At 41.8% G+C, this 68,371-nt stretch overlaps 2 protein-coding genes across 3 annotated transcripts in view; both read left to right on the plus strand.

The window, feature by feature from the left end:
* Nucleotides 1-15,046, plus strand: part of nckap1l (NCK associated protein 1 like) — a 34,969-nt gene extending 19,923 nt beyond the window's left edge. Inside the window, exons 21-31 of one of the 2 annotated variants that reach the window (XM_068314957.1) lie at nucleotides 417-635; nucleotides 874-1,004; nucleotides 2,284-2,381; nucleotides 3,568-3,661; nucleotides 5,324-5,406; nucleotides 6,209-6,289; nucleotides 7,248-7,341; nucleotides 7,425-7,541; nucleotides 8,087-8,196; nucleotides 13,569-13,658; nucleotides 14,366-15,046. In XM_068314957.1, coding sequence (XP_068171058.1) covers nucleotides 417-635; nucleotides 874-1,004; nucleotides 2,284-2,381; nucleotides 3,568-3,661; nucleotides 5,324-5,406; nucleotides 6,209-6,289; nucleotides 7,248-7,341; nucleotides 7,425-7,541; nucleotides 8,087-8,196; nucleotides 13,569-13,658; nucleotides 14,366-14,482 — 1,234 coding nt within the window. In that variant the 3' untranslated portion in view covers nucleotides 14,483-15,046. Of the gene's footprint in view, nucleotides 1-416; nucleotides 636-873; nucleotides 1,005-2,283; nucleotides 2,382-3,567; nucleotides 3,662-5,323; nucleotides 5,407-6,208; nucleotides 6,290-6,695; nucleotides 6,990-7,247; nucleotides 7,342-7,424; nucleotides 7,542-8,086; nucleotides 8,197-13,568; nucleotides 13,659-14,365 lie in introns of those variants that run through there. The other variant, XM_068314958.1, reaches the window with a different exon arrangement.
* A 14,620-nt stretch (nucleotides 15,047-29,666) lies between these two features.
* LOC137595826 (dual specificity calcium/calmodulin-dependent 3',5'-cyclic nucleotide phosphodiesterase 1B-like) lies at nucleotides 29,667-56,309 on the plus strand. The gene is made up of 14 exons (XM_068316151.1): nucleotides 29,667-29,873; nucleotides 32,266-32,379; nucleotides 34,909-35,091; nucleotides 35,520-35,586; nucleotides 35,723-35,839; nucleotides 39,629-39,769; nucleotides 40,794-40,894; nucleotides 48,504-48,629; nucleotides 51,121-51,222; nucleotides 51,372-51,492; nucleotides 52,977-53,058; nucleotides 53,382-53,499; nucleotides 55,447-55,583; nucleotides 55,856-56,309. The coding sequence occupies exons 1-14, from the start codon at nucleotides 29,821-29,823 to the stop codon at nucleotides 55,948-55,950; spliced, it is 1,557 nt and encodes a 518-aa protein (XP_068172252.1). The 5' UTR covers nucleotides 29,667-29,820; the 3' UTR covers nucleotides 55,951-56,309.
* Nucleotides 56,310-68,371: the final 12,062 nt, after the last annotated feature.

Consider the following 68,371-nt stretch of genomic DNA (forward strand, 5'->3'; position numbering starts at 1 on the left):
ACCACTGCATTGCTGTGTCATTTCAATGTTGTTATTTAGATTATTGATTGGTACCAGTGAAACCTAATGTTTGTGTTCATGTTCTGCTTAGTCTCCCTGTCAAAGCTGATGATTCTCTCCCTTGTGACTTTAAAATTTTCAGCCTTCGAGCACACGTTGCTCACAGAGATTGTTTCTATCCATGACCATAAATTTTATATGCAGTCTAGTTATAGGGAGAAAGAGAGATAGTTCAGTGCGCTGACAAAAAACAAAGAAAACTGTAAGGAAGCCCTGGAGCATCAAATGTGCTGACCTAATGAGAATATGGCAGCACAGTACTATGGATCATTTAAGTGGGTTTAAGGTCCCATCTGTCTACCCTCCATCCACTCTGGCATGATGATAAACAACATCGGTTAAACATGTTTTCCCAGGGTCATCGTGAGAATGGCCAATTACAACCAGACCACCCAGGAGATAGCCCGTCCTTCAGACCTCCTGGCAGGGCTGAGAGCCTATACTGCCAGCTTGCACAGCCTCTCGAGCTACATCAATGTGGATGTCACCCGGCTGGTGAAGAACGTCCTCCTGCAGCAAACGCAGCCACTGGATTCACATGGAGGGCAGACGGTTACAACCCTCTACACAAACTGGTATGTGGAAATATAGGCGCATCAAGTGCATGCTGCATGACAGTGTCCATTTAAAATGACAAAAACCAAATTGTTTCACTGGTATATATGCAGAAGCACACAATAAGTGTCACATGCATTACATATATCAAGTAGCACACAAAGTAATTCCTCTGTTAGTTTTGCTCTCTGTGTCTGTTTCCTGTCTTTCTTTATCGCTCAGGTTTGTTTTGTTTGCCTGTTTGTTTCTGGGTCTCAGGTTCCTGGAGAGTCTCCTGCGACAGGCCAGCAATGCTCTCATCATTCACTGTCCCACAATGCAGTGCTTTGTCAACCAGACTACAGACAGTGAGCCAGGATTCAGAGCAGAGGAGTTTTCAGATGTGTCAGGTTGGCTCCGGAGTCTAATTATGGTCAATTAATCTGGAGTTTGAGTCAATCTCACCTTTAGTTACTTGTGAATGCCCTCGGCCTTGGTATAAATTTGCTAGTTTTGGAATATTTTCAGTCAACATTTACTATTTTGTGCCATTTACATTTCAGACGATGATCCTCACTGACATGAAGGAAATAGTATCCATAGCAACAACTATAACTTTTGTGATATAGTTGTTGCTACTAACAACTAGTAGTTTGTCGTACATTTATGAGTAAGCTCCTGCTGTCTGCAGAAATCTAGTTGTGTGCAAGCACATTTTCTATGAAAACGCTTTAATCACAGATGAATAGACATCACAAAGGCACGAAACACATATCTTATCCTCCATGTTCATGTTGCACACACGTATCTTACAATTGAATCCTGAGGTTCCATCGTTTTTCAGGTTTTGATAATCAGATACAACAAACAACCCACTCCTTTCAAAAGGCGAGATTACAAGATCTCTTTCTCTTCTTTGAAACCACATGTAGAAGGAGAATTATTGCTCAAGAGGATGTGGAGGTTGTTACTGTAATGGCTTGTGGTGATGTCTTTCACTCTACCTGACATGCCGTTTATTCTGACACTGCCTGGCTAGTGTAAAGTTCAGTATCGTTTTTGTCTCCCCCGTTCCTCTTCCTTTGCTTTGTAACCATTTCAACATCCCTTCTTGACATAGTCTTCCTTCCTGACCTGGTGGAAGAACCACCTTATGATTGTAATAGGGTACATAGAGAACATTATACACACCCTCGCTCAGTTAACACATAGAACATTAGCGATGACTGTGCTTCAACAGACGCCCCCTCACAACGTCATCACGGTTGTCTATATTTACTCTGCAGTCAATATCTTCCTGCATTGCAGTGACTCACTCGCCAATCCATTAACCACCTCCAATTTTAACCACCCATGTCCTTATCCATCCATATTCAGGAAGAGATATTTAGCTGCGTGAAAGCTCTGAAAGGTGCGCTGGTGTGTGTTTCATTGAAACAGTTTCTGATCACGGTCCTTTTGTATCGTCATCTCTAGGTGTCAGGGGTATTTTTGTCATTGGTAGGGAGTCATGCTTTGTGTCAGAATCATGTCAACTCTTTTTTCACATGATACAAGCTTGTTGCTGTCATGTACTGTATTTTATCCATATATTTGGCTGTCTGACATCAACCTTAGTTTAAGCTTTTGTTGTATGTTCAACTCCTTCCAGTCCCAATTCTTGCATTTTTCGTATCACCTCATGAACAGAGTTACAAGCCCTAGCAGAGATAATTGGTTCCTATGGCCTGAAATTCGTGAGTGACAACCTGATGTGGCACGTCACCTCTCAAGTCACTGAACTGAAGGTAGAGTATGATGTGAAGGGTGCTGATTTGTGGCCCGCTGGATACATATGATAAAAACTGACAATTGTTAAAGAAGGGACAAATCGCTGTCATAAAAAAAGCACATAAATGTACGGACTGTACACATCTACACAGTTTCATGAATAATCTTATAACTTTGGTTAGTTAAAAAAAAACAGCAACAACTAACATAAAACTGAAAAAATGGTCTTGGTTGCAGTCTGCAATTGGCATAAAAAACATTTTATAAAAGTTTACATCTTTATGAAAATCCATTTTTTATTAATAAAATTTCCGGTAACAGTAAATAAATTTTCCTGTTTGCTGCTGTGTGCTTTGTCTTTGATGTTGGTGTTTACACCTGAAATTATTCCATATCAAGTTAGATCAGTTCTTAAGATTAAATGAAAAAAAAAAGTCAAACAAGAACCAATGCAGTCACAGACTGCACATCCCGCGACCCCCAAATTCAAAATTTTACCCTGATCTACTTGCATAGGTCAAAGATCAAATCAGTGCTCTGGCCTACTGGCATTGATCAAAGCACTAGCTTTGATGTATGGCCTTCTCCCTATGGCCTTCTCCCTAGTCTCTCTATCTTATCCGTTTCCTGAGTGTACAAAAATTTAAATTTGACTTGACCTACTTTTCTCAAGGTCAAGGTCATCATCTCATTTTCATCCCCTTTGCCGCCCGAGTAATGTGCTTTTTGTTTCATCTTTCTATCTGCGAAGATATTTGGTGGACATACAAACCAGACGGACTGACTGACTAACAAACACCTGACCACTGACACTTACAATACATCATCGCTTTGAAGCGTGATGTCATAACTTGCTAAATTCAATTGTCTTAATTCTACTGAAGAGTAACCCTGTTGTGATAAGCTAGGTGGTTACAGGAATAAAATTAGATTGTCTTTCTATTGCTTACATTTCTTTTATATTGTATTTTTAGAACTTTGTATCTCAATTAATTTTGGTGATTCTGTGTCCTCTCTTTTTGTGAGGTAATGTAGGTCTATTCTTTACTCAAAAAAAAAAAAAAAAAACTGCACCCATACTTCTTCAGAAATGAGGCTGCCGTTGAGCCAGATAGGACAGATAGAAAGAGATACAAGCTCTTGTTATTAAATTCCCACCTGAAGGTGGTTATATGACTCATCTCATCCCCCTTCTTCTGTTAGAAACTGGTGGTTGAGAATACGGACACCCTTGTGCAGATGAAGAACAACTTTGATAAACCTGAGGAAATGACCAGTCTTAAAAAGAGACTAACAGGTGAGAAATGGATGAATGGTAAAAAGATGTAAGAAAAGTGAGAAGAATTTACATAATGGCAGAGAGAAAAGGTATGAGAGCCTTGCAGTATTACTAATACAGTACACCCTTGCGCATTCGCACATCAACGCTCGCGACTTCACTTCATCGCGGATTTTTGGTTTGCAGTCATGTGATACTGTACGTGCATTCTATTGGCTGACGGCATCCGGAAGTGCGTTATGGTCAGTGAGTCTTGGACTTACTGTATGTGAGACACAAAAGTGCTTTAAACAGTTGATAAGAGTGTGGGAAAAGGTAATACAGATAGAAGGTGGTTTAAAATCAGTATGTGGAGGGTCATACACATTTAAATTACCGTAAATAATAAGATAGTTTGTCCCTCTATCGCGGAATTCATTAATCGCGTGTGGTTCCTGGAACACATTAACCGCGAGGAAGGAGGTCGTACTGAAATTACTTATTGAGTGACATTACCTGAAGACTGACTGAATCCTGTTCTTATGTCAATTCATTAATGCCTCAAATCCTGATGTTCTATCAGATTTTCCTCCTGTACCTATTTATTCAACTAATTCAAATAGTAAAATAAGGCAGTCAGAAACTGCAACATCCCACGACTTAGAAACTGCAACATCCTGCGACTTACCCTGAGCTACTTTCAGGTTAGGTCAGGGTACCCTGAAAGTAGTACCTGACTAGTGCATACTTTTAGACCTTTCGGGGTAGGTCAAAGCTATGCACTAGCTTTGACCATAAATCAAAGCCAGTGCATAAGTAGATCTATCTATCTTGGATCTATGGTCTTACTCAGACTGGTCTTCCCCCTCATCTTATTCAGCTACTGAGTGTACAAAAGTTGAAATTTGACCTTGACCTTGTTTTCTCAAAGAAGAAGAAGAAGATTACCTTTATTTATCCCCTTAACGTGGATATTACTTTTTTCACTCTACTGTATACATGTTTTTGTGTTACATACAGGATATATATTTTTACAGGCCCCCTTTACAGGGGCTTGCAGTTGCAAGGAGCATGCAGTTAGTGAACACAGCAAACAGTACATTGGGAGGCAGAGTGAAGGGCAGCCACTTCTGGTAGCGCCCCAATTGAGCAACTTGTAAGGGGGTTGCGCCTTGCTCAAAGGCACCTCGGCAGTGGCCGGGAGGTGAGTTGACACCTCCCACTGTCAGCTCACACTCCGATGTCGGATGTCTGGCGGGAGCGGGAATCGAACTGCTGATGTCTGGGTGATGTTTAGTTGGAAGACGTCCGCTCTACCGCTGAGCCACTGCCGCCCCTAGGTCAAGCTCAAAGTCATCATCTTATTTTCATCCCTTTTGCCGCCTGAGTAATGTGCTTTTTGTTTCAAGATATTTTGCGAAGATATTTTGTGGACTAATTAATAGATGTACGGATGAACGGACGAGCGGAAGAACGGATGAATGGACGGACGGACGGACGAACGAACGAACACACAAACACTGACGATTGTAATATATCACCAGTTTGAAGCGGGATGCAATAACAAACACATTAAAGTTCTTTTTTTCCATATCTCCTCAGAGCTCATACAAATCAACATAATTCAATAAGTTCATCCACAGTTTTTAATGAGAGGAGTTTGGTGATTTTGATTTCTGTTGTGTTTTACTTCACTTACAGGTGGAGAAAATGCACTAAAGAGGATGACCATTATTGGTGTGATCCTGTCCTTCAGATCAATGGCAAAGAACTGTTTGAATGATGTAATGTCCACCCAGCGACATACAATCATGTTTGACATGTCATATTATGGTGTAGCTACAACAGACTAGAGGGTGTACTGCTCACATGTATTCACACATCATGAATGCCCACGCACACATGCACACACACACACACACACACACACACACACACACACACACACACACACACACACACACACACACACACACACACACACACACACACACACACACACACACACAATAAAACACAAACACATTCCATCATTTGATGGTACTTATATGAAGCTTGAGAAGGCAAATTAAATGTAGTTATTAGGTGAGGTTGAAAGAAAAATATGAATAAGTATAATGTTTCTTCAAGTTCCTATTAATTTATTTTACAAATATAACTATTAAATGTCACTTTGTTAATCAAATGCAAATTATTAAGATTATGTATGTTTATTAATCTTGTCTATGTTTATTTGTGTTGTCGCTATTCTCAGTTTCTTATTGTATTCAGGGTTTATGATTTAAAAGGGTTGTCAAGGTACTTAACAAAAATTATTAAGTGAAAAATAGAATTTAATTATAAGTTAATTATTCATTCATTCATTCATTCTAGTTTTATTTTAATTTTGATATGTGTTGAGTTTCATTACTCAGTTGTCCACAGTATAACTAGTATACAACTAAAGACAAATTACAGTCTCTTACAGTTACATGGATTATTTATTCCTTATTATGTACAGTAAATATCAAAAGAAACTTTTCTTCACCTCTTGACATATAGAGATCTTTCCTCAGTAATAGTTTGCCATATAATCCTGTAATCTAGGTATTGTGGAAGCATTGCCCCTATCTGATGGGGCCTTTGGACTGCCTGCGACACATCATCTCACCTGACGATGACATCAAGGTAAAAAACCACTTTTACTACCTTATGAAAACCATGCTGAAATAAGCACATCAATAGGACAGGACAAAAAGCATTTAAATGAGACAGCAGTCATACCAAGATTATTCACAATATTATAATGTTATTTCCACAGAGCCAATTTATTGTCCGGGAATATAGGTTATCTTCACATTACAGTATTTGCATTCATTTACACCCATTTACATTTAAGAGTTTGGGGAATTGATTGGAAGTTAACAATGCAGAATACACTACAGTGCAATATATGACAGAATTTTATGTATTTAGATGGTGTGCATCAATAACTTTGAGTGGGAGAGTTGAACAGAAACACATGTTTATATTCTCTAGTATCAACTAAATAAAATTCCTTACCTCCCTCTGGAGCAATCTTTCTGCCTCACAGCCCCCTCCCACCCTCACTTACGTCTGGCCCCTGAGTGAAGCATGACAGTTGTGCCACAGTTGAGGCCAGGATAACCCCAAAGACGTCAGCAGCCCACTCATGCCTTCGTGAGAGAAACTCAGATTGCTGCTGCAACTCCACACCCTTAACCACATCAGTGGAAACATTCAGCCTATACAGGCCAACTATGCACAAAACCAGACACAGGGCAAGATCCGAACCCGTTTGTCAAGACAAAGACACCCATCACTGATTTATTGTGACTCCTCAGAGAACTTCAGCAGCTGCTGCAATGCGAAGCACAAGCTACCATCCGACCGTATGTGCTTCCGTTGTTTATCAGGATTGACCTGATACAAAAGCAGTAAAATAAAAAAATAAATAAAGAAAAACCGTCCTGTCACTATACTGCAGAGGCTACCTACTCTTCTTCTTCTTTTCCTTTCGCCACAGCGAATTAATTGCCTCCATCTAACCCTGTCCTTTGCATCCTCTTCTCTCACACTAACTACCTTCATGTCTGCAATTAATGTGTTCTTTACGGGCTTACAGGTGACCCTCAGTGTTCTTGAGTTGGTTTCGGCTGTAGGATATACATGCGATATTGATCCAGCCCTTGTTACAGCTATCAGCAACTTGCATTCAGGTAATACTAAAACTGCAAGTGGTAGTTTGGTACACAGTGTGATCTAATCATAAGAAGTGTTCATCTCCTAATGTCTTTTTTAGATAACATATCAATAGATGAGGAGTATAAGCTGTCTTGTTTGCTGCTGGTATATATTGCTGTAACCCTGCCCACCTTGGTCCTGGACCCCAACTCTTTCTACAGCCGAGAAAATGGAGGTACATGTTCAGTCAATCATTTCTAGCAGCTAAAAACTGTTTAGCAAATAGATTACTGGCAACCCTCGACCAAATATTAATCATGAGTTGTTCCAGGAGTTATTTGAATAGTGTCCACTCAAAAACACAAGGCTTGTTAGCGTTTAATGCTTCCCAGTCTGGCTGATATGGTCTGAAACAAAGTATGTTGGTTAATGAGGAACACGTTTCTGTAGAAAGACTTTTGTTTACAGATAACTTGGGTTGACGTGCAGTGATACAGTTACTCTTGGCATTAGGCCTGCTAACCCCAAACACTTGGCTTCAGGCCTGGACTGCAACATTAGGAGTCGCAGATTGCAGAGATTTCTATCAAAGCACAGACTGGCGTTTACCCTAGACGATTCTGTCTTAATTTTCCAGTCGCTTGTTTGAAATAGATTTATCCCTGGTTACAGATCATTAAGTAATTTTTTTGACTGAACTACGGAAACATACTCTGCAGTCAAGGTTCAGGAAAATTGTATTTTTTTTAATGGTCTTTGACTTCAGTTTTATTTTTTCAGGCCACAACAACAACCTCCACTGTTTGGCTACAGCTGTCAATCAATTGGCTGCTGCCATGTTCACTGTTCAGAAGAAGAATATCAAGCAACACCTCAAAGACTTTCTCCTGGTAAGTGGCAAACATTTTCTTACATTATTGTTTAAATTCAAGGAAAGCCAAGTAAATACAATAAGAAAAAACAGTGGGTCACAAGATATGGTTTGTAGGGAACTGCAAGGTCTATGTTAAATAGTTTATGCTTTGGGTTTTCTTTGTGTGCAATACGTGTTTTATTCAAATTGATAAAGGCCTCAAAATTTACATCTTGAGAAATTTGGACAACAATTTATTTAGTATTCATGGTATATGGTTGATGTCTTCTTCAGATGTAGTACTTATGCGGTGTTATGTCAATGATACAGTTTTATGTACCACTGACCTCAGTATGCTCTTCCCTACAAGACAGTCTGCCGGATATTGTAAATATTGCATTTCCTCCTACTTGAATTATGCCAACTCTTGTCATTGGGCCTCATCCATCCATCCATCCATCCATCCATCCATCCATCCATCCATCCATCCATCCATCCATCCATCTTCCACCGCTTATCCGTAGTCGGGTCGCAGGGCAGCAGCTTCAACAGGGAGCCCCAAACTTTCCTTTCCCGGCCACATCCATCGGCTCTGACTGGGGGATCCGAAGGCGTTCCCAGGCCAGTGTTGAGATATAATCCCTCCACCTGGTCCTGGATCTGCCCCGAGGTCTCCTCCCAGCTGGACGTGCCAGAAACACCTCCCTAGGGAGGCGTCCCGGAGGCATCCGCACCAGATGCCCAAACCACCTCAACTGACTCCTTTCCATGCAAAGGAACAGCGGCTCTACTCTAAGCCCCTCGCGAACAGCAGTGTCTCTCACCTTATCTGTAAGGGAGACACCAGCTATCCGCCTGAGAAAGCCCATTTCAGCCGCTTGTATCAGCAATCTCGTTCTTTCGGTCATGACACATAGGAAAGAAATTGAATGGTAGATGGAGAGCTTTGCCTCTCAGCTTAGCTCCCTCTTTGTGACAACAGTGCAGTAAAGCGACTGCAATACCGTTCCTGCTGCCCCAATTCTCCGTCCAATCTCACGCTCCATTGTTCTCTCACTCGTGAACAGGACCGCAAGATACTTAAACTCCTTCACTTGTGGAAGGATCTCATTCCCCACTCGGAGAAGGCAGTCCACCGGTTTCCTGCTGAGGACCATGGCCTCAGACTTGGAGGTCCTAATCCTCATCCCCGCTGCTTCACACTCGGCTGCAAACCGGACCAGTGAGTGCTGCAGGTCACAGGCCGATGATGCAAACAGGACCACATCATCTGCAAAAAGCAGCGATGCAATCCTCAGGCCACCAAACTGTAAAGCCTCCTCACCATGACTACGCCTCGATATCCTGTCCATGAAAATCACAAACAGAATTGGTGATAAAGCGCAGCCCTGGCGAAGGCCAACAGCTACTCAGAACAAGTGCGACTTACTGCCGAGAACCCGAACGCAGCTCTCACTTTGGGCGTACAGGGATTGGATGGCCCTGAGGAGAGGCCCCCTCACCCCATACTCCCGCAGTACTTCCCAAAGTATATCACTGGGTACCCAATCGTACGCCTTCTCTAAGTCCACAAAACACATGTAGACTGGTTGGGCATACTCCCAAGCCCCCCCTAGGATCCCTGTGAGAGTAAAAGGCTGGTCCATTGTTCCATGACCAGGACGGAACCCACATTGTTCCTCCTCAATCCGAGATTCAACAATCGGCCGGACCCTCCTTTCCAGTACCTTGGAGTAAACTTTTCCAGGGAGGCTGAGGAGTGTGATGCCCCTGTAGTTGGCACACACCCCCTGGTCCCCCTTTTTAAAAAGAGGAACCACCACTCCAGTCTACCAGTCTTTAGGCACTGTCCCAGACTTCCACGCAATGTTAAAGAGGCATGTCATTTATGACAGCCCCTCAACACCCAGAGCCTTCAGCATTTCTGGGCGAATCTCATCAACACCCGGGGCTTTGCCACCGTGAAGTTGTTTAACTACCTTGGTGACTTTGCCCCGAGATATTGACTCGGATCCCCCATCATCCTCCAGCTCTGCCTCTGCAACAGAGGATGGGTCAGTTGGAGTAGTTGGATTCAGGAGTTCCTCAAAGTGTTCCTTCCACCGACCGACAACCTCCTCAGTCGAAGTCAACAGTGTCCCATCTTTGCTGTATACAGCTTGGATGGTCCCCAGCCTCCACAGGGATGCACGAGAAGATCTTTCGGAGGTGCGAATTGAAGGCCTCGCGGACCGAGTCCTCCTTCAGATGTTCCCAGTTCACCCGCACTACTTGTTTGGGCTTACCAGGTCTATACAAAGGTTTCCTCCGCCAACGGACCCAACTCACCACCAGGTGGTAATCAGTTGACAGCTCTGTCCCTCTCTTCACCGGATTGTCCAAAACACACGGTCAGAGGTCAGATGATACGATCACAAGATCAATCATTGACCTCCAACCCAGGGTGCTCTGGTACCAGGTACACTTATGAGCATCCTTGTGTTCGAACATGGTGTTAGTTATGAACAATCCGTGACTAGCGCAGAAGTCCAACAACATAACACCGCTCGGGTTTAGATCAGGGAGGCCATGATCTAAACCCGAGTGGTTTAGATCATGGCGGGGCATGATTGGGAGGAATGGGCCTCATCTATGTCTATGCAAACTACCCTATACTCAGTGGCGGGCCGTGCATTTCAAGCTTAGGCCTTCAGTGACGTTATATTTATTCCTACCTAAAATACGCATCATAATATCAGTATTACATCAGTATGGCACCAGGGTTTGAGAATCCACACACGTGCATTACATCACCCTTATTAAAGGCTATTCAAGCAACACTTAATTTCGGGAGCATTTAAAATCAATTATCTTTAATATTTTTGACATTCAACATTGTTACCAATGACTTTACTAGTAAACATGACAAAAATCTTTGAAGAATACATATAACATTTTTACACTCACCAACGTGGATCCACAAAGTGCTTCTTTATTTAAACATGAAATCCATCCTTCTTACTTTCTTCAAAAAAACCTTCCATGGCTCTGTTGAACAATTTGTCGATGCATTTCAGATCCATCAGTAAGTCTTTCTCTCTGGACATGGAGAGCTGCGTCTGTCCGGTCATATTTCTGGCACACGTTTTTAGATGCTTCAGTACCGTGAATGAAAGTTCAATAGAAGCAGTGGACTCAGGGATGGTTGCAGCCAAAGAGGCCAATGCGTTAATTGCCCCATAATCTACTCAGATTTTTTATCTGAAGAAAATCAAGGAGATCAGCGGGAATTTTTTCTTCAAAACGTTGAGCTGGAGCTGGTTTTTTGTCTTGGAGACGTTGAGCTGGAGCTGGTTTTGTTGGTACCACTCCACAAAGGCAGCCACCAATGCCCTGTACTCCCCATCATCACCCTCCCGGATACATGCCACAGCCGCAGTGTCATCGGCGTACTTCTGTATGTGGCATGTATCCAAGTTGTGTAGAGGGTGAAGAGAATGGGGGAATGCACAGTCCCCTGTGGCGCCCCCATGCTGCTGGTCACCATAGAAGACAAACAGTCCCCCATACGGACGTACTGGGGTCTGTCTGTTAGGTAGTCCGTGATCCAGCTTACGAGGTATGGGTCCACAGCCATGGAGGTCAGTTTATCCTGCAGGAGCCGGGGCTGGATGGTGTTCAAGGTGCTCGAATAGTCAAAGAAGAGCACCCTGACAGCACAGCCCCCGGCGTCCAGGTAGGAGAGCACACGGTGGAGGAGGTACAAGACAGCATCATCAACCCCAATCTTGGCCTGATAGGCGAACTGGAGAGGGTCCATTACACTCTGCACCTGTGGACGCATGAGCTCCAGGACCAGTCGCTCTAGGGCCCTCATTATGTGGGAGGTAAGAGCGACCGGTCGGTGGTTGTTGAGCTCAGTAGGGCGTCTTTTCTTGGGTACAGGGGTGATGCAGGAGGTCTTCCACAGTGACGGGACCCTCCCCAGCCGCAGACTGAGGTTGAACAATCGCTGAAGGGGTTCCCCTAGTTCTGAAGCACAGGCTCGGAGGAGTCTTGGGGAGACCTTATCCGGTCCAGCCACCTTATAGGGATGAAGGCTCCGCAGTGTTGTCGTCACCAGGTCTGCAGTGATGACGGTCCTGCAGTAATGACAGTCTCGGTCGCGGTGGGAGCAGGAGGTCATGGTGAGGTTGGAAGTTGAGCTTCGCAGCTCTTGGAGTGGGCTTGGGAGGAATGGCAGGGGTGGAAGGAGAGGAAGTACAGGAAGAGGGAGCATCAGTGAAGCGGTCTACGGGGCCGGGAGAGGCCTGGGACGAGGAGACGGGAGTGGTGGGGGAGCTGAACCTATTGAAAAAGCTGTTTAGTTCATTCACTCGTTTACTATTCCCTCCACAGTGCTGCACCCTTTTCCATGTCTGGTGATGGATCTCATCCCATTCCAGACCTCCCGCACTTGGTTGTGCTCCAGCTGCTTCTCCAGCTTCCTCCCGTACACCCCCTTGGCCTCCCTCAGGGAGAGTCTCACTTCCTGCTGGGGCTTCTTCATCTCCACCTCGTTCTTGCTCCTGAACGCCCACTTCCTTCCTGTTCAGGACAGCCTTGATTTCCTTTGTTACCCATGGTTTGTTGTTGGGGTAACACCTGACTGTCCTGACAGGGGCCATGGTGTCCATACAGAAGTTCATGTAATCTGTAAAACACTGAACTGCCCCCTCAATGTCCACCCCATGTGAGCCCACAATAACATCCCAGTCGGTGGTCTGGACGCAGTCCCTCAGCGTTTCCTCCGCTTCCGGGGACCACCTCCTGACCTGTCGAGTTGTTGCTGGTAGCCGTTTCACCAGCAGAATGTAGGTGGGCTGTAGGTGCTCTAGGTTATGGTCCGATTTCCCTAGTGGGGGAAGGGTGATGGCGGTGTATGCCTCCTTAGCATTCGTGTAAAACAGATAGATGATTCTGTTCTTCTGTGTGGGGCAGTCTACACACTGGACCATTGAGGGGAGAAATGAGTCCAAGGTGACATGGTTAAAGTCACCTGTGATAATGAAGAGGGCCTCCGGGTCCGAAGAGCAGAGGTGGTCGCACAGATGGTCTCACACTCAGTCACTGGGAATGTGTTAATTTCTTTTAAATTGTCACTTACAAAAACATTTAAAAAGGACCCCTGATAAAATTGAGGTATTTTAATGTCAATTTTATATAGACTTTTTTAAAAAAGTTTTGCACTTAAAATTGAAACCTTGAAGAACCTTTTTTAATCATTTAGTTTGATATGTGTGTATGTGTGTTACTTCCCTCCCTACTTTCCAAGGTGCAGAGTCTTACAGAAGTAGACAACATATATATATATATATAAGAATATTTAAATTACAGAGCTTTGATTATGGGGACATGTCTGATCTGCCTCCACTTTCTGCTGACCCACAGCTGGCCTCCTCCACTCTGCTTCAGTTGGGTCAAAATGTGGAGAAGATGGAGTGCAAAAACCGAGAGTCCATCTATCTGCTCCTACATATGGTAAGCTCTTGCTGTATTCTCAAATTTACAAAAGCATTGGCAGGTTTATAAAACCCTTCATTGATCGATGGCTTTTTTATTTTTTACAATGAGACATCATAATGGTATAGTGTATTTGTCAAGGTTTTTTCTTAGCTTCATGATTAATTATAACAAAACCAAAATAGTAATTACGTATATTTTAAAGTGGAGTAACATGTTGAACAATGATGATAGTTTTTTCTAAACATATAATATACAACTATTTGCATTATTGCATTAATACTGTTTTCATTCAGTATTTTCATGCAAACAACAAACCATGTTATGCTGAAAAAATTTATCCTAAAACAATTGCCTATCATATTGTCATGCCTGTTATGTTTTCTTCCTGTTTGTAAAAACAATCCATGTTTGTCCAAAATCATACAATGGATGCCTTTACACAGGCTCTACATAAATCATGAGCTTTGAACAGCTTGCACACAACAGATGTAGGGCTAACTATGAAATATGATCAAATGCACCATTACCGTCCGTGTTTGGGTAACTACTGTGAGAAACTTTATTTAGCCCACTTTATTTTTTGATTTTTAAATGAAAGCAATATTACACTAATTTTAAAGATTACATTTTTCAGTGGAATGGGCCTGTTTTACACAATAACAACAAATAAATGAATAACTACAAAAAAATTAAAAATGCATTAACTTAAACCACTGTTTTAGATTGTGGAAGAATCTCCATTCTTGACCCAAGACATGCTGGAGAGCTGCTTCCCATATGTTCTACTTCGTAATGCCTACAGAGATGTGTACAAGTCCTTCATTGTCACTCTGGGCTGAAGATGAGTGTAAATGATTGCATTCAGGAGATCATTAATCCTATAATGCCAAGTGTATATCATATTTTATACATTAGTTTTCATGTCTTCTACATTCTAAGTATTATATTTTTTTTCCTGAAAGACCTGATATATAGATTCATACATATGTATTTGCATTTGTATGCACAACAGTTTTGGATGTTCCAAAAATGGATGAAACTTGGATGAAAAGTTCAATAGACACCCTTTAAATGTATAGAATTCATAAAAGGATGTCCATTGACACCATGGCCTAGAAAATTCTAGATAATTATGTGCCCTTTGTGTTAGCTCTCATTGTAATCACATTAGATTCAACAAAAAGAAGACTTCACTTTTCAGTGCTTCATTTTAGTATAAATTTATGATTGCTACATTATTAATTATAGCCTTTTAAAAGAAATAAATGCAATTCAGCTATGTGCACGTATCATACATTTAATTTGTCAAAGCATTTTATTCTGCAAACAAACCACATCCATGATATTTTTCAATTGATTATTGTATTGCAGTAATGCTGGGTGAATGTATGAATAAAGCAAATGATAATGTTGTCTGCATAGTTTTTATTCCATACTAAAGAATGAATTTTATGTCCATTCTCTCATCCATCCTTCACACACTCATTTTTTTTCCTGGATGAGAATATTATACTTCATTTTCCTGCATAATTAAAGGTGCACTCCAGTTTTGCAAAACCAAACATGTTGAGGGTAATTATAGGCACTTCTTTATGGAATTATTTATTCTACAGAGCCCTGTCCTTATCTTCCTCTTTCTCTCATTTTCTTCTGTATCATTTTCATCCTCCCTTGCCACCTACCCTACTCTGCAGCTATACTTGCTTGGTTGCCACACTGGAGATTCGGATGCTCACATTCGTTGAATAAAAGTGTGTGTGTGTGTGTGTGTGTGTGTGTGTGTGTGTGTGTGTGTGTGTGCGTGCGTGCGTGCGTGCGTGCGTGCGTGTGTGTGTGTGTGTGTGTTTGTGTGTGCGTGCGTGTGTGTGTGCGTGTGTGTGAAAAGTCCCAGCCTTCTTTCAAGAACTCAAGAGGTTCAATTCCCATTACAAGGTAGTGAATGCAATGATAAGCATTCATTCATGCATAACCACATGAGACATAGAAACCACTCATCACCATGCCACGTACTAAACATGTGTGCATGCTGACCGTGTAATTATGTGTTTAAATACAGTACATAACAGTATGGAAAGATACGTCTGCAGGGTAGACTGTCCGCAACCTCTACGCATCTTATTTCCTTTTAGATTCTTATTACTAATTCTGTTCATTTTCATTGATGAAATACTTTTCCATGGCTGTTAACAATTTAGTTTTCAAGCTACGAATGCACATTAAATAAATAAATCCATCTTAATACAATACATTATTAGCAAATAATAAAAGCACAATACGTATACTAAAACCTAAACTAAGCTAAATGTATTAACTAAATAATGAAACAATACTTAGGGTTTATGCAACATTCAGCATTTTGCACTATGACAGAAGAAGTGATGGTATTACATGTAGATATGCTTTGTTGTGCATCTTTCCGTGTTACAAGGAACTATTCCCTTGCAGCTCCACACTGTCATGGGAGAGGGGACACAGAAGAGAGTTAATGGTGGAAACTTTGATGCTGATTTAAAGACTGGATGTTCATTGTGTTGGTGCACAGGGCTCCTCATCTGCTGACACTAAGGATTAAGATCACTCCCTTAGACACACTGCACAAGAAAGTATACATACAACCTAGATGTATCTGGGAATGTAAACATAGAGCAGGGTAGATTAGCATAAACTACGGAGTTGTATACACACCTCCAACAGAGGACAGTCACATGCAGTGGATTTATAGGAATACACAGAGGCACAGTCTCATTGTGTCTCTCTAGTGCTTTCACTTGGACACACACATGGACTTCAGCAGCTTTCAGAGGTCATGACGCCACCTTCCAAGATCCACATAGCAGCTGATAGACATCTTAGTGCTGCAACATGGAGGACCACTCTTGAATCGTAAGAGTTTGTTTTTCTTTTTTATTCCTTTAGCATGCACAAAACAGTTATTCACTTTGTAATTCTGTTGATTGGACAGTTTTCAGTAACATTCTCAGTTTGCTCTCAGTGTAATCATGGAAGATAAAACTTGATGTCTTTATCCATTGAGCTGTTTGCAGTGCAGTGAGGTGTCATTGTAAATAAGTAAAAAAAATAAGTCTGCTGTCTTTTCATGTTCAAGAAAATGATCATACTCACAAAATATAAAATATACACTATATAGACAGTATATACACAGTATGTGTGCACATGTATATATACATACATTATAAAGTATTTCCTCACACATTTGCGCATCAACACATGCGACTTCACCTCATTGCGGATTTTTAGTAGGTAGTCACGTGACACCATACACGCATTCTTTTGGCTAACGGTTTACAGAAGCGCTAAGTCCTGTGAGTCTCGAAATGCAGAGCCCTTCTGTGAGACACAAAAGTACCTTAAACAGTCGATAGGACTGTGGGAAAAGGTAATACAGATAGAAGATGGTTTAACATCACTAAGGGGAGGGTTCATAAATGTTTAAATTACCGTAAATAATAAGTAGTTTGTCGCTATATCGTGGAATTTGTTATTCGTGTGTGGTTCCTGCAACGCAATAACCGCGGGTAACATTGGCGCACTGTTTATGCATGTATACAGGATATGCATTGAATAATTCAGGAAATCACTAAATTTATAATTCATAACTCATCATATGAAGAAGACTTGTCTGCTTTATGAGGCTGTAAACATTCAGGATGCATTTTACAAAACATTCTTACAGTAACTACAACTTAGGATGGCTCTCATAGTTACATGAAGCTATTGGCATGGCAGCCAACATTGGGTACATGGCTGGAGTGACATTTTTCAATCGACTTTCGATATGGTCACACCCATTTTGATATATAGTCAGGAAAATACGACTTTTTAAAAGGGGACTTTATGAAAGGGAACAGATTCAGAAATTATTAATATGTCTACAAAATATAAAAATACTAACTTTTACTAAAGTGCAAAAAAAGATCAAACCAGGTGTATTTGCATTCATACAAACTTTTTCAGTTTAGAAATATGTCAGAGATAAACACGTAGTTTCAATCAGCTAGATAAGTCCTGCAAATTAACCCCAGGAGTCTAAGAATGACAATAAATTGTTGACTTCTTCTTTTCCTTTCAGCTTTTCCCTTCAGGGGTCACCACAACGAATCAGTTGCCTCCATTTAACCCTGTCTTTGGCATCCTCTTCTCTCACACCAACTACCTTCATGTCCTCTTTCACTACATCCATAAACCTCCTCTTTGGTCTTCTCTAGACCTACTGCCTAGCAGTTGAAAACTTAGCATCCTTCTACCAATATATTCACTATCTCTCCTCTGGACATGTCCAAACCATCTCAGGCTGGCCTCTCACTTTATCTCCAAAACCTCCAACATGTGCTGTCCCTCTGATGTAACGATCCTATTCATCCTGGTCACTCCCAAAGAGAACCTCAGCATCTTCATCTCTGCTACCTCCAGCTCTGTCTCCTGTGCTTTCCTCAGTGACTCTGTCTCTAGACCTAACAACATTGCTTGTCTTACCACAGTTTTGAACACCTTTCCTTTCATTTCAGCTGAAACTTCTATCACACATTACACTTGACACTTTTCTCCACCCGTTTCATCCTGCCTGTACACGCTTCTTCTCCTCTGTTCCACACTCTCATTTACTCTGGACTGTTGGCCCTAAGTACTTAAAATCTTCCACCTCCTTGATCTCTGCTCTCTGTAACTTCACTCTTCCACTTGGGTCCCTCTCATTCACACACATGTACTCTGTCCTACTACAGCGAACCTTCATTCCTCTCCTTTCCTTTCCACCTTTCTAGCTTCTCCTCCATCTATTCCCTGGTCTTACTACAGATCACAATGTCATTTGCAAACATCATAGTCCATGGAGATTCCTGTCTAACCTCGTCTGTTAGCCTTTCTATCACCATAGCGAACAAGAATGGGCTCAGAGCTGATCCCTGATGCAGCCCCACCTTCAACTTAAACTCTGTCACACCTACAGCACACCTCACCACTGTCTTACAGTCCTCATACATGTCCTGCACCACTCTAACATACTTCTCTGCCACTCTCTGCCAGTCTTCCTCATATAATACGACAGTTCCTCTCTGGGCCCCCAGTCATAAGCTTTCTCCAGATCTACAAAAACATAATGCAGCTCCGTCTGGCCTTCTCTTTACTTCTCTATCAGCGTATTCAAAGCAAATATTGCATCTGTAGTACTCTTTTATGGCAGGAATCCATACTGCTGCTCACAAAGCTCACTTCTCCCCTTAGTCTAGTTTTAACTACTCTTTCCCATAACTTCCTTGTTGTCACAGTTGGGCTTGGCAGTTCTGTGTGGCAGGGAGGGGCCAGGCTGGTGGGTGGTGCCACGGCTCCACACCTGAGACTCATCCACACCCCGTTCTGATCGTTCAAACCTGAACATCGTTGGTGTTATTGTCATGAGGCTTTTTAAGCCAGGTTTTTGTCACAGCCTGTTGCTGGTTCGTTTTCTCAAGTTTGATTCCTATTAGTCTGTCCTAATTTTGTGATTTGTTCGGTCTGGAGAATTTTTTGTGTTTGTCATTAAATCATGGATGGAAGATTCACTTTTGGTGTCCTGCATTTGGGTCCATATTCTGCCAGCCGTGACAGAACAAACCAGCCACAACTGGACCCAGCGGACACTGACTATCTTGCTGCCTTGACCAGCAGCAAGTCCTGGAATCTGGAACAGGCTGCCGAGTGGAGACAGCGGGGAAGAGACACCTGGGCATGGCTGGCAGCATATGCTGGAATTCCAGCTCCACTTCTCTGTCTGACCTCGAGCCTGTTCCAGTGCCCGCTCCGGTCCCCGCGTCCAGAACTCAGTCTTTTCCGGTCCCCACGCCCGGACGCCAGCTTGCTCCCCAGTCCGAGTCTGCTCCTGTTCCTGCTCCCCAGTCTGAGTCTGCTCCTGTTCCTGCTCCCCAATCTGAGTCTGCTCCTGTTCCTGCTCCCCAGTCTGAGTCTGCTCCTGTTCCTGCTCCCCAATCTGAGTCTGCTCCTGTTCCTGCTCCCCAGTCCGAGTCTGCCCCTGGTCCTGCTCCCCAGTATGCCCCTGGTCCTGCTCCCCAGTCTGCCTCTGGTTCTGCTCCCCAGTCTGCCACTGGTCCTGCTCCCCAGTCTGCCTCTGGTCCTGCTCCCCAGTCTTCCCCTGTTCCTGCTCCCCAGTCCGAGTCTGCCCCTGGTCCTGCTCCCCAGTCTGCCACTTGTCCTGCTCCCCAGTCTGCCTCTGGTCCTGCTCCCCAGTCTGCCCCTGTTCCTGCTCCCCAGTCCGAGTCTGCCCCTGGTCCTGCTCCCCAGTATGCCTCTGGTCCTGCTCCCCAGTCTGCCTCTGGTCCTGCTCCCCAGTCTGCCTCTGGTCCTGCTCCCCAGTCTGTCTCTGGTCCAGCTCCCCAGTCTGCCTCTGGTCCTGCTCCCCAGTCTGCCCCTGGTCCTGCTCCCCAGTCTGCCCCTGGTCCTGCTCCCCAGTCCGAGTCTGCTCCTGTTCCTGCTCCCCAGTCCGAGTCTGCTCCTGTTCCTGCTCCCCAGTCCGAGTCTGCTCCTGTTCCTGCTCCCCAGTCTGAGTCTGCTCCTGTTCCTGCTCCCCAGTCTGCTCCTGTTCCTGCTCACCAGTCCGAGTCTGCTCCTGTTCCTGCTCCCCAGTCTGCTCCTGTTCCTGCTCCCCAGTCTGCCCCTGGTCCTGCTCCTCAGTCTGCCCCTGGCCTCTTGTTTGGCCTTTGCTACCTCGACTTTCACCTTAAGCTGCATCTCTCTGTACTCCTGTCTACTCTCCTCAGTCCTAAGTGTCCCACTTTTCTTAGCTAACCTCTTTCTCTGTATGTACTCCTGTACCTCCTCATTCCACCACCATCTCTTTAAGAGACTTGGTACCTATAAGAGTGGAGGTAAGAGCACACAGGTAGACTACACAGTGGACGATGTAATCTGAAGTAGATCAATGACTGCAAAGTAGCAGTAGATGAGAGTGTAGCCAAACAGCATAGGATGGTGGTGTGTAGGATGACTCTGGTGGTGAGGAAGATGTAGAGGACAAAGACGGAGCAGAGGATGAAATGGTGGAAGCTGAAACAGGAAGAGTGTTGCATGACTTTTAGGAAGGAGTTGAGACAGGCTCTGGGTGGTCAGGAGGTGCTTCCAGATGACTGGACAACTACAGCTAATGTGATCTGGGAGACAGGTAGGAGAGTGCTTGGTGTGTCATGTGGAAGGGAAGTAGATAAAGAGACTTGGTTGTGGAATGAGGAGGTACAGGAGTGCACACAGAGAAAGAGGTTAGCTAAAAGAGTGGGACACTGAGAGGACTGAGGAGAGTAGACAGGAGTACAGGGAGATGCAGCGTAAGGTGAAAGTAGAGGCAGCAAAGGCCAAACAAGAGGCTAATAATGACTTGTATGCTAGGTTGGACAGAGAGGAGGGACAGACTGATCTATACAATTTGGCGAGACAGACAGATGGGAAGGACGTTCAGCAGGTTAGGGTGATTGAGGATATGGATGGAGGTCTATTGACAGGTAGCAGTAGTGTGATGGTAAGATGGAAAGAGTACTCTGAAGAGTTGATGAGTGACAAAAATGAGAGACAACAAAGACTAGAAGAGGTGGCTGTTGTGGATCAGAAAGAAGCAAAGATTAGTCAGGATGAAGTGAGGAGGGCATTGAAGAGGATCTAGATTGGAAAGGCAGTCAGTCTTGATTATATACTGTACCTGTGGAGGTATGGAAGTATCTAGGAGAGGTAGCAGTAGACTGAGTTGCTCAACAGGATCTTAGATAATGAGAAAATGCCTGAAGAATGGAGGAGAAGTGTGCTCGTGCCCATTTTTAAGTTCAAGGGACATGTGCAGAGTTGTGGCAACTACTGAGGAATAAAGCTGATGAACCATACAATGAAGTTATGGGAAAGTTGAAGCTAGACTAAGGGCAGAAGTGAGCATTTGTGAGCAGCAATATGGTTTCATGCCAAAAAAGAGTACTACAGAGGCCAGAGGGAGTTGCATTGTGTTTTTCTAGATCTGGAGAAAGCTTATGACCGGGTGCCCAGAGAGGAACTGTGGTATTGTATATTGTGTGGTATTGTTTATTGTAGGAAGTCTAGCGTGACAGAGAAGTATGATATAGAGGTGCAGGATATATATGAGGACTGTAAGACAGTGGTGAGGTGTGAGTTCAAGGTGGAGATGGGACTGCATCAGGGATTGGCTCTGAGCCCATTCTTGTTCGCTATGGTGATAGAAAGGCTAACAGAGGAGGTTAGACAGGAATCTCCGTGGTGATGATATTTGCAGATGACATTGTGATCAGCAGTGAGACCAAGGAACAGGTGGAGGAGAAGCTAGAAAGGTGGAGGTTTGTCCTGGAAAGTAGAGGAATGAAGGTTAGCCGCAGTAAGACAGAGTACATGTGTGTGAATGAGAGGGATCCAAGTGGAAGAGTGAGGTTACAGAGAGAAGAGATCAAGTAGGTGGAGGATTTTAAGTACTTAGGGTCAACAATCCAGAGCAACGGAGACTGTGGAAAAGAGGTGAAGAAGCGTGTACAGGCAGGATAGAACGGGTGGAGAAAAGTGTCAGGTGTGATGTGTGACAGAAGAGTTTCAGCTGAAATGAAAAGAAAGGTGTACAAAACTGTGGTGAGACCAGCAATGTTGTTAGTTCTAGAGACAGTGTCACTGAAGAAAAGACAGGAGACAGAGCTGGAGGTAGCAGGGATGAAGATGCTGAGGTTCTCTTTGGGAGTGACCAGGATGGATAGGATTAGGATTGAGTACATCAGAGGGACAGCACATTTTAGATATTTCAGAGATAAGGTCAGAGAGGCCAGCCTGAGTTGGTTTGGACATGTCCAAAGGAGAGACAGTGAATATATTGTTAGAGGGATGCTGAGTTTTCAGCTGCCAGGCAGGAGGCCTAGAGGAAGACCAAAGAGGAGATTTATGGATATATTGAAGTAGGACATGAAGGTAGGTGGTGTGAGAGAAAAGGATGCTGAAGACAGGGTTAAATGGAAGCAACTGATTTGCTGTGGTGACCCCTAAAGGGAAAAGCCGAAAGAAAAAGAAGTGTGTCAACATGAACATTTACAACTGCTTCTTGGTCCTCCGGAATGTTGCTTCGAATGCTCTCCTGTTGTTTGGCAAAGTTGCTGGATCCTCCACCCAAGGGTACTTTGTGTGCCAGTGTGGTTTCTCGCTGTGGTGATCCCCACTGATGTATGTCAGTCCACTCCTCAATTGCTCCAGCCCTCGCTCCTCAGAGATTGTCATCTCCTTTCCTCCAGGTTGGCAATTTCCACATCTGCAGCCACCACAGCTGGGCTCACACGCAGCCCCAATACTGTCCTATGAAGTCTCGGTTGGCAGCAGATGTGGTAGCTTGAATGAGCTGAGGTGGATAAGCTGGGCTCTTGCTTGTGACCTCCCTGTACACAACAGCTACTGTGCGCATGGAGCGGGCAAAATTAGTTCTGGATCCATGAGTTACAACTTTAATATCTTCCATGAGATCTGGATGAGAGCCACCCACCGTTTTCCCAAGGGGACCATCCCACAAGACAAGGTTGCCAATGGAGCGCACTTTTTGAGGGACGAGTTGGCCTTCCTTGTGACTGAGGCTTGTGACTGAGACGTAGGCTTGTCAGGAACTCTTCCTGGGTTTCTGTGCACTTATTCCATCCTCCTCTTGCAGGACTGGGCTTTGGCTTCCTTGGCCCGTCTCCCTTACTCGCAGCTTTGGGACAGAGGTAATAGTGATGACCCAGACCTTGAGCATCCTTACACCCCTCGTTTTTGCACAGAAAGGTGGTCTTGCACTCTACATCAACGTCGTGGACTTCCAGGCACCTCCCACAAGCACCAAATTTTTTTTCTGCCTCCTTCTTCTCCGCTACTTTGAGAGCTTTGAACTTCTTGCAGTAATAGAGTCTCTTTCTGTGGCCCCTTTCTCCACACATGATACTTGAGGGTTTGAGGAGTTGGTGGTTTTTGTTCGGGCGTGTTTTGGTGGGACTCTTGTCTCCCTCCTGCTGGGGGTCATCGTCCCTGAGGTGGTCCAGTTGCTCATAAATTTTTTCCTGCCTTCTTAGAAACTTGAGGAGCATATCAAACCTGCCCTCAGGTGACGAGGTTTCCTCTTCTTCTGACACATGGACCAGCCACTCCTTCTTTAAGCCTTCTGGCAGTTTACTCTCCAGGGACTTGGTAACGAGTGGACTTGGTAACGAGTACTATTATAAAGTTACGTTTGGTCATAGCCAAAAATTTAGAAAATTCTGCCAAAAAAAAAAAAAAATGGTCAAGGATGGTGATAGACAATTTCAAATTCAATACAATCAATTAATTAATTTGAGGGATGTAGCTAAGACTCTCAAAAGTAATGTTGCTTGATTCAGGTTTAGAGTTAATTAGTAAATTAGAGTTATAGATTGCTGCAATTCCAACTCTTTGTCCGCTATCATGTGCTATGTGAGTGTTAATATGGCTGGGAGGAGACGCTTCACTTAGACATTTTCAACCCGACGTAGCCAGGGTTTTTTTAGTCCATTGTAGTGGATACTTGGAGAGCTGTCTCACACCAGGCAGGCACAAGGGAGGTGTGACGTCATGGGGTTAAGGGGTGTGATAGAGGAAGTGGGTATTTAAAGGAACTGTGTTGGTTATTGTGTTACACTTGTGAATAAATACACTGAACTCACCCGTACCCTTGCCTCGTCCTGTGAACCTCCACATTGGTGACCCTGACGTGATCATGGATGCCAGTCACGAAACCCAGACAGGTAGTTCGGCACAGGTTCCTGCCGCTTCTCCAGCGATTTTTGCAGCTACAGTTAAGCTGCCGGAGTTTTGGCAGCACGACCCGCATCCCTGGTTCCAACATATTGAGGCCCAGTTTCACCTACATGGAATCACAGCCGATGAGACCAGATATTTCCATGTGGTCTCAGCTCTGGACTCCTCCACCACCCGCCGTGTCATGGGGCTGCTGAGAGACCCGCCGCGGACCGGGAAGTACGGCGCACTGAAGGCCATGTTGCTGCAGGTGTTCCACAAGCCTCTCACCTTTGCCATGGCCAAGATTACTGAGCCGTGGTCTGCGAGGCAGCAGCGCCACCTCTCTGCCATTTTGGAATAACCTGGTTGCTGACTGCCTCTCCAGAGCACAGGTCACCTCTGTACATATGGGGGTGGACTACTCTGCCATGGCTGCTGACCAGCTCACAGATGGGGAGATCCAGGCGTTCCGGTCGGCAGAAACTGGACTGCGCCTGGAGGATATGGCTTTTCAGGGCTGCGGGGCCACGCTTCTCTGTGACGTTTCCCTAGGGCAGCCCACCCCTTGGTCCCCTCCAGCTAGCGCCGCCGGGTTTTTGACTCTGTGCATGCCCTTTCACACCCGGGCGTTAAAGCTTCGGAAAAGCTGGTGGGGGCAAGGTTCGTCTGGCCGGGCCTCCGGAAGGACGTCCTGGGATTGCCTGCTGCCTGCGTGCCCTGTCAGTGTGCCAAGGTGCACAAACACACTAAAGCACCTCTGGAGCCGTTTCTCATTCCACAGAAACGGTTTCACCATGTCAACGTGGACCTGGTGGGTCCGCTTCCCCCATCTGGGGGTTTTACTCACCTCCTCACCATGGTAGACAGGACCACCAGGTGGCTGGAGGTGGTGCCCCTGTGTTCCACCGCAACAGTGGAGGTTGCCCGGGGGTTCATTTTTGCCTGGGTGGCCAGGTTTGGTACACCCTCTGACTTGACGTCCGTCGGGGGGCCGCAGTTTACCTCTGAGCTCTGGACGGCAGTAGCGGGGAGCTTGGGCGTGAAGCTCCATCGCACCACGGCATACAACCCACAGCAAATGGGCTGTGCGAGCGTTTTCACCGGTCCCTGAAGGCAGCGCTCCGAGCCGCACTCACAGACGCCAACTGGATTGATTGACTGCCATGGGTCTTGCTCGGCCTGCGTTCCGCTCCAAAGGAGGATCTGCGGTCTTCATCAGCGGAGTTAGTCTACGGCCAGCCACTGAGGGTCCCTGGGGAGTTCCTGCCAGAGGGTTCGGCCCCTGGGCCAGCAGTGGTTCCCCTTCCCATGCCGCCTAATGCTGACCGCGTTTGTGTGCCTGTGCCTGTTCACCACTGTCTCCCCACATCATACATCCCGAAGGACCTTCTCGCTGCGGAATACGTTTTCATCCGGCACGATGCTCACCGTTCTCCACTCTGGCCTCCTTACGACGGGCCCTTCAGGGTGATTGAGGCAGGATCGCAGTCCTTCAAAGTAGAAGTGGGAGGACATTCAGAGCGGGTTTCTGTGGACCGTCTTAAGGCTGCGCATCTACTATCAGAGGAACCGGTCACAGTGGCTCAGCCCCCACGCCGCGGCCGGCCGCCCCTTGTTTCATCTCGTAAAACTTCTGCTCTTGTTTCAGGTCGTGCCTCTAAGACAGCCCGCCGGCCAGATGAGCTGCCCCCGACCCCTGCCCGGCCCCTGCCCACTGTTAGGCATAACCGTTGGGGCCGAATTATCCTCCACACCTCCACACCATAAAAATCAATGCGATGCTGTGTTCAGTTATTAGATCATTTATTAAATTAGCTTTGGATGACAATGATCTGTTTAGAAAAGACATTTCCGTATCTTTATAATTTATAATTGTAATACAGTATATAATATAGATTTTTCGTATCCTTGACATTGTCTAGGTACACACTTAATGTCAATTTAGTTACTTTAGTCACTGAAAATATTTATTTTAGATTTAGATAGTATTTCATTTTTGGTCAACAGAATCTTAGATGGTGAAAAGATGCCTGAGGAATGGAGGAGAAGTGTGCTGGTGCCCATTTTTAAGAACATTGGAGATGTGCAGAGTTGTGGCAACTACAAAGGAATAAAGCTGATGAACCATACAATGAAGTTATGGGAAAGAGTAGTGGAAGCTAGACTAAGGGCAGAAGTGAACATATGTGAGCAGCAGTATGGTTTCATGCCAAAAAAGAGTGCTACAGATGCAGTATTGGCTTTGAGGATGTTGATAGAGAAGTACAGAGAAGGCCAGAGGGAGCTGCATTGTGTTTATGTAGATCTAGAGAAAGCTTATGACAGGGTGCCCAGAGAGGAACTGTGCAACAGTTGAGCAAAACAATGGCACTAGTAATGTAGGCAAAATAACAAGGAGAATTTTCAAAAGAAAGGCAATATGGAAAATGATCACATTTTGATGTAATGGTCTGGTTCTGTCTACTCAGCTTGTTACCAGATTAAACAACAGTACCCGCCACCACACACAGGAGATGGCGGGTACAATAAGTAGTTGGCTAAAGCAGTCTAGGATACAGCTAGCGAACTGCCCACTGCTCCAAATGGCAATAAAATCAACAAAGTTCACAAGTACTGTCTGAGAACATCCAAGCAATATATGAAATGCTTCTGCATATGAACAGTGAAAAACGTTATCAGTCCCTGAAATGTAGCGTCTTTCACTTTGTTGTTGGGTTACATGACCCTCGCCAGTCCGTTACTCAAGAGAACATGCATTGTTCATATGCCAGATTTTACTACAAACATGATGTCTCACCTTAACACAGATTGGCCAATATTGACACTTTTTTAAATTTTATATTATTATCCAGAAACAAAGCAAAAACAACTGTATTGTCTGGTACATAAACAGACATTACAAAAAACAAACAAAAAAAATCAAAGGTAACTTTGAATTTTTTCTCTGATATTTTTTTGGCCAAACCATTTTGCACTCTAGTGAAAAAATGGCTTGGGCAACAAATCAAATTCAAAGTGTGTCTCACACACCAGAGGACATACTACTCTGCTATTGCTTTAGCATGCTGCAATGTTACATTAGGTTACATTAAAGACTACAAGACATTATTCTTTCTGAGAACACCGCTTACAACTCTCCCATGAATGTGACAGTGATCCATTCAGCAGTTGATGTCATGTTTCATGAGAAAACATAACTTTTAATCATCAACCAAAACCACAGCAGTAGGTCAGATAGTCAAAGGGAGAAAGGTACAATAGTAACATGTATTAATGGTACATGAATGTTTAGAGAAGGAGAGGAAGGGATGGGGAGAGAAACTGTGCCTGAGCCACCATTAACCAATTTCTTCATCATTAAAGGGACATTTGGTGCCCACAATATAGAGATGGTCATTTCACAGGCAAGCTGCCTGATAACTGAAGGCTTTTCTTGTCAATTTAATTTCAGAGGCTATGAGAAACACAAGTAACCCATGCCCTGTTAGCCTAGCCTTCTTGTGGGGTAGTGTACGATGAGTAAACTATCCCTGACCGTCAAGTGCTTCAAAAATGAGGAGAAAAATTTTAATTGAATTCCATGAAAAGGGCAACTGAAGAACTCATGAAAACTCTTCATATAAATTTCCCAGTTTGGGATCAATAAAGTATATCTTATCTTATAATTTTCTGCTCATTTAACAAAGAAAATGTGTTTCTATAATTATGAGGATCCATTATTGATATCCCATTCATGTTATTTGTATTAGTACTAACAGAAAACCCAAATAAACAAAAATATACAAAATACATTTTTTTAGCATCGCTAAATACCAAATCAAGTGGGATAATGAATTTACTGTCAGGAATCACAATGAGAAAACTCTTGAAATCAAATCCACATGGTTTGATTGACTGGTTGTTCGTCATGGAGACAAAATAAAATTGAGATAAACTTTTGACATGCTGATCATCATACTTGGTCGCAAATTCTTTGATAAAATCTGTTTGATTTGACTGTCATTAAAACAAACATGATCTCACTCACCATGCCCCTCTGCAGCTTCAACTTCTTTAACATTGAGTTCCCATGCAGGCAGGAAGCATTTACATGTGATTTATAGTAGCCAAAATCAAATTTCTCTCAATGAAGTGTAGCACTTGTGATTAGTCATCGACTCATGCTTGTGAGCAGTGAGAGATCAGACGTGTTTGTCATCGTCAGAGGGATACTGAGAGAATGATGGATGAATGGAGAAAAACTAAGTACTTTAAGTCTGGCAAACACACCACATGGAATTACTTTTTAGTTTTTTTTAAGCTGTTTGCGGCACTAGATGCATTTAAAACATAATTTATGGGTATCCTCTTTTGTCCTCACCAAAAATTTTGTTTTGTGAAAACAAAACAGCTCAAAGTGACAGAAGAGAGGAAGAACCATGTACCGTTATGTTACTTCTTTTAATTTTGCAGTATGCTGTCCGATGTCAAAGAGCATGGGAGCATGAGAGTTAGTCTGACCCAGCAGCCAAAGCAGAACAAGCAAGGAGAGAGGCACTCAGGGGCTTTCCCAAGCCACGTTGTTGAGCAGCTCTCACAATACTCAATAAATATACACTAGTAATGTATTTTGCATCTTGGAGCTGTAAAACAGGATAGGGATGGCTTTCATTGTCATGTCTGATATTGTGTGTTTTTGTATTTACATTTTTTGGTGTCTTCAACATTGGACTTACTGTCCACTGTTCAGGTGACACAAAAAGTCAGTCCTATGATAGGGTAACTTTTTGTTATGATTTGAACCCCTGCCCCTCTTCATTGAAAGTGCCACATCTGCTAGTACAGCTTTTGCATCTTGTATCAAATAGAAGCTGTTGACTTAACTCTATGACTGCCCTTTTTTATACTGCTCCCATTTTCTGTGCACAACATTGAGATCAGCACTCAACCTATCAAGTTGTTGTGGGTGGCCTTCGAGGACAGGCTTTGTTTGTGTGTTTTTGGTTTGGGTGACTCTGGTGAGTTTCACTGAAAGACTCTCTGTAGTCCCTTAATTTGCGGCTGCGGTGGAAAATTCTCATTTGGGATTTGAGTACATATGGCTTGAAAGTCTCGCAGTCAACACTTCATCTGTGAGTGAGGTCAACTCACTCACACTGCACACAGTGGGTGCACACATATACACAAACACTCACTGAGGCATCACACACATGTTGACACAGTTTGGGCCTGCCTATCCAATCACAGTGAAGTGGAGTGGGTCCCCCCAGAAGTGGGTGGGGGAGCTGTTGAAACAGAAGTCTGTGTCAGGACACAAGTTTTGTGTTGGTGCTGTGGAGAACTTTTCTGCCTACTTCTGTCCAATAAGTTGTCTTTTTCATCTAGCTTTTGTTTTTAGTTTTGAAATCTGAACTTCATTAGTGCACAAGGTTAAAGTGGAATGGCTGAACTGGTGAGAATTCGAAAGAAACGACTGCAGATCCCTATCTCGAGGTAAGACAGAGGGTAGTGCCCTTTATATCACTTTTTTCTTCTTACCGAGTCTTTGTTTTATTGTACCAATACCAAAACATACCAAGAAGGCTGTCTTGATCATATTATGATGTCCTCTAAGTGTTTAATAGTCCTCAGTGAATGTTTAAGAAACATTTTATGTCTGCAAATCTACAGCTGAAAAGCAAAGAATCAGATGGTTATCCTTACCTCAGTGTATCCTTTAGATGCTGCTATGATTTTTCATGCTTTTTTTTAACTGATTTATATTTTAGAGTATGTGTGAAATAACACTTGCCACTTCAACTTTCTGTTTGAATAGTCATCTAACTCATGCATTAGCAGTAAGAAGAAAGTGTGCTGCAGCCGTGATGGGTCATGTGGTTTTGTTTTGGTTAACACGTTATGTGTTCATGTCTGTTGGGGCCAGAGTGTTTTTTTGGATATATGTGTATTTTTGTGCAATGAGAGTCAATATTTATAGATGATAGTGTACAATATTTATAATTTGACACTTAAAACACTAGACATGGGTTGACCGGATTCAGATATCTCAATAAAACACATACATCCATCCATCCATCCATCCATTCTCTTCCGCTTACCCGGGGTCGGGTCGCGGGGGCAGCAGCTTAAGCAGGGAAGCCCAGACTTCCCTCTCCCTAGCCACTTCATCCAGCTCCTCCGGGAGAATCCCAAGGCGTTCCCAGGCCAGCCGGGAGACATAGTCTCTCCAGCGTGTCCTGGGTCGTCCCCGGGGCCTCCTCCCGGTAGGACGTGCCCGGAACACCTCACCAGGGAGGCGTCCAGGAGGCATCCTAACCAGATGCCCGAGCCACCTCATCTGGCTCCTCTCGATGCGGAGGAGCAGCGGCTCGACTCTGAGTCCCTCCCGGATGGCCGAACTCCTCACCCTATCTCTAAGGGAGAGTCCGGACACCCTACGGAGGAAACTCATTTCGGCCGCTTGTATCCGGGATCTCGTTCTTTCGGTCACGACCCATAGCTCGTGACCATAGGTGAGGGTAGGAACGTAGATCGACCGGTAAATCGAGAGCTTTGCCTTTCGGCTCAGCTCCTTCTTCACAACGACAGACCGATACAGAGTCCGCATCACTGCAGACGCTGCACCGATCCGCCTGTCGATCTCCCGTTCCATTGTACCCTCACTCGTGAACGAGAAAACACATACACATAAATTAATTTTAAGATTTGTGCTGACACAAGGCTGATACTCTTAAAATTGATGTACATCTAGTAAGAACACCATACAGAGCGTAGATTTGAGGAAGTCTGGCCCCCAAAAAGATTTATCTTTTCCTTCTATAAACAAAGTTTCATGAGTGCACTTGACAAGTAATTTCCTGTAAGTCAAGCTCTACTATTGCAAACAGTCGAAACAAAAAAGACTGTGCTATCACAAAAGATTACTTGAGATTGGAAGTGAGCGATGGCATTCAGATGCATGCTATTTTTATGACTCAACAGCTTTTGAAAGCCCTTGCCAGCGTGATAAACACTTGAAAAGCTGTGAGCGTCGCATCCCAGGAGTTGGCTCCACAGTGTGGCCTGGCCCAGTTTGAAAACAATCATTCTGGTCACGGCACCATGCAGACAGTCCACCAACATGTCTGAGAAAAATCAACTGACACAATCAGAGCTGTATCAGAGCTGTACCCTGCTGTTAGAGCTCATGACATTAACATTAACACACTGCAGGTGGATTACCTCCAGGTGACTTGAGATCCAAATATTTGCTTTTTGGAGATTTCCACCAATTCTCTATAATAAGACATTGACAGGTTAAAACTCATAATAAGTAATATGTTTTCATTCAAGATCAATGGGGCCAGCATTTAATATTTCAAAAAACGGAATTTCTTTCTTGGGGCCCAACAATGGGAAGTTTTTCTCTCATGGAAAATTTGGCACCCACAATGCCCTTTTGCCATTGGCGTTCTTTGGAAAGCTTGGCATTTAAATCACTTCCAACTGAACTCTTTCCTTTCGTGAGGATTTCTAAAGATGTTGTGAAAGCACTTCTTGGACCTTGTTTCACTTACTCAAGACATAACAAGTGCTGTCCTCCTTTAGAGCTGTGCTTTAAAACGCTTAAATGACACAAGTAAGTAACATTATTTGTATAGGACCTTTGTATCACACAAAGTCCCCATTATATTCTAAACGACCTTTCCTCAGGAGTGATAACTTCTATTGCTACTCCCAAGTGTGATTTAATACAAAGAGTTTATTGGAAAACTTCTGTAATCCACAACCATTTTTAAACCTTTATTAATTTATGGTGACTGCTGTTCTGAGATGTGAAAACAAAAAAGGGCTCTGCCACTTTATTTTGTTGTGATCACGTCCAAATAACTTGTTTCCTTGTCAGGCTGAGGAGCATGCTGAAGCAGCTGGAGGAAAAAAATGTCGACTTTGAAGAAATCAAAAAGAATCTGGAGTTCACGGCATCTTTACTGGAAGCGGTTTACCTCGATGGAACAAGGTAAACTAGAGTAGAAAAATGTGACCAAACAAAAGGAAATCACACACTAAAGGAAAATATCAAGTAATTTATTGGGTCATATTTTGTTACAAAAAGGAGTAAAGTCACAGTTTCTGTATCTATTGCTGTATTATCTTCAGAGTGGCACAAGGCACAAGACAGTAATGGGTCATATGGCGTTCACACTAGTAGAACTAACTGACTCATTCACACACACCCACAGACAATATTTAGTCTAGCCTGTGACAATTAATCTAGCCTGTGTGTATGCAGACCATGAAAGGGAACCACAGCACACCAAATTATTTTTTTCTAAATATTGATTTATGTTGATTGATTGGTTGGTTGGTTGGTTGGTTGGTTGGTTGGTTGGTTGGGTGGTTGGTTGGTTGGTTGGTTGGTTGGTTGGTTGGTTGGTTGGATGGTTGGTTGGTTGGTTGATTGATTGGAATTATTCAGCTGTTCAACTAAGATGATACTCATGCAGTTACACAAAAGGTGATCATATTTGGTCAATCTTTCCATATTTTACACACGTTCTTATTTCAACATCATGGAACTGCAAATTTCCTCATCTGTGTATTTTGGTGAGTTTTTGAAAAGAAAAGGGTATAAAACATTAAATATAACAAAAAAAAATCTTTATTTTCCCCAAACCAAATACCAATTAGGAACAGTCATTTTAGCACAAATATACAGAAGGTTAAATATATTACATTAAATCATTGAATCAGTCTCTCATTTTCTTATTTATTTCCCTCATTAGCAACTTATTTTGAGCACTACACTTTAAAATTCAGATTCCAACAAAACATTCTGATTTTGTTTTGTTAATGTAGTCAATGAGCCAGGACTTAGCTTCATGGTCTGCATCTGCTACGATCAGTTGGTTCTTTAGCCTTCTTTAGCAGTATGGTAATTAAAGCAGTATTGACGTCTCTGGGTAATCTACCCTGCTCAATCGAATATTGAATCATGAAAAGCAATAAGCATCCCAAAAGGTCTCAAAAAGACCTCAAGGGGAATGTTGTCCTATCCAGGTGTTTTATCTCTCTACATATCCAGCCCTGCACTCTCGAGTTCCTACAAAGAAATCAGCTCAGCCAGCGTTTAGAATCCGCTTCTGATAAAATTTGCTATTCCATCTCACCAAGAAACACCTCACATGTTGTTTTATTGAAATTTACCTCTGATCTGTGTAATTCATAGTAATCTGTAATGTCTCAGATGTTAAATGCACCAGCATTTTCCTTCAACCATTAGCCAGACAAGACTGCAAGGCTCATTAAACACACAACTATAAATCAATAAAATTAATTATGGATGTCTGAGGGAGTACACAAAGCAGTATGCATAGCACACAGTGTTACATAACAGTAACAATGTGGTTCATTAGCTGTCTGCCTTTAGTTTTCAAACGTACAGTAGAAGTTCAAAATATGTGAAGCCAATGTAGGATTCATAGCTATATTAGCCAAACCAAACATTTCGCAATTTGCCTGACCCCATGTCACCACCACCAACTATAACATATCTGAAGGTTACAATCCATGAAAAATATTTTCTAAATAACTAATGCAAGTCCTACTCAAAACACTGTTCAGACCATGGTAAGAGGATTGGAGGTTGCAGGATTCTCAATGAAAAGTTAACAGTCATTTTATTGTGTAAGTGACTGCCATTATCAGAAACATATTTTGCATGTGAAAAACAGAAGACATGGTGCTATACTGGCTTCATGACAAAGAGCTATGGTGTTTTCAAGTGGTTGCACACAGAAGTTGTAATGTGCTAGTCACATTCACTGAATCTGCACAGAGCTCTGTTCATCTCTTTATATTCTAAATTCATCAGTATATTGTATTCATATATATGTGGTATATTATTCATATATACAGACAGAGTCATTGCTACCAGCATATTTAGATGGCTATATCGAATAATGATAATCGGTTTCTGATAATAATCCATTAACACTTTGTCCTTAATTTTAGTGGATAATTGCTTTTCTCTCTGTGATAGATGCAATTTAAAATGCAAAAATGCCCATCATGTGAAAATGTGGATGTATGTTATAAGAAACAATTAAGTAAAAGTAAGATTACTGACTCACAGGATCTAAAAGAAGTATAAGTACAGTAGACACTAGTTCATCTCAGTAATGTGAAGTACTTCCACTATGTGAATCATGACATAGGTTTTCTGAATGAAACTGCATTTGATCATCCATCCAATCTAGCTGCCACCCAATGGAGGCTTTTTAATATCAGACTACTGTACGTGATTTTCTCCATGAGATTGTGGGAAGAAAATTATCAGAATACCGTGTTACATAAAAGCATTGTCATATTGATACCAAGCCAACATGAACCATACACTGTATCATTGTATAAATGTGCGTAGTAGTGTAACTGACTTACACTAGCACCATGTCAAAAAAATTCATACACTGAATAGTAACACTCAAAAAAAATGACACAGAATAAATGTAGTGCACTCATAAATAATAATTTGTGTTGCTTGGCTCAGGCAGTGTCTGGAGTCTGAGGATGACCTCCAGCAGCTGCAGTCAGATGGTGTCCCCTCAGAGGTCACTGATTGGCTGGCATCTACCTTTACACAGAGGGTTCGGCGGTCTATACGACGCACCGATGAGAAGCCTAAGTTTCGGAGTATTGTGCATGCAGTACAAGCTGGGATATTTGTGGAGAGGTAAAATTTTATGTTTAGCTTTTATTTGTATTTCAGAATTATTTCAGAGTTATTCATTTGTCAGGATGTAGGATGCAGGAAAATAGCTTATCAAATAGCCATGTTTATTTTTTAAAATACAAGACATTGATATTATAAAATAAGGAAATCTTTATATTGCTCTATGAAGAACCCATTGTGAATGACTGATTCTTCTTCTGTATTGTAATTCCAGTATACACTCTTATATTGTTACGATCATAACTGCTAAATTCCTAGTCAGCTGCCCTGGACTGTGAAGCATGAGGCTCCCTTTTTCTTTAAAACATCCTTCCAAAGTGGACTGGGACTTTAGAGGATTTCTATAAACACCTCTTGAGACAATTTCACTGCACAGTGTCAACATCTGAACTTAGACTGAACTCAATATAAACACAGCATTATTTCAGGATGTTCAAGAGGGCCTACACTGCAGCCATGCCAGACCAACCTGCAGCTGTTGTGAACTACCTCAGAGTAAGCCTCTGCCAGATATACTGTAAATCCCGCTGTGCAAGAGTGTTTGTGCAATAAATCAGACATTACAAAAAGGATTGTTTACACACCACAAGTATATATCAATAATGTTGTGTCTTCCTTTCCTTCTGTTAAGGATGTTGACCGCTGGAGCTTTGACGTGTTTGCTCTGAACTCAGCCAGCTCCGATCATGGACTTCGAACTCTTGTATTTGAGCTGATCACCAGATATGGGCTCAACAGCCGCTTTAAGGTTTAACACTCTCTTTTTAAAAAAAATAATGTTTTCATATAGATTCAGTACTGTCTATACTGTCTATACATTGGAAGAAAAACTATACAGGTAATACTCAACATACGAACAGAATTGGTTCAAAGATTTGAAAGTTGAATTGTTCATAAGTCGTTATTCATTATAATTTTCAATCTATAATTGACATTTGAAGTTATTTGAGTACTTTTTTTATCGAAATATGAAATGACTATTCCTTAAGTCAAGCTTTAGTCCACTGAGGTATTCCACCACACTTACATGAATGATGCGCTAATGCACTTTCTGACATGACACTTTATGGAAGATTACTTTGTTTTATTTCCATTAAGTTTCTTAATTAACTCTACCAATAATCACCATCAAATAGCAAAACACTCAGCATTCAGCGGTAAGAATCAGTCAATGTTTCCAGGCAGAAACTTAACCAGAAAATATTGGCTCCTAAATCATTTAGCTAAAAGGAACAATCTGACAACAAAAAACTACACATCATCTTCTTCTTCTCCTTTCGGCTTTTCCCTTCAGGGGTTGCCACAGCGAATCAATTGCCTCCATCTAACCCTGTCTTCTGCATCCTCTTCTCTCACACCAACTACCTTCATGTCCTCCCTCATTACATCCATTAACCTCCTCTTTGGTCTTCCTCTAGGCCTCCTGCCTGGCAGCTCAAAGCTCAGCATCCTTCTACCAATATATTCACTATCTCTCCTCTGGACATGTCCAAACCATCTCAGTCTGGCTTCTCTGACTTTATCTCCAAAACCTCTAACATGTGCTGTCCCTCTGATGTACTCATTCCTGATCCTATCCTTCCTGGTCACTCCCAGAAAGAACCTCAGCATCTTCATCTCTGCTACCTCCAGCTCTGCCTCCTGTCTTTTCCTCAGTGACAAACAACATTGCTGGTCTCACCACAGTTTTGTACACCTCTCCTTTCATTTTAGCTGAAACTCTTCTACCACACATCACACCTGACACTTTCCTCCACCCGTTCCATCCTGCTTGTACATGCTTCTTCACCTCTTTTCCACACTCTCCATTGCTCCGGTACTGTTGACCCTAAGTAATTAAAATCCTCCACCTTCTTGATCTCTTCTCCCTGTAACCTCACTCTTCCACTTGGGTCCCTCTCATTCACACACATGTACTCTGTCTTACTGCGCCTAACCTTCATTCCTCTACTTTCCAGGACAAACCTCCACCTCTCTAGCTTCTCCTCCACCTGTTCCCTGCTCTCACTGCAGATCACAATGTCATCTGCAAACACCATAGTCCATGGATATTCCTGTCTAACCTTGTATATTAGCCTGTCAATCACCATAGCGAACAAGAAGGGGCTCAGAGCTGATCCCTGATGCAGTCCTACCTCCACCTTGAACTCCTCTGTCACACCTACAGCATGCCTCACCACTGTCTTACAGTCTTCATACATGTCCTGCACCGTTCTAACATACTTCTCTGCCTCTCTAGACTTCCTCATACAATACCACAGTTCCTCTCTGGCACCCTGTCATAAGCTTTCTCTAGATCTACAAAAACACAATGCAGCTCCCTCTGGCCTTCTCTGTACTTCTCTATCAACATCCTCAAAGGAAATAGTGCATCTGTAGTACTCTTTCTTGGCATGAAATCATACTTCTGCTCACAAATGCTCATTTCTGCCCTTAGTCTAGCCTCAACTACGCTTTCCCATAACTTCATCGTCTGGCTCATCAGCTTTATTCCTCTGTAGTTGCCACAACTCTGCACTTCTCTCTTGTTGTGAAAAATGGGCACCAGCACACTTCTCCTCCATTCCTCAGGCATCTTCTCACCAACTAAGATCCTGTTGAACAACCGAGTCAGAAACTCTACTGCCACCTCTCCTAGACACACATCCTAAGGCGTTCCCAGGCCAGTGTTGAAATATAATCCCTCTACCTGGTCCTGGGTCTGCCCCGAGGTCTCCTCCCAGCTGGACGTGCCAGAAACACTTCCCTAGGGAGGCGTCCCGGAGGCATCTGCATCAGATGCCAAGACCACCTCAACTGACTCCTTTCCACACGAAGGAGCAGCGACTCTACTCTGAGGCCCTCGCGAACAGCAGTGTTTCTCACCTTATCAGTAAGGGAGACACCAGCTATCCGTCTGAGAAAGCCCATTTCAGCTGCTTGTATCCGCGATCTCGTTCTTTCGGTCATGACCCATTGCTCATGACCATAGGTGAGGGTAGGAACAAAGATTGAACGGTAGATGGACAGCTTCTTCTCTCGGCTTAGCTCCCTCTTTGTAACAACAGTGCGGTAAAGCGACTGCAATACCGCTCCTGCTGCCCCAATTCTCCATCCAATCACATGTTCCATTGTTCCCTCACTCTTGAACAGGACCCCAAGATACTTAAACTCCTTCACTTGTGGAAGGACTTCATTCCCCACTCGGAGAAGGCAGTCCACCGGTTTCCTGCTGAGGACTATGGCCTCAGATTTGGAGGTGCTAATCCTCATCCCCGCCGCTTCACACTCGGCTGCAAACCGGACCAGTGAGCGCTGCAGGTCACAGGCTGATGACGCAAACAGGACCACATCATCTGCAAAAAGCAGCGATGCAATCCTCAGGCCACCAAACTGTAAAGCCTCCTCACCATGACTACGCCTCGATATCCTGTCCATGAAAATCACAAACAGAATTGGTGATAAAGCGCAGCCCTGGGGAAGGCCAACAGCTACTCAGAACAAGTTCGACTTACTGCCGAGAACCCGAACGCAGCTCTCACTTTGGGCATACAGGGATTGGATGGCCCTGAGGAGAGGCCCCCTCACCCCATACTTCCCACAGTATATCCCTGTGGACTCGATCATACCCCTTCTCCATGTCTACCAAACACATGTAGGCTGGATGGGCATACTCCCAAGCCCCCTCTAGGTTCCCTGTGAGAGTAAAAAGCTGGTCCGTTGTTCCACGACCAGGACGGAACCCACATTGTTCCTCCTTAATCTGAGGCTCGACAATCGGCCGGACCCTCCTTTCCAGCACCTTGGAGTAAACTTCCATACCTCCACAGGTATATCATCAGGACCGAGTGCCTTTCCACTCTTCATCCTCTTCTAATCTTTGCTACTTCCTGGTCTACAACAGCCACCTCTTCTAGTCTTTGTTCTTTCTCATATTCCTCATTCATCAACTCTTCCATCTGCCCATCACACTACTGGGACCTGTCAATACACTGCCATCCCTATCCTTAATCACGCTAACCTGCTGCACGTTCTCCCCATCTCTGTTCCTCTGTCTTGCCAACCTGTATAGATTACCGTCCAACCTTGCACACAAGTCATCATAAACCCCTCGTACTAGCCTTTCCATTATCATGCACAATAAAAGTAAAGTATTCAAGGTACAAAACCTGATGCTCTCAGATGCTCAGACACAACAACGAACAACAGCAAGGGGGGAGACGAGTGTTGGAGCTGCATAAATGCAGCTGCGCTACTCTGGTGGGGGATTGTGGCAGAAAACAGGACTGCAGGGTAATATTTGTATATGGTGGCACGAGTTTCTTTGTATCTCTGAATTTAAGTTGAATGTTCATGAGTTGATAACTACTTGTATCAATAACATGACCGTTACTACACTCAGTACTTCCCAACTTGGGTGGGAAATGTGTGTTTTAATTGCCCATGATGAATATTGGTTGCGTTATCAGTTTGTGGCATTATGGTACTTGAAAATCATTTCTTTGTGAATATTGGATTTTTCAGCTTGATTTCAGTGATACTGTAATGCATTTTGCAGATTCCGATCTCATGTCTGACTGAGTTCCTGTCTGTACTGGAAAGAGGATACTGCAAAAACAACAACCCGTACCACAGCCACATTCACGCTGCTGATGTGACACAGACATTGCACTGTCTGCTACTGCGTTCTGGACTTGTGGTAAACATTTGCTTTTATTTTGAGCACATTAATTGTTTCCCATTGTGGGAAGTTTTTTCTCTACTTTTGAGGACCAGTTTGGGAACCCTAAAATACCTGGAGCATTTTGGGTTATGATTCTGTTTGTTTGTGCATGGTGAGATTCATTTTTTCAGGCTTAAGTGGCATTTATTATTGATTTTTTTTGCCGTCATCTTACACAAAAAGTGTGATGTTTTCTTGTCAGATTGAATCACCTCCGTACACGGTCCGTACCAGATCCATATCTAATTTATGATTTGTGACCAGTAAGAGCAGTGTGTTGATGATTGCATATAGTATTGAATGCATTGAATACTATATGCATTCAATACTATGCATATAGAACTTCAATGCTGATTTTCTACATCAGCAACACAGAAAATCACAATGCCCACAGATGGTGCACAAAGCTGTCTTTTCAGAGAACAGATGTGTTCACTTCAAAGTGAGTTACTGGACTCTTGTAATCAATTCTAATCAATGTAAACCCTCAAGATAGTCTGAAATAATGAAAATGTCCGCAGCTATTCTTACATTCATTATCACAATCATGTTTCTTTATGATGTTATGTTATGTAAAACAGTTTTTTTTCTATGAATACTTTAAACATAGAAACACATTTTTGAACTGGTTCTGATAAAGCTTTGCCTCTATGTTGATGGATTGCAAAAAATGAAACTTCTAAACTAATGGCTTTCCAATCACCCTCAGCTGTACTTGATGATTTTTGCTGATTAGGAAGTACAGGCATTATAACTCACCAAAGTAACCATGGAGACCATTTTGCCTGCAGGAGAAATGGTCTTGTGTTACTTGTTAGCACGTAAGCACGCAATTAATTGGATGTCGTGTTAAAATGTTGTTGTCTGGCGTCTTCTACAGCCACAACTGTGACATGTTGCACCTACAGTATATGCCATTATTGCCCCAGGCTGCAATGCTTATTTCTTCCCCTCACTATACAGTCTGTGCACCATTTATTTTAATTTTCTTTTCCATCAGCACTGGCTGACGGAGCTTGAGGTGATGGCATCTCTATTTGCTGCAGCCATCCATGACTATGAACATACAGGAACCACCAACAACTTTCACATCCACACAAAGTAAGTGATTATTTTGATGTACATTTATGTGAGGGGATATCAAAATAGTAAATACGTGTTTTAGAGGTCGTCAGACAATTTTAGAAAGGGGTCAGTGAGAGGGAAAGCAAACACAGCTTCTGGGCAGGATGGAGTATTTTGAGATGTTGATCTTCCACATTACATTGGAAGACAGAAAACATTGTCTCTTGGTACCCATCATCATCATCATCATCATCATCATCATCATCATCATCATCATCATCATCATCATCAGGGGAATAAAATTATCTGCAATAAGAAAATAGTAACACAAACAACACCCTTAAAGTCATAGGGATAAAACAAATGTTATTCTGCTACAACCTTGATATCCCCACTTTCATAGCTGTGCTGTTTCATATTTGCTGCAGATGACGCGCCAACAGGAAACCCGAAAAAGCCACATGAAGTCCGACATCAGAGCAAACTGCTTGATTAGTCTTAAATTTGTTGCCTTATTTTGACATGACGTGAAATCTTAATCTATGGGGTGTTAAGGTTATGCTGCTCAGTGTGGGTTACAGCAGAAAGGAAAACTACAGTATCTTGATACCACACACACACCGCACATGTATACAGAGTATAATTTGTCAAAAAAAAAGAGAGGGGTGTTTCCTTTTTAATCATGAAAAATTAAGTAATCAATAGGCCTTTTTTTTTAGGTTAGTGGTATGAGCCTAAATTCTGAAATTCTAAATTCAGTTGAACATTTGTATTTAATCCAAACTTAAAAAAAACATGAAACATTTCATTGTTTTGTGCCGCCCATGATGTGAAAGATTAAGATGTCCCGAATAAGCTCCAGGACTGTTCACACAAACATGGCAATATACGTAGTTTAGCATAATACGAACACTTTGTAAGATCTAACCCTAACCCTAACCCTATAAATAAGGTGGTTTAATGTTAGTATGAGGAGGGTTCCTTAACTTTTCTATTACCGTAAATAATAAAAATAAATATTTGGTTGTTATATCGCAGATTTAGTTTTTTGCGGGTGGTCCTGGAACACATTACCCATGAGTAATGAAAGATTACTGTGTTGGGTCTCTTGGGGAAAACTGGGTTCAGGTATAACTAGGAACCTATTAAAAGGATTAAGCAGTAAAGGGGTCCTATAATGAAAAACACAGCTCAGTTGTTACTGAAGTCAGCTAATATTTGGCTAATCAGAATCAGATCTTTATTTGTCATACTGACACACGTTTTCACATGGGACAGTATGAAATACCTCTCTGAAGGTCCCAGTAAGCCCGGTCAATTTAATAAGATAAATAAGATAAGATAAGAAAACAAAGAAAAAAAGTTAAATATGATAATAATAATTCACACGTTATTAATCCCTCATGGGGAAATTCTCTTTACACTCACACATGTACATATATGTGTTAATCACAGCACATGGTTACAGGTTACAGGCCCCTGAAACAGGGACAGCACACTAGGGGTCTGTAGGCATGCAATTAGTAGTACAGTATAGAGGTACATAGGAGGCGGAGTGATGGTTCGCTTGAGGAAATCGCACCCCAATGAACATCTTGTGGGGGGGGTGGCGCCTTGCTCAAGGGCGCCTCGGCAGTGGCTGGGAGGTGAGCTGACGCCTCCCACCGTCAGCTCACACTTCGATGGATTTCCTGGCGGGAGCGGAACTCAAGCCACCGATGGCTTGGTGATCCGTCTTCAAGACGTCTGCTCTACTGCTGAGCCACTGCCGCCCCAATTTAAGATATATAAAGTGTAAAGTGTCTGAACAGCAATTTTATTTACAATGTAGCAGCTTAAGTGTGTGGGTGCTCAGTCTATTGCACTTGAAGAAGCGCCATACTACACTAAACCCCCGTGTGTCTGTGGTGACATACGGAGCGTCGTAAGGGTGACTACAGAGCACCACAGGAGTTCAGCTGTCTAACAACCTCTGGAAAGAAGCTGTCTCTCAGCCTGGTGGTCCTGCTCCGGATAATCCGTAGTCTCCTCTACTAATTCTTAGTAGCACTGGTGCTCCCAAATGTAGAAGTTAGTAGCACCAGCAAAGACTTTAGGAGCACCTACCGAACAGCAAGGCAGTGACGGAGTGATAGAGACGCCCCGTCCATCTCCGTTCCTCCTCTCTCCCTCAGGAGAGCAGCCGCAGCTGCACTCTCATTGGTTCCTGGCAGGACCGCAGGACCGCGGTCTCACAAAAAAAGGCGCACCAGATTTGTTTCCCTAGTCGCACCGGTGCTCCAAAATATATTTAATAGTCATATTGATAACAATTTGGGCGCATATGCGACCAAAATGGGCGCAATTTCGAGCTCTGTATATATATAAAAATGTAGCCACAAGAAGACGCAAGCCAGTGTCTTATTGTGCCGGTCCTAAGTCCTGATAAATACACCAGGAAGGGCATCCGGCATAAAACTTTTGCCAAATCAAACATATGAATCAAACCATCGGTGCTGTTGACCTACAGGGTGCCGGTGGTGGGCAGGATTGGTATCCAGGAGAGGAACGCAGAAGGACAGATGGTGGTTGACTTTGCAAAAAGGATGGAAATGGCTATAGTGAATACTTTCTTCCAGAAGAGGCAGGAACATAGGGTGACCTATAAGAGTGGAGGTAGGAGCACACAGGTAGACTACATCTTGTGTAGACGGTGTAATCTGAAGAAGATCAGTGACTGCAAAGTAGTGGTAGGTGACAGTGTAGCCAAACAGCATAGGATGGTGGTGTGTAGGATGACTCTAGTGATGAGGAAGATGAAGAGGACAAAGGCAGAGCTGAGGACGAAATGGTGGAAGCTAAAAAAGGAAGAGTGTTGGATAACTTTTAGGAAGGGAGAGATGATCTATACAGGTTGGCAAGACAGAGAGACAGAGATGGAAAAAATGTGCAGTAGGTTAGGGTGATTAAGGATAGAGTTGATGAACGAGGAAAATAAGAGAGAAAAAACACTAGAAGAGGTGGCTGTTGTGGACCAGGAAGTAGCAAAGGTTAATCAGGATTAAGTGAGGAGGGCATTGAAGAGGATGAAGAGTGGAAAGGCACTCGGTCCTGATGATATACCTGTAGAGGTTTGGAAGTGTCTAGGAGAGGTGGTAGTAGAGTAGCTCACCGGGTTTTTCAACAGGATCTTAGATAGTGAGAAGATGCCTGAGGAATGGAGGAGAGGTGAGCTGGTGCCCATTTTTAGATGTGGAGAGTTGTGGCAACTATAGAAGAATAAAGCTGATGAGCCAAACAATGAAGTTATGGGAACGTGTAGTTAAAGCTAGACAAAGGGCGGAAGTGAGCATTTGTGAGCAGCAGTATGGTTTCATGCTAAAAAGGAGTACGACAGATGCAGTATTTGCTTTGAGGATGTTGATAGAGAAGTACAGAGAAGGCCAGACGGAGCTGCATTGTGTTTTTGTAGATCTGGAGAAAGCTTATGACAGGGTGCCCAGAGAGGAACTGTGGTATTGTATGAGGAATTCTGGAGTGGCAGAGAATTATGTTAGGCCCCGTCCACACGATGACGGATTTTTTTTAAATGCAACTTTTTTGTTGCGTTTACGCCGTCCGTCCACACGACAACGCAGCTATCCGAACGAAAACGCAACTTTTTAAAAACGCTGACTGAGGTGGATTTTTAAAAAAAATGCTGGGTCTGCGTTGTCGTGTGGATGGTGTATCCGCAACTTTTAAAAAATGCTGATATCTTGCCTGCAACAAAAACCTGTGACGTCATATTTATGGGCCCGTGTGTTGTGACAACAAAACACGGAGGATTCCTATTGGATGAAATTTGACTCAATACTGCCACCACATGGTTTGCCATGCTTATAGGGCGCGGAACATGGTCCACTCAGACTCAATGTCCCCCGCCTCCCCTGGAACGTGAGTGAAGTTCTGCCGGAGGTGGAAGTTGAAACTCCTTCTGACAGGGGATTCCGCCAGGTGTTCCCAGCAGACCCTCACAATACGTTTGGGTCTGCCATGTAAGGACCGGCATCTTCCCCCACCATCGGAGCCAACACACCACCAGGTGGTGATCGGTTGACAGCTCCGCCCCTCTCTTCACCCGAGTGTCCAAGACATGCGGCTGCAAGTCCGATGACACGACCACAAAGTCGATCATCGAACGGCGGCCTAGGGTGTCCTGGTGCACATATGGACAACCTTATGTCTGAACATGGTGTTCATTATGGACAGTCCGTGACAAGCACAGAAGTCCAATAACTGAACACCACTCGGGTTCTGATCGGGGGGGCCGTTCCTCCCAATCACACCCTTCCAGGTCTCACTGTCATTGCCCACGTGAGCAATGACAGACAATATATACTGCATATATACTGTATATATACTGTATATATTTTAGTGCTGTCAGGCGATTAAAAAATTAATCTAATTACTTTAAGGATTTGTAATTAATTAATCTAATTAATCGCATTTTAATCTCATACCTGCTGAAGGCCCCCAAATAAAGAATTTGAATTCTAGGACATTACAAAATTGTGTGCATGACTAATCAATAGAATGCACCAAGAAGAGAAAATTTGAAATCCACATTTTTATTGGTTAAGTGTGCTATATAAATGAAATTGTAAAGAAAAAAGGCCAAGCATATCAGCAAACCAATTAGGACAGGTGCATTTCTCAAAAATGCAATACGAATACAGTCAAATTAATTTCAGAAATAAAATAAAGCTGAGTCTCAAATAGGCACATAAGCAGACTCTCAATCAAAATGAATACTAAAGCTGACTCAATACAGTAATTCAAAATGAATAGCATAACATGCCTCTAGATAAAGCAACTAAATAGCAAGATGCCAACAGGCTTTTCCTTTAAAGGGTTAGCTAACGTTCAACTTTGTCCTTGACATGTTTTGCATTTAAATGATACGTTACACTGCAGTGGCGCGGTATGAAGTGACGTGTCACTGCAGCCTACTGGTCCCTCAATGGGCTAAATTTTAAATGCTTGCACATTGACTTGCCACTCACGATCAATTGCGTTAATTCTTATAGCACATTTATTTGCAGCGTAATTAAATAATGTAATTAACGTGTTTAAGTGACAGCCATTATATATATATATATATATATATATATATATATATATATATATATATATAGAGAGAGAGAGAGAGAGAGAGAGAGAGAGAGAGAGAGAGAGAGAGAGAGAGAGAGAGAGAGAGAGAACATTACAGTATACAGTACATTCATATATATGAATGTGCTGTGCTGTGAGTGAAAAGACAATTTCCCGTCTGGGGATCAATAAAGTGAATTTAATCTTTAATCATCCTTAATCTTAATCTTTAATTATGACTTGGTAAGGTGCTATATTCATACATTCATCCTCTTCATCAATGCGATCTAGGTTAATTGACAGAAATAAAGTTTTTACTTCGCCCAACAGCCAACAATTCAATATACTTCACAAATCCAATACGTTTTGTCTTACCTCTCCGTTAACATCCCATGTTTCATTAGACTGTGTTAGCTTAGCTCTCCAGCGATATCTTATTGTCTGTGACAATAAAGAATTGGAAACACAACTTTTATTACCCCCTTTTATTATTAGTAGTAGTAGTAATCATCTCTTGTCTCCACTGATTTCTATCCTATGTGCTAAGACTGTGTTTTTCTCCAAAAAAAATCCTCTGCGCTTTCTGGCCTGTCTCATCGCGTTTACACAATGAGCCATGAGTTTTGTGATTGAGTAAGCAGCTCCACGCTTAGTGTATAAAAATCAATAGTTATATCATGAAAAGCAAGAGTGAAAAACATGAGAAAAAGAGAGTGAAATATGTAATCAGCAAAGTTATTGGAAGTTAAAAAGTAAAAAAGTTCAAAACGCCATGAACCCAGGGGTGGGTGGGTGGGGTGTTGCTTAAGAGAGCTCAGAGGCATGCCCATTAACAGGAGCGTTTCTGAACGGAAGAGATTTTGACTATATTCAATGAAAGATATTGAGGACCACAGATCACTTTGGGGCAAGAAATTTCAAATACAGTGTAGTACTACTACGCTGCACTGCCGAGGCACCCTTGAGCAAGGTGCCGCCCCCCTTTCACAAATTGGTCACTTTGTGCGCACCATGAAGGAGCTGCCCACCACTCTACCTCCCTTGGATGCCCACAGGCCTCCTCATATGTGTGTGTGTGTGCTACAGGCGCCTGTACTCACTAATATGTATGCATGTGTTTGATCCACTAACTAGAGTGGGCTTTCTTAATTTCCCTTCGGGGATCAAATCAGTATATAAAATTAAAATAAAATAAAAAAATTTAGATATCTGGCAGCTGAATGACATAAATTTAAAAAAGCATAAAATGGGACCGTTAAAAGGCAGGGCAATTACTACCTGCTGCTACCTACATTCTGCCACCCAGTGGTATGGAAGAGTATTGTTTTACTCTGTAAGACATTACATAGAGTCTAGATTACCTTACTGACACTTACCAGTGGCATTTTTTTAGACCAGGAGAAAGTGGATTATTTCCCACGGTACACCAGATGTTGTCTCACGTCACACTAGTGTGCTGCAGCACAGTTATTGAAAAGCACTGGCTTGAAGATCCTGGTCATGGAACAGGGTATGATTGTTGGATAACAAGCATAAAGAACAAGCTTGGAAACTACAGATCAAACCTGCACCAAGCTGGCTGTAATGACGTTAGTGTAAACAAGAAGGCAATGAGACTAAGATTAATTATTGTAAAACAAAAAGTATGTCCTTTTCTTTGTTTAGTCCAGATGTCTTCAGTGCAGGAGTTGTCAGGAGTTACAGGACCTCATGAAATTTCATCATTATTAAAAATCACAAAGCACATCATGACTTACCACTTAGGCCCCATTCTCACTGAAGGATGAAACTACAACCCTTTTACAGCTCCCAAAAGATGATACACAAAAATGAAAGCTTTTATTTTAAATTTGGTTTAACAGTGAAGGCTGGCAGAAGAGTCATAATAATCACTAATTGGAAAACTTCTAACGGAGCACTTTGTTTTTCATTTCAATTGTCTAATAAAGTAGATTATGCAAATGAATGGAAAGAGGATGTCTGAAAGAGGATGTCTGAAAAGTTACTTTATTAATTAGCTGTTCTGAATCATTACTATCACTACTCACTGTCCAATTCAGCAGAATTATAATAGCATGTGATAGACTTGTCTATTATGGGGCGGCAGATGCTCAGAGGTAGAGCAATCATCTTGAAGACAGGATCGCCCAGTCATCGGGGGTTCGAATCCCACTCCCGCCAGAACATCCATCGGAGTGTGAGCTGATGGTGGGAGGTGTCGGCTCACCTCCCAGCCACTGCTGAGGCGCCCTTGAGCAAGGCGCCGTCCCCCCTGCAAGATGCTCATTGGGTCGCAACCCTCGTGCGCACTCCGCCTCCCTTGTACCTCTGTATGTCCTCTCTGTATACTAATTGCATGCCTACAGGCCTCTAGTGTGTGCTGTGTTCAGGGGTCTGTAATCTGTAACCCTTGTGTGTAATTAACACATAAATGTACATGTGAGTGTGAAGTGTAAAAGAATTTCCCCAAAAGGGACAAATAAAGTCCTGGTTAATGTGCTTGTCAACCACACTGTCTTCTTCCGTCTACCAGGTCAGAGTTTGCAATGATCTACAACGATCGGTCAGTACAGGAAAGCCATCACCTGAGTGCAGCGTTTCGCCTGCTGCAGGAGGACCAAATGAATATCTTCATCAACTTAACAAGAGAGGAATGGATGTAAGGCAACATTTTTGCTGTCTTAAATTTTGTCCCATACTGTTGTTTCATGTAGAACATTTTCGTCACATTTTCGTACAAGATAGTTATGCAGATTTGGTAAAAGACATTATCTAAAGCAGAGGCAAACAGAGAGCCAGACACCCCCCCCCAACCCAGACACCACACACACACACGCACACACACACACACACACACACACACACACACACACACACACACACACACACACACACACACACACACACACACACACACACGCACACACACACATTCATCCATCCATCAATCCATACATCCATACATCTATCCATACATCCATATAAAATCATATTTTTTGCAACTGAAGATGCTGAATTTGAAAAATATCATTTACATCATTGTTTATTAGATTATTATTAATAATATTATTAGGAGTAGTAGTCATAGTAGTAGTAGCAGTAATAGTAGTAATACTAGTAGCAGTAGCAGTAGTAGTAATAGCCATAGTAGTTGTACTAGTAGTAATAGTAGTAGTGGTAGTAATAGTAGCAGTAGTAGTACTAGTAGTAGTAGTAGTAGTAATAGTAGTAATAGTGGTAGTAGTAAGAGAAATAGTAGTTGTAGTAATAGTAGTAGTACTAGTAGTAGTAGTAGCAATAGTAGTGCCAGTAGTAATAGCAGTTGTACAGTAGTAGTAGCAATAATTTGGGGCAGCAGTGGCTCAGTGGTAGAGCAGATGTCTTGAAGACCATTCATTGCCCAGCCATCGGTGGTTCAATTCCCACTCCCACATTCTCCGGAGCGGGACGGTGGGAGGTGTCAGCTCACCTCCTAGCCAGTGCCAAGGTGCCCCTGAGAAAGGCGCCGTCCCCCACACAAGCTGCTTATTTGGGGAGCTATCCCTCATGCGCCCCTCACTCTGCCTCCCCCTTATATATACATATTGCATACCTACAGGCCCCTAGTTTGTTCAGGGGCCTGTATAAAAAATATACAGTATGTGTATATGTCTAAAGTAGAGTGAAATTTGGTGAGTGAAAAGATAATTTCCTGTTTCAGGACAAATAAGTATGACTTTTCTTCTTCTTCCTCAAGTAGTAGTGGTAGTAGTAGCTGTAGTAATAGTAGTAGTAGTAGTAATAGTAGAAGTGGTAACAGTAGTAGTAGTAGTAATAGTAGTAGTAGTAACAACAGTAGTAGTAGTAGTAGTAGCAGTAGTAGTAGTAATAGTAGTAGTAGTAATAGCAGCAGTAGTAATAGTAGTAGTAGTAGTAGTAGTAATAGTAGTAGTAACAGTAGTAGTAGTAATAGTAGTAGTAATAGCAGCAGTAGTAATAGTAGTAGTAGTAGTAGTAGTAATAGTAGTAGTAGCCGTAGCAGAAGTAGTAATCCAGGTCTTATTACCATTGATTTGCACCAATGACTTCGTTAATGGGTCATTCTGTTTTACTTTCCCTTTATGATCTTCATGATTGGAACATTAAGAGTAAATGACAAATTCACAATTTGTAATTTTTAATACTTTGTGTCAGAAAATCTCTTACAAATGCCTATGTACTTTTGAATCATCCTCACATCATACAATTGGACTGTTAACAGACCAAATGTGTATTCATCTAGGTGAAAATGACTTCTAATCAATAAATCATTCAATGCAAACAGTGAAACTCTAAACATGTAACTTCTTTTTTAACTAGTACTAATCATTTGTGCCTTGTTTTTAAATTCAATACCAATTTACTTGGAGCTTACTGTCAAATATGTGAATAAGACATTATTAATGCCAGCAAGACAAATTAAGAGTAATTTGATATATTCAGTCGTTGAGTGGTTTACATGTGTAAGTGGCCTTGCTATGAAAAGGATATGGCAGAACATATATGGATGGAGAGGAACAGAATACGACAGAGACCATGTTTCACAAACCTGAATCATCCACAAATGAGCTCTCACCGACCTACAGCCTCTGACGGAATAAATAAAACTCTCCTTCAACAATCAATAATGAATCACATTTCTATTGCTGTGCTGTGACTCACTCACTACTCAGCAGCAGTGTCATACCAAATGAGTCACTACATGCTTCTGATGACCACCCAGAGACTTTACCAATGAATGATTATACGCTATAATTCATACTTTCACAGTTTGCTGAATAACATACATAACATAGAAGAAATTAACAAATATGGCTGATGTCAACTTAAAATGGCATCAGATCACTTTCTCTGTGTATGTAATCATTTTCTACAATGCTTCACAGCTGTTGATGAGAGTTGAACAGATGAAGGCATCACATAACACAGATGTAGGCTTGTATGTGACTGGATTATGAATGACATATTCCAGCAGAGGTTTCAGCTACAAGAACACTTTCATACTTTTATAATATACAGTGCAGCCATGGGAACAAGAAAATCCTCCTGTTTTCATGTTCACTCCATAATGTTCATTCACATGAGTTAAGGTCTACTGCCAAAGTGTGTGTCTGTGTGGCTTTTGCTTGTAGGGAGCTGCGATCGCTGGTTATAGAGATGGTGTTGTCCACAGACATGTCCTCCCATCTACTCCAAGTCAAAGCGATGAAGTCCTGTCTACAACAGCAAGAACGGTAACGTGTAGTTCATTTTCACTGTGGAGCTGAAAAATGATCTCCCACGCTTAGTGATTGGCCTTTTAGTGTTCAATCTGATGTTCAGGAATGTCTGAGATGTGCAGCACAATAAATAAAACTAGAATGTGAACCAATTTCACCAACAGGATAGACAAGGCCAAAGCCCTGTCTCTGTTGCTGCACACAGCTGACATAAGTCACCCCTCCAAGCCTTGGGCGCTGCACTCTCGCTGGACCAAAGCACTCATGGAGGAGTTTTTCAGGCAGGTAAGAACCCCAGTGCATTAGTAGTAAAGGTCTATATGCCGCTTTTACGCATGGTTAGCTTATTCATAATTTTATTTGTGTTATTGATTATTTATTTAGTTGAATTTCAAGCTGTACATGCTATTTGTACTATTGATAGGCATGCAAAATTTGATTCAGCTTCAATTTCGTAGTATTTTTTATTTGATAAAAAGACTCATAGAGGATTATAGCAGCCAGGTAATGAAAATTATCATTATTTTTTCTTTGACAAATAGCCTCAATTCTACTAGAGAAAAAAATCTAGTTTTGACCATCACTTACGTGGATAATACTGAATGGAGGCTGTGCCATAGCAATCATATAATAAACACAGTAAAGAACAGATGGAACAAAACAGGGCTTTCAAAAAACTGTGTCACGGAGAATATTGACAAGAGTTTATGTGCCTTTCCATGCAATTATTACAAAGAGCAGTTTTCTTCCTACATGCTAAGATCATCTGTACTCCTTCATCTGCTGTTCTTTCATGTCTCACCTTTTGTCTTTTCTTATCTTACTGTTTTATGTCAGCAAGACTGATGAGTCAAGAGGTTGTGCGTCTAATAACACTTCAGCGGTTTAGGAAATGATTCACTGGAAATGGAGAGTGGGAAAGCTGTTCAAAGAGCTTCTCATGTCATAGCTAAAGAAAACAGTATAAATCACTCCTCAGGTATGAGGCAGAGATGGTCAGAGAGTAGGACGACTCTGAAATGTTGTTTTAATCATGTATTTTACAGTCACACAAGATCCAAAAACCCACTGAGAATTATATTATTTAGACAGGGAACAAACCATGTGATCTTTTTAACATTAACATTTATAACCTTAAAAATCAATTCTCATTAACAAATTGTATGTAACTATTGACCTTTTGGAACAATATCTGCAAAAATATTTCCAAGTTATGAAAAATAATTTTGGACATTAAGGTCCATTTAAGAGCTGATGTAAAATAATAAAACATGATGCTCGTCAGCACAAGAGATTGTAAGGAAGTTTTTTGTATCATACTACTGTACATCTATTCTTTAGGATTCGAAATAGAAGCATTATTATTGTTATTATTATTATTATTATTATTATTATTATTATTATTATTATTATTATTATTATTATTATTATTATTATTATTATTATTATTATAACGGTTATTGTGGATCATGCAGTTAGAGAAATCTTCAAAATAAAGCAAAAAATAATTATAAGAGCCTATCTAATGCTGTCAGGCTGGGTGTTCAACTGATTGTGCTGGGAGCTTTACACTGTTAATCAATAAGATGTGTGAATCCTCCCTCTGTAAATGTTGATTCATTTCTTGTGTTACTTTAAAGAACCAACCTGTATTGTTTCCGAAGTGTTAGGTGGTGAGCGTTGAGGCAAACAACCTTTAAAAGTTATTTTCAGGAGACGTGTGGTGGATATACTTTAAGATATCCTCTCTCTCTTTCTATCTCTGTGAGGGTGATAGAGAGGCGGAGCTTGGCCTGCCCTTCTCCCCCCTGTGCGATCGAAAAAGTACCCTGATAGCTGAGTCCCAGATTGGTATGTCTAATAAAAATCTTTCTTTCCTATTTCTGTTTCTTTTAGCTCAGTCCTTTTTATCAGCAATTCCTTAAATGGATGTATCTCTCATCCAGCCTTGTGTCTGGTACAGACAAAACAAACATAACGTTTCCCACATAAAAAGATATAAAATAATAAAATAAAAAAATTATGCTTCACCAACCGTCAATTATTTGCTTTTATTATTTATTCCTAGAGGAGGCAGTAGACAACACACGATTTCTAGTCAATGAACACCGAATTATTCATTGTTTACCTTTTTGTTCAAAAAGATATATAAATGGATACATTTTCTTTTGCAGGTTTCATAGATTTCATTGTTTATCCTACATTCTCTCTGTTGACGGACATGGCTGAAAAGATTGTTATTCCCCTAGTGGAGGAGAACCCAGGTCCACCAGACCCCTGCAACAGACACAGGTGACACATAGGAAAGCATGTGTACTTGATTTAAAAAACTTTACATTTTGGGTTGTACATTGTTATATGGGCTGTTCATAATGGGGTCAAGTTTAGAATATGAAACATTTTGGGCCTGAAAAAACATCTTGGGGTCAGTGTCCAGTTCCTGTTATTTCCAAAATAAATATATGGGAACAAAGCCAACTAGTCTCTGTTCAGCATGTAAAAAAAGAATATTACCCTCCCACAACTCTAGAGTGGACCAATTACAGCTGGTGTTGGTTCACCAAACAAGGGAAGGTTATAGGCTCTGGATCCCAGGTGGGCTGAAGGCACGATGAGACTGATGAATGACGTGGACCTTTGAGTCTGTGTAGTGGTGATGTGGAGGAGTTTGGAGATGTATGGAGGAGAAAGGTTGTGACTGGCCCTGAACACATGGAGCAGAATTTTATAGTCCATGCAGTATTCGATTGGAAGCCAGAGGAGCTCTGGTAGGACAAATGTTCTGACATACACTTGTTGATCTTAAGACTGTTCATCTGTGAAATAATTTTGCAGTCAAGCAACAATTGTCAAGTAAAATCAATGCCTGAAAAAGTATGATAGGAGTGAGTGCTGGCTTGACTTTAGCACATCATTGATGATAAAGGCATGAGTTGTAAGAGTAAACTCAGAATTCCTACAGCAAGGAGTTTCAGTTAGTTGTTGAGTGTGTTGTTGATGCTGCAGCGACACGCATTCTTTATCTCAGGGCTAATAAGACACCTGAGTAAAGTGAGTTTTAAACCACTGTTTGATATGATGCCTGATGATGGAGTTGAAGGTCATTATCCATAAGAGTAAAGTGTTTGTATTGTATTGTATTGTATTGTATTTTGTGATCCCTCTTCTATGATGCTAATCATTCTCAGGCAATGCATAATGAGGCCATAATGAGGACTTAATAAGGACATAGTCCAAACTTGTGTGACTCTTTATTTACCACACCTGCACTATAATCAGTGTGAATTTATATTACAAATCATTCCTCAGTTACCGCAAGCATCTAGAAGTCATCCAGAACATTTTATAGCAGGTTATCTAATCTATGAAAAAATGTGAAGGTTGACCTTTTCATCTTTCTGGACAGAAGGCTACGGGCCTTGAGCATTTTCAGGTGCTGCTCCTAAATAGTAAATGCTGTCAAACTGCTCTCTCAGCTGTCACATAAGGCGCTATTTTTGCAAACCATAGATTTAGCTATTAATAGAGTACATCCACTTTAGGAAAGAAATTCCACCCCTGTGCAAAACATATAGCCTTTGCTTCTTACATCCCATTTCAAAGCGGTGATGTATTGTAATTGTCGGTGTTCGTGTGTTGGTTCGTCTGTCTGTCTGTCCGTCAGTTCGTTTGTCCACCAATGTGGTGAATCTGCGACTGCTTTGGTTCTACTTTTATGTTACATTGGGTTGAGATAAAATGGAGATCTCATTTAACTGTTCACTGAATTCTTTCTTTAGTACATTTAAAATATTCATTTAAATTTGAGCAGCAACAAGAAGAATACAAAAAAATGCCCCAAAATGTCTTGAAGAGAAGTTCAGCTCTTGAAACAACGAACATTTATTTACAGTATTTTCCACACTATAAGGCGCACGTAAAAGCCTTTAATTTTCTCAAAAACCGACAGTGCACCTTATAATCCAGCGGGCCTTATTTGTGAAAAAAGTTATGAAATAGGCAAGTCATTGTAGGTACAATACAATCAGATGCATCTTATAGTCCAGTGTGCCTTATAGTGTGAAAAATACTGTATTTATTTATCATTTATTTATAAAAGTCACAAAGTTTGATTGGGATAGATGGATGGATGAGTGAGTGAGTGAGTGAGTGAGTGAGTGAGTGAGTGATTGATTGATTGATTGATTGATTGATTGATTGATTGATTGATTGATTGTCGGTACTGCTATGTGTTGGCAGTAATCTGTGGAAGGAGAGCTCCAGAGGTCTGCAGTGGAGTGTCGCTCACATCACAGCAGAGTTGGTGAGCTTTCGCTCTACGTGGACACGACACACCGAAGACAACAAGTTCAAATGGAAGGAAAATGGTTTTAATGGTATATCATACTTTTCTTTTTCTTTTTTGGAAATTTAGTTCAATTTAATATCTAAAATTTGAGAATATTTTTACCTTCAACCCTTGTCTTCTACAGTGCCCCTAATGACAATGTGTAATCTTGGAAACACAGACTAAATGATACTTTTTTCCCTGATTTTATTACTTTTGTGATCAGTGTCTTTAATTGTATTTTTCACCTTCATTCACTTTATTTTTATTTGAGCTCCACACACATTTTAAATGCATTTTCCAATCTGTTTTGTCTACCAGGATTTTCCGACACCTGTGTGACGACAGATCAGAGATCCAGAAAAGAACTGTCAGAAAATTCCATTCAAGGCTCTCCCACAAATAAAAAACAGTAGAAAGGACTCAGTAATATAGTTGCTTATCCATAGAATAGATTTTAATGTTGAATCGCGGTTAGTAACAAAACTGAAATTCCATCTAATGCTGTGTTTGAGGCAGTCGGAGGAGGGAGAGGTGGTGTAAGGTAACATCTTCCCAAGGTAAGATGCAGTAAATCTGAAGAAAGTGATCATGTCTTATTTTAAGTTTAGAATGTGATGATAATTTAGTGTAAAGTGTACATGCTGGTCATGTAATAGTGTAGTGCATGTTAATAATTTAATTTGCCACCTCAACACTTGTAAGGGACATTTTACCTGAAATAGTTTAAACTGCACACAAATCATTTATCAATGTAATAAACTTTAAAATCATGTCAGTGTTTGTTGTATGTGAAGTGAGTGAGGATGTAAAATATGATGATTCGGTGACCTGATTTCAGCTAATTTGCATCATTGGATCAATTATGTGTGTGTGTGTGTGTGTGTGTGTGTGTGTGTGTGTGTGTGTGTGTGTGTGTGTGTGTGTGTGTGTATGAACAAACATAATTGGCTCCGGGAGGTTGTTAGTAATTGAATTGTTTGTAAATTGTTATTTATTAAAGTTCAAGCTATAATCACCATTTAAAGTCATTAGCTAAAATGAAAGGAAAAGTGTACAAAACTGTGGTGAGACCAGTGATGTTGTTTGGTCTACAGACAGCGTCACTGAGGAAAAGACAGGAGGCAGAGCTGGAGGTAGCAGAGATGAAGATGCTGAGGTTCTCTTTGGGAGTGACCAGGAAGGATAGGATCAGGAATGAGTACATCAGAGGAACAACACAGGTTAGAGGTTTTGGAGATAAGGTCAGAGAGGCCAGACTGAGATGGTTTGGACATGTCCAGAGGAGAGATAGTGAATATATTGGTAGAAGGATGCTGATTTTGAACTGCCTGGAAAAGACCAAAGAGGAGGTTTATGGATGTAGTAAAAGTAAATCCACTGAGGCATTCCAGCACACTTACCTGAATGACACTCTGATGCCCTTCCTTGTAATCAAAAGTCCGATACGCCACTTTAAGTTTGATTACTCTGTTTAATTTCCATTAAATTTCTCAATTAATAGAAAAACCTTCAGAATTCAGGGTTAACCTGAAACATTGGTTCCTACATCCTTTAGCTCCTACAGGGGGACAGCCTGATAACTTACAGTAAAAATGACATAATAAAATAAAGGTCTAGGTTATTTCTAGTTAAGTCGTTCTCAATTATACCTTGGATTTTAAAAAATGCACGGAAAAATAATAATGAAGTTTACATGATATCACCCGACTTAACGTCTGTCCGCCACAAATATTGGATTCTTAAAATCAATACAAAACCTTTGAGCTTTAAGAATTTGATCCCCCCCTGATTGTGGCAGTTGTGATACTAAGAAATAATTAACAGTCTCGGACTTTTATGGCAGCTTTAATTTAACAGTTGTGAAAAGAATATTGAAAAAAATATTGAGAAACTTACATGAAATAGAAAATAAAAATTAATTTGCATGTCATTGAGGGAGATAAGTATTTGATCCCCTGTCAACCTTGACCAATGTTGGCTCCCAGAGACCATTAAAATACTCCTAATCCCACTGAAGTAATTACCTGCATGACAGACACCTGTTCCAAATTGTCACCTTCGTCCACTGTATATACAGTATACACTGTGTGTGTGTGTGTGTGTGTCTATGTATATGTGTGTGTATATATATATATATATATATATATATATATATATATATATATATATATATATATATATATATATATATATATATATATATATATATATATATATATATATATATATATATATATATAGTACAGACCAAAAGTTTGGACACACCTTCTCATTCAAAGAGTTTTCTTTATTTTCAAGACTATGAAACTTGTAGATTCACACTGAAGGCATCAAAACTATGAATTAACACATGTGGAATTATATACTTAACAAAAAAGTGTGAAACAACTGAAAATATGTCTTATATTCTAGGTTCTTCAAGGTAGCCACCTTTTGTTTTGATTACTGCTTCGCACACTCTTGGCATTCTCTTGATGAGCTTTAAGAGGTAGTCGCCGGAAATGGTCTTCCAACAGTCCTGAAGGAGTTCCCAGAGATGCTTAGCACTTGTTGGCCCTTTTGCCTTCACTCTGCGGTCCAGCTCACCCCAAACCATCTCGATTGGGTTCAGGTCCAGTGACTGTGGAGGCCAGGTCATCTGGCGCAGCACCCCATCACTCTCCCTCTTGGTCAAATAGCCCTTACAATGCCTGGAGGTGTGTTTGCGGTCATCGTCCTGTTGAAAACTAAATGATGGGCCAACGAAACGCAAACCGGATGGAATAGCATGCCGCTGTAAGATGCTGTGGTAGCCATGCTGGTTCAGTATGCCCTCAATTTTCAACAAATCCCCAACAGTGTCACCAGCAAATCACCCCAACACCATCATACCTCCTCCTCCATGCTTCACGGTGGGAACCAGGCATGTAGAGTCCATCAGTTCACCTTTTCTGCATCGCACAAAGACACGGTGGTTGGAACCAAAGAACTCAAATTTGGACTCATCAGAACAAAACCTGATTTCCACCGGTCGAATGTCCATTCCTTGTGTTCTTTAGCCCAAACAAGTCTCTTCTGCCTGTTGCCTGTCCTTAGCAGTGGTTTCCTAGCAGCTATTCTACCATGAAGGCCTGATTCACACAGTCTCCTCTAAACAGTTGTTCTAGTGATGTGTCTGCTGCTAGAACTCTGTGTGGCATTGACCTGGTCTCTAATCTGTAAATAGTTTTTGTATTCTTATCCTATTCCTCACTCACTACTATTCTCTTCCGCCTTTCTATGCACCGACACCACGTCAAGTTCCTCGACAGTAATTTTTACTGTACTTGGCAATAAAACCTTTTCTGATTTCTGAATCTGAGCTGCTGTTAACCTGCGATTTCTTAGGCTGGTGACTTAGATGAACTTATCCTCTGCAGCAGAGGTGACTCTTGGTCTTCCTTTCCTGGGGCGGTCCACATGTCAGACACTTTCTTTGTAGCGCTTCGAATGCACTTGGGGACACTTTCACAGTTTTCCCAATTTTTCGGACTGACTGACATTACTTAGCTGCTTTTTTCTTGCCATAATACAAACTCTAACAGTCTATTCAGTAGGACTATCAGCTGTGTATCCACCTGACTTCTGCACAACACAACTGATGGTCCCAACCCCATTTATAAGGCAAGAAATCCCACCTATTGAACCTGACAGGGCACACCTGTGAAAACAATGCAAACAATTTCAGGTGACTACCTCTTGAAGCTCATCAAGAGAATGCAGAGTGTATGCAAAGCAGTAAGCAGAGCAAAAGGTGGCTACTTAGGACAAAGTAGAATATAAGGCGTATTTTCAGTTGTTTCACACTTTTTTGTTAAGTACCTATTTCCACATGTGTTAATTAATAGTTTTGATGCCTTTAGTGTGAATCTACAATGTCAATAATCATGAAAAGAAAGGAAACTCATGAATGGGAAGGTGTGTCCAAACTTTTATATATATATATATATATATATATATATATATATATATATATATATATATATATATATATATATATATATATATATATATATACATATATATATATATATAAAAGGAATCCACCCCATCCAACTACCGGCCAATAAGCTATCTCAGTACAACATGGAAGCTCCTGTCAGGCATCATGGCGGCTAAGATGAGTAGGCACATGGATCAATATATGAGCGGGGCACAGAAAGGAGTTGGAAGTAACACCAGGGGAGCCAAGCACCAGCTACTGGTGGACAGAGCAGTACACAGAGACTGTAAGAATAGGCAGACCAACTTGTGCACCGCCTGGATAGATTACCAGAAAGCCTACGTATAAGATCTGTATAAGATCTACAGGACACTAAGAGCCTTCATCAAGAACTCAATGGGGAAGTGGAAGACAACCCTGGAGACTAACTCCAAGCCAATTGCCCAAGTTAACATCAAGTGCGGCATATACTAAGGGGATGCACTATCACCACTGCTGTTCTGCATAGGCCTGAACCCCCTCAGTCACATCATCACAAAGAGCGGCTACGGATACCGATTCCGAAGTGGGACAACAATTAGCCATCTCCTCTATATGGATGACATCAAGCTGTATGCCAGGAATGAGCGAGAGATTGACTCACTGATCCACACCACCAGGATCTACAGCAACGACATAGGGATGTCATTCGGATTAGACAAATGTGGCCGGATGGTATCAAGAAGAGGCAAGATGATCAGAACTGAAGGGGTTGACCTACCAGGGGGCAGGATAGAAGACATCAAGGACAGCTACAAATACCTTGGAATCCCACAGGCTAATGGCAACCATGAGGAAACCACAAGGAAGTCATCCACTGCCAAATACCTCCAGAGAGTAATGAAAGTCCTGAGAAGTCAGCTGATTGGCAAGAACAAGGTCTGTGCCATCAACATGTATGCACTGCCTGTCATCAGATACCACGCTGGGATCATAAGCTGGCCAAAGGAGGAGATAGAAGCCACAGATATCAAGACGAGAAAGCTCCTCACCATGCATGGAGGGTTTCACTCCAAGTCCAGCATCCTGAGGCTGTACACTAAGTGGAAAGAGGGAGGCCAAGGACTAGTGAGCATCAGGGCCACTGTCCAGGATGAGACATCAAAAATCCAAGAGTATATCAGGAAGATGCCCCAACAGATGAACTGCTCAGTGAATGCCTTACACAGCAGAAACCTGAGGAAGAGGAGGACACAACACGAAGGGGACAAGCCCCTACACGGCATGTACCACCGTCAGATAGAGGAAGTGGCTGATATCAAGAAGACCTACCAATGGCTGAATAAAGCTGGACTGACAGACAGCACAGAGGCACGGATCATGGAACAGTCCCTAAGTACAAGAGCAATAGAGGCCAATATCTACCACAGTAGATCTGACCCAAGGTGCAGGCTATGTAAAGAAGCCCCAGAGTCAGTCCAGCATGTGGTAGCAGGGTGTAAGATGCTCGCCAGCTCAGCATACATGGAAAGGCACAACCAAGTAGCTGTGATAGTGTACAGGTACATCTGTACACAGTATGGACTAGAAGTACCAAAATCCCAATGGGACATACCACCGAAGGTGGTTGAGAACGACAAGGCTAAAATCCTGTGGGACTTCAGCTTCCAGACTGACAAACAGCTGCTCGCTAACAAACCGGACATAGTGGTGATGGACAAAGAGCAGAAGAGAGCAGTGGTGATAGATGTGGCGATTCCAGCTGACGCCAACATCAGGAAGAAGGAACACGAAAAGATTGAGAAGTATCAAGGGTTGAAAGAACAGCTGGAACAGATGTGGAAGGTCAAGGTTAATGTGGTCCCTGTGGTAGTAGGAGCACTTGGGGCAGTGAACCCCAAACTGGAAGAGTGGCTCCAGCAGATTCCTGGAACAACATCTGAAGCCTCAGTCCAGAAGAGCGCAGTCCTAGGAACAGCTAAGATACTGCGCAGAACCCCTCAGACTCCCAGGCCTCTGGTAGAGGACCCGAGCTTGAGGATGACACACAGATACCACCCCACAAGGGTGAGAGGGACATTTATATATATATATATATATATATATATATATATATATATATATATATATATATATATATATATATATATATATATATATAGTACATATGTAAGTATTTAAAGCTCACTTGAAAACCTTATTCTGTTACACTTAAACCCCACCCACTAGCGCCCAACCAATCACGGCGCATCTGCCAGAAGGAATCACATCAACAATATGACGTAAGGCATCGGCCAGCGAGGCTTTTTGTTGCAGTTACGCCTTTCTTCCACTCGACAACGCAGATATCCGGTATGAAAACGCTGGCCAAAGTGAAGTTTTTTGAAAACTCTGGGTCTGCGTTGTCGTGTGGACGTTGTAACCAAAACTTTCTCTACCCGGGGGGCGTCTTCCTGCGACAGAAACCACTATGACGTCATGCTAGTGACTCGTTTCTGCATGTACACACAGAACGGAGTTAAAACTGGCTATTTTCTGACGTATAACAGCTCCACGTTGAAGATGTGTTGATAAACATACTTGACAGTTCTTTCTCTATGAGTCATAAAGTTTATTCATTCATTCATTCATTCACATTCCATTCACAGCGACACCAGTTCTGGGTCAGACCAGGCGGCACTGCCTGCTGGTGGAAGAACTCTGTGATGGAGCTCGTCCTTCAGGAGGAACTGTGTGAACTTCCACATACAGGAAATACTCCCACCAGCAGGCAGTGTGACCCGATCCCGTTCTCGAAGTTGTTCTGCTTATAAATGTGTTGATCAATACACTTATGCAGCTATGTGTGGACATGGCTTAATTCAGGTAGTGGTTCGGTTTGAGTTTTGACAGCAATACAAGGCGGGTGTTTTCTAAAGCAGGGCAAATACTGTCAAAAAAAAAAGGAATCACCTAAGTCCTGCCACAGTGGATACTTTTTTTTTTTAATTTAAATTTTATTGACTGTATTAATCCCTGAAGGGAAATTGAGACTCCACTCTACACAGGTTAGTAGTTAAAGGCATCTATATAGTGTGAACAGGCCCGTAACACACACACAAGGGGCTTGTGGGCATGCAGGTGAGGGGTAGGTAGAGTGGCAGCTCCCTCGTTGTGCGCCTCCAATGAGCAACTTGTAAAGGAAACGGCGCCTCGCTCAAAGGTGCCTCCAAATGATCATTTTCCATACTGCCAGTGTGTTTGTGTGAATTTTTTTTTAAATTTTGACACACACACACACACACACACACACACACACACACACACACACACACACACACAAACACACAGTACTATGTTTTGCATAATTCTTTATTTTGCTGAAAGTTTTATTGACAGGCTTTCTGCAAAATACTACACACTTCAAAATCATGCCGACAGATATTTTAGCATCCAGTAGATGTCATACTAGAGCAAATAAAGCATCATGAAGCTTCGAACCGCAGTAAACCGACTGGGATGAAAAGCTTCAGTGCTTCATGGGGCTTCATCTGCCCATCACTAACTATACATGGACTTTCCAGTTAACATAATTTTAGAGTGTCATAACTGATCAAACAATTTTCATGTTTTTGAGCAGAAAGTCCAAACAGCAGGAACGACACAGAAAACGGCAACGATTTCTGAGTGAAGCTAGCTGGCTAGCACCAACAGTCTGTCAGCTATGGTTTACGTTTGGAATGGGGCATTCGATGTACAGTGATACTTCTACTCACGAAAGTCTCTACAAAATTTCTCAGCAGGAAAATATTGCCTCTACTTACAAAAGAAATTTCGATTTACGTTATGTAAAAACACAGTATCGGCTGATATTCGAATCTCCCACAGGTTCCTGAATGCAACAATTCAACAATTGAAAACTTGCATTCACTATGTGAAGATACAGTCATACAAAATATTACTCAATGTTTACTTGGACTAAAATACATTTTAACTTTGACTTAGACAACTGTGGTGGGGTTTCGTTCTTCTTAAAGACAGGAGACAGTGTAAAATACAAGATATTTATTTGTCAATTCAAATCATGTATTGGTTGAGTAGCAGTACAATAATATCATCAAAAGGTTGACAGACAGACAGGTTCAACAAACAGACAAGTTCAACAAATACTTATCTAAGCATAATGAGAGCTCTGGAGACGATGAAAAAAAGTCCTCCGGTGTGTTGTTGCAGAGTACTCTGGGTACTAAAAAACTTCAAGTACAAACTAAAATAATGGATCACATCTCTTTTTATACTCTAAAGGCGTAACTATGGGAGGTGTGAATCAGTTGTTTAACTTCATTCCCTCTGCTCTCCACTAACCTTTCCCCCATTTTCAGTAGGTGCATCATGACCTCAAGAAGTTAGCAGAGACATCTAGTCGACAGTTTCACATGGCTGATGACATAACCTAATCAGTCACGCAGACATTTAGTGCAGACAAAATTATTAACAGATACTGTCATTTACGCAAACACTTCTAAAAACAGATTAGATTCTTGCAGAATCTTTCATGACCTCGAGATTTCCTGGGGGCGTTCCTCCCAAGTGCTGAAAGATTTGACACAAACACACTCTAGAATTTTGGGTCAAGAAATGATATTATTTTATTATATTATTATATTATTTTATTATATTATTTTATTGTATTAAAAAACTTTCCACCACACAACACCATTGGTATGCCATAGTTTAGTTTTTTGTTTTTTTAATTCGATTATATGATTGTTCATTTCAATTTAAAAAGGCATTAAAAATAGCAAGCGAGGTGAATACACATTTACATGCATCGCTGGTTATTCCTGCCGGTCATAAAATTAAAAGTCTAAGACTACAAAAAAGTATTGATAATATCTTTCATTTACCTTCTGATCGGTCTGTCACCACTCCTACCCCCTATAAGCATTCACCATTTGTTGTTCAATTAGAATTTTAACACAAAATCTACTATAAAACACTCTATTCTCATTTTCTTTCAATCGATCGTTCTCGCCTTGTTGTACACCAATTCGCGGGTTTAGCTTGTAAAAAAGAAACCTGGTTTTTTTAGTGCTGTCAGGCTATTAAAAAAATTAATATAATTTGTAATTAATTCATCTAATTAATCGCATTTTAATCTCATACCTGCTAAAGGCCCCCAAATAAAGAATTTTAATTGTAGGACATTACAAAATTGTGTGCATGACTAATCAATAGAATGCACCAAGAAGAGAAGATTTGAAATCCACATTTTTATTGGTTAAGTGTGCTTTATAAATGAAATTGTAAAGAAAAAAGGTCAAGCACATCAGCAAACCAATTAAGCCAGGCACATTTCTCAAAAATGCAATAGGAATACAGTTAAATTAATTTCAGAAATAAAATAAAGCTGAGTCTCAAATAGGCACATAAGCAGACTCTCAATCAAAATGAATACTAAAGCTGACTCAATACAGCAATTCACCATGAATAGTATAACATTCCTCTAAATAACGCAACTAAATAGCAAGATGCCAACAGGCGTTTCCTTTAAAAGGGTAAGCTAATGTTCAACTCTGTGTCCTTGACATGTTTTGCATTTAAATGATACGTTAGGCTGGAGGTGCATCGGTGATATGAAAATTCTCTTTTTCGAAAGGTACAAATAATAATAATAATTACAACAACAACAACAACAACAACAACAACAACAACAACAATAATAATAATAATAATGATAATAATGGATTAGATTCATATAGCACTTTTCTGGACACTCAAATACGCTTTACATTGGATCTATTATTCATTCACTCCTCATTCATACTTGGTGATGGTAAGCTACGTGTGTAGCCACAGCTGCCCTGGGGCAGACTGATGGAGGCGTCTACAGCGCAGATTGGCAGTACAGAATCACTGCGTTTTTGTTGATAGTCCCGTCTTTGTTGTTTTTATAAATAAACTTTCCGCCCAAAGGTCCGAGTGGGCTTGCCTCGGTCTCCATCTCTGTTGTCAGTCACCCTGCTTTTGACTAGTGGCGCAGGTACAAAGTGACGTGCCTCTGCAGCCTAAGGGTCCCTCAATGGGCCAAATTTAAAATGCTTGCGCATTGACTTGCCACTCATGATTAATTGCGTTAATTTTTGTATTTTAATTTGCAGTGTAATTAATTAATCTAATTAACGCGTTAAACTGACAGCCCTAATATATCTATATATATACTACCGTTCAAAATTTTGAGGTCACCCAGACAATTTTGTGTTTTCCATGAAAAGTCACACTTTTATTTCCCACCATGAGTTGTAAAATGAATAGAAAATATAGTAAAGACATTGCAAGGTTAGAAATAATGATTTGTATTTGAAAAAATATTTTTTTCCTTCAAACTTTGCTTTCGTCAAAGAGTCCTCCATTTGCAGCAATTACAGCATTGCAGACCTTTGGCATTCTAGCTGTTTATTTGTTGAGGTAATGTGGAGAAATTTCACCCCACACTTCTAGAAGCCCCTCCCACAAGTTGGACTGGCTGGATGGACACTTCTTACGTACCATACGGTCAAGCTGCTCCCACAACAGCTCAATGAGGTTTAGGTCTGGTGACTGAGCTGGCCACTCAATTACAAATAGAATACCAGTTGCCTGATTCTTCTCTAAATAGTTCTTGCACAATTTGGAGGTGTGCTTTGGGTCATTGTCCTGTTGTAGGATGAAATTGGCTCCAATCAAGCGCTGTCAACATGGTATGGCATGACGTTACAAAATGGAGTGATAGCCTTCTTTATTCAAAATCCCTTTCACCCTGAACAAATCTCCAACCTTACCAGCAACAAAGCAACCCCAGACCATCACATTACACCTACCTTGCTTGGCTGATGGCCTCAGTCACGCTTCCAGCATCTTTTCTGCGTCTCACAAATGTTCTTCTGTGTGATCCAAATACGTCAAACTTTGATTCGTCCGTCCATAACACTTTTTTCCAATCTTCCTCTGTCCCATGTCTGTGTTCTTTTGCCCATACAGTGGTACCTCTACTTACAAAATTAATTGGTTCCGGAAGAAATTACGTAATTAGAAAATTACGAAAGTAGAGACCCGTTTTCTATGCAAGCCCCCAAAAATTCCAACATAAATGTTTTATAAAGTATAAATATGCATCAAAACATGTAACAAATACATGTTACGATTAGATTATTACACAATAAATGAGAGTTGTGCATAACATAAAAAACAAAGAATAGAGTAAAGAATAATAATGACGGTCATTTACCTTTTAACTGCTGTCCCCATTGTTTTTTTGCCCTCTTTGGTTCATGCGCTCCTATCTCACCATGCCGAACAACAGAGTGAATTCCAGTCCTCCTTTTGAACTTCTCCAACTAACCACGCAATGCCTTAAACTCCTTAAACTTCCTTTTGTTTTAATAGCGTGGCGATTGTCGATAGATTACGGCCATATTCTTTGGCGAGATCAACCAAACACATCCCTTTCTCATGCCTTTCTATGACCTCTTGCTTTGTTTGTACTGACAAAAAAACTCTTTTCTTCGTCTTTTCTTTTCCTCTTCTCCGTCATTTTCTTGGGGTCCATAGCGAATACTCAAAAAGTTAATCCAGTATATTTACGAAAAACTATCATAACACCTCACTTGTCGAGAGCCGAATGACGAGGACACTGCATGAACACCGATCTGGCGCCACACAGAGGTGGAGTGGCATCCCTCTTAGCCAATGGGATGCGAGGAAGATACTACGCAATAGCCAATGGAAGAGCAGCTATGAGAATGTTGCGTTCAGGAACCTGTGGGAGATTCGAGTATCAGCCGATACTGTGTATTTACATTACGTAAGTCGAAATTTCTTTCGTAAGTAGAGGCAATATTTTCCTGCTGAAAAATTTTGTAAGTAGAGGCATTCGTAAGTAGAGGTTTCACTGTATTAATCTTTTTCTTTTATTAGTTAGTTTCAGATATGGCTTTTTCTTTGCCACTCTGCCCTGAGGGCCAGCATCTTGGAGTCGCCTCTTCACTGTGGATGTTGACACAGGCGTTTTGCAGGTACTATTTAATGAAGCTGCCAGTTGAGGACCTGTGAGGCATCTATTTCTCAAACTAGAGACTCTAATGTACTTATTTTCTTGCTCAGTTGTGCCGCGGGGCCTCCCACTTCTCTTTCTACTCTGGTTAGAGCCTGTTTGTGCTGTTCTCTGAAGGGAGTAATACACACCGTTGTAAGAAATCTTCAGTTTTTTGGCAATTTCTCGCATGGAATAGCCTTAATTTCTAAGAACAAGAATAGACTGTCAAGTTTCACATGAAAGTTCTCTTTTTCTGGCCATTTTGACCATTTAATCGACCCCACAAATGTGATGCTCCAGGTACTCAACCTGCTCAAAGGAAGGTCAGTTTTATAGTTTCTCTAACCAGCTAAACTGTTTTCAGCTGTGCACAAGGGTTTTCTAACCATCCATTAGCCTTCTTATGCAATGAGCAAACACATTGTACCATTAGAACAATGGAGTGATAGTTAACAGAAATGGGCCTCTATACACCAATGTAGATATTGCACCAAAAAACAGACATTTGCCGCTAGAATAGTTATTTACCACATTAGCAATGTATAAAGTGTATTTCTAAAGTTATCTTCATTGAAAAACAAACTGTTTTCTTTCAAAAAAATCTCTCTCTCTCTCTCTACATATATATATATATATATATATATACTGTATATACTGTATATACTGTATATACTGTATATACTGTATATATATATAGATAGATAGAGAGAGAGAGAGAGAGAGAGAGAGAGAGAGAGAGAGAGAGAGAGAGAGAGAGAGAGAGAGAGAGAGACAGAGAGAGACAGAGAGATAGTTATAGATATATATTGCTGAGATGAGTTGTGCAATTGTGGCTTTGACA

The sequence above is a fragment of the Antennarius striatus genome, chromosome 5 (genome assembly GCF_040054535.1).
Source record: "Antennarius striatus isolate MH-2024 chromosome 5, ASM4005453v1, whole genome shotgun sequence".
Classification (NCBI taxonomy): Eukaryota; Metazoa; Chordata; class Actinopteri; order Lophiiformes; family Antennariidae; genus Antennarius; species Antennarius striatus.

Coding starts and splice junctions, on each gene's coding strand:
- LOC137595826 (XM_068316151.1), top strand. CDS start 29,821: ATGGCTGAACTGGTGAGAATTCGAAAGAAACGACTGCAGATCCCTATC. Junction 32,380..34,908: donor GTTTACCTCGATGGAACAAG/GTAAACTAGAGT, acceptor TGCTTGGCTCAG/GCAGTGTCTGGAGTCTGAGG. Junction 40,895..48,503: donor AACTTTCACATCCACACAAA/GTAAGTGATTAT, acceptor TCCGTCTACCAG/GTCAGAGTTTGCAATGATCT.